We start from the raw sequence: 72,089 nt of genomic DNA on the forward strand, positions 1-72,089 counted from the left end.
CACCCTACACAGTCAGGCACACCGAATTTTCACAGGCACACTTGAGCCAGAGAACAGGCCGTGACTTTTTTTTTTTGTTTTATTGAGGACAATAACTTGGATAAGGAATGGAGGTTATGGGATGCCGACTTGACTTCAGACCAAACTTCAGGGACACTTCTCCTATGTATACAGTCTCTATATACAGCTCCTCTTCCTCACTCCAGCACTCACTTGAATGCAGAACCCAGCTGAAACACTTTGAATACCTGACGGTTATGCCACGTACACACAACCGCTGAAACTGTCTTGCGTACACACGATCACACCAAAGTCCGATCGTTAAGAACGCGGTGACGTACAACACGTACGGCCGGACTAGAAAAAGGAAGTTCAATACCCAGTAGCCAATAGCCTCCGTCTCGTACTTGCTTCAGAGCATGCGTCGTTCTTGGTCCGTCGGAACAGCATACAGACGAGCCGTTTTCCCGATAGGAATTGGTTCTGTCGGAAATATTTAAAACATGTTCTATTTCTAGGTCCATCAGAATTTTCGTAAAAAAAAAAAAGTCAGATGAGGCATACACACGATCGGAATATACGATGAAAAGCTTCCGTCTGACTTTTTCTAGCGGACATTCCACTCGTGTGTACGCGGCATTACTCATTCAGATCAAAGCAATTGCCCATTACAGGCAGGAACCCGAGGCCCCTTGGTTGTGTAGCAGAGTTTCAGTGTCCAGCTTGCATTACTCCTGTGGCTATTGATCCCAGCACCACCTCTTCAAGCACTGCCAACCCATCTGGCTGCAGCTGCCCCTTTTATTTGTCCTCCAGGCTAACTTCTCCCCACAGTCCTAGATGACTCTTAGGAGATGTCCCATACCTGCTGCTTGCTCCTGTGCCTCCAGGAAGGGTTTCCTCTGTGTGTTTTGTCAGGATCCTTCCACACTCAAACCCCAGGCCTGAGGTCACTCCCTCCCAGACTAGTGGGAACCCTCAGCACTCCATCTTCATCTTGTATTGCCTCCTCTGTGTGAAATACTGGCTTCCTGTCAGTCCCTCTGCTTTCCTATATAAAAAACTGACCACGTTAGGCATCGTTAGGCATGACACAGCGCGGTCAGTTTTTTGGCTGTTCTGAGAACTGAACCTGCTCTCCTCCACTGATTGAACGTGTGCCGCCCCCCCCCCCCCCCCCAAACAGCCATTCATTGGGAAGACCAGTGTGTCTTTGTTTTTCCTCCTCCAGCTCTCTGAGCTCATTATGTAGCTCAGAACAGATTGTATGTTAAATATATATATATATATATATTTTTATATGTATACACAAATATTTAGCCTTTCATTTCTATTTCAAACTGAATGGATTGAGATACAAAGTTAGGATTCACATATACATGATTGATTGAACTTGGAAACAGTGGCAGAGTTGTCACCGATTTTTTAGCAGGACTGTGACATTGCGGCGGACAGATCAGACACCTAACTGACATTTTTTACACTTTTTTGGGAACCAGTGACATTATTACAGTGATCCGTGTTCAAAAATATGCACTGACATTGTACTAATGACACTGGCAGGGAAGGGGTTAACATTGGGGGTGATCAAGGGGTTAAATGTGTTCCCTCTCTGTGTGTTCTGACTGCATTGGAGATGGGCCTCCTGGAACAACACACAGATCCGTCTTCCTGCATAGCAGAAAGACAAGATCTGTGTGTCAGAACACAGATATACCTTGTTTACTATGGCAGATCCCCGTTCTGTCAAGACCGGCGGACATCGAGTCCTCTGGACCTGCTGATTGGCTCCCCCGCTGACCAATGGGCATGCCCACAGATCGCTGGGCCAACCTGCCGTAGTATAACCGTGGCTGGTCGGCAAGCAGTTAAACAAAAAAAGACCAACAATTTTGAAAAAATATATATAATTTTTACTTTCTGCTATAAAAAATATCCAATAAAAAATTCTTAAAAAATAGAATTTCTTCATAAGTTTAGGCCAATATGTATTCTGCTACATTTTTTTGGTTAAAAAAAATACCAAAAGCAGATATCGATTTGTTTATGTGAATGTTATAGTGTCTAAAAACTATAGGATATATTTATGGATTTTTTTTCTTTATTATTTTTATACTAGTATAAGCGGGACTGCGAAATTATAGTGGACAATCAGACACTGACACTTTGCGGGAACCTTTGACACTAATACAGTGATCAGTGATAAAAAATATGCACTGTCACTGTACTAATGACACTGGCTGGAAAAAGGTTAAACATCTAGGAGTGATCAAAGGGTTAACTGTGTGCCTAACCAGTGTTTTGGTGTACTGCATGTGCTGATTTTACTAGGAGAAGTGAGGGGTTTTATTCCCTGCATCTCAGGGACATAAAATCCATTCCTTTGACCCTGTCAGAACAGAGATCTGCCTTGTTTACATAGGCAGAGCTCCGTTCTGAGTCTCTGCCCAACAATAAGCAGGTGCCGGCAGACATCCAGTGCCCGCCACCTGCAGATCAGCTTCTGCTGTGATTAATCACAGCAAAAGCAGCCCACCAGCGGCCCGTGAGCGCCCCCAGAAGGCGTAAGGGGAGAATCACTTGTATATACGTGATTCTGCACAGGAGAGCTGTAGCAGTAAATCTGCTATGGGGGGGGGGGGGGGGGCTGGAAGTGGTTAAATTGAAGCAAACGTAATTGAATTAATATAGTTTTCAGCACCTCATTATTTGGGACATGCAAACGTCTTGTTTACGGCAGCACAGACCAGGCAGGGGGCAGGACTAAATCGGAGTGGGTCACATGACCCGTAATGTCGCCTCAGTTTTTTCAGGTCAAAACAATCCAATTGGAGCTGCCAGTTAAGGATCCAATTTGCCCGAGAATCAGCAAATCAGATCCTTGACTGACTGCTCCAATCTACTATGCACAGCCTGGATTGGCGGCCTGAAAAAAGCTAAGTGATGTCAAAGGTCATGTGACTCGCTCCAGCTTCGTTTCGACCCCAGCCGTGGGCTTAGTGTTATATACCGCTAGGGAAACCCCTCTACATACATAGATGAGCAGTGTGGTGGGTATGGTGAAGAGGCTCCAGTGTCGGCAGATCGTTGACACAACATATAGAGAATTATAGGTGGCTGACATATTGCTCAAGTCGATGGTCAATAAATAAAGACTTTATACTTAAACGAAGGGTGCAGAAACATTACGCTAATTATTAGGAAGGGATTCCCTTTTTTTTTTGTAATTTAATGTTGAGCGTTAGTTGAGTTTAATGACACTTTAAGCTTATATAGGTTTTTACTAGTTGGGTTTGTATATACTTTAAGGCAGTTCCAAGCTAAAATGAATTACAAATCCTAACATGTGGGGATACAGAACTGTAATGCCGCGTATACACGATCGGAATTCCGGCCAGAAAAAGACAGATGAGAGCTTTTCATCGGAAAATGCGACCGTGTGTACGCTCCATCGGAATTTAGCTGTCCGAATTTCCGCCAGCCAAAAATTGATAGCATGTTCTCAATTTTTCCGGTAATTCCGATCGTGTGTATGCAATTCTGACACGCCAAAAATCACGCATGCTCAGATTCAACTACGAGACAGAAGCTATTGGCTACTGGCTATTGAACTTCCTTTTTTTTAGTCACGTCATATGTGTTGTACGTCACCGCGTTATAAATGATCTGAATTTGGTGTGACCGTGTGTAGGCAAGACAGCTTGAGCCAAATTCCGTCGGAATTCCGTCGGGAAAACCATCAGAGCTTTTTCCGACGAGAATTCCGATCGTGTGTAAGGAGATAAAAAGGTGTAAGTCCTCAATTAAGCTTTTATTCCAATGGTTTATTAGTATTTGGAAGCAATTTGCCAACAGCGATGAGTGGTGCCCTAGTACGTAGAGGGAAATCTTTCCTTTTTTTTAAAGTAGGCATACAAAGTTATTCGGAGAGCAGGGTCGTAAAAATAAATAAATAAATAAATAAATAAATTTCAAACTCGACTGCTGAGTTGGGTATTCCTAAAAAAAACACGTACTTTCTTCAGCCGTAGGAAAGTGGAACGGCTGAATTCAGCAGTGTGACAAGGGAAGATTTGGAACATATTTTGTGGGGAAGTCTGGAGATCAGTACTAGACCTAAACCGGCTGGTTCCTGGCACACGTCTAATTGTAACACTGTAACATTGCTGCAGGCACTTCTCTCTGATTTAATTAGACCAACGGTGGTATTTTTCCTTTTTTTTATTATGTAGAAATGAAATATGTATAAATTTAATTTTTAATCTTGCCACTACAGAGGGAAAGTAATGAATTGACTTGTCATTAGATATTCTAGTGCAGAAAAAAAAAAATGGCGCAATGGGCAGTATCACAAATGTTGACAGAGTATCAGTTCCAAGACAGACAATTTGGGCAAGTTGGAATAAAGTTTGCCTAAAAGAAGACTGAAGAGAAGGCTCATAGATTCATTAAACATTTGGTGATAGCAATAGCCACAAATTAGGAAATATGAAGGGAGACTGACAAGGGGATGAGGGTATAAGGTGAAGGAGGGAAAGGAAGGACCTCGTTTAATTTGCCAATGAGGGTCACATGGGTAAAAGCAACATGGAAGTCATGCCTCTATCTTGAAGGTTGGTCCCTTTAGACTTACTTGGTACTATTGCCACAGGATTCTCTACCAGATACCCCTTGGGTCTAACCAATATGTAAGGACTCGGGAGGCCCCAAGCCTGGTCTAAGGAGCACCACTAGTAGTGTGTCCCATACCTGGTTCAGGCCCTGTAGCAATGTACCCCAATTGCCCCACCCAGCGCCATTTAATTCCCCATCTTGAGGTTAGGAGAAAAAAAAGTCCACACAATGGAATCCTTTTACCAGTGTACTAAAATACACTTAATTACATATTTACAATTTTTCAGCTATCCCTACGGTCGCTGCACATTCCTTTAGCTGCAAACAGATAGCAAGAACATGGCATGAAAACCAAGTCAATGAGCAGCCCATAGCTTAGGGTTTTGCCAGAGTCCTGCATCCAACGCAAAGGGTAGCTTCAATAGTTCTGCACCTCTTCTTCCCTGCATACTCTTAATGGGAAGCTCCCAGAACCTAGATCCTAAAAGCTTATATATTTGCCATGACTTGGTTGCTACAACTCTTCCCATGACGACTTAACACTCAGACGGACTCTCTCCAACCTATTTGTACTGAGCCCTCTTTCCCAAGATGCCCCACACTGGCTGGGGAAGGGCTGGCACTACTTCAATATATGACATCCACTTCACTACTTGAGGGAACACTAGTGGCTACCTAGGCAACTACATTGCCTACTATTATTATTACGAGGGTTCCTGACCCGAACTATGATGGCACCTATTCGTGGACTCAATACATACATATGTGCAATGCTAAATATAAATGACCATAAATATAATAAATCTCAAATATAGATGTGCACATCCACATAATACGTGAGTGGTGCATCAAAATACTTAAAACAGAAATTCACCCAAAAGGGGAAGTTTCGCTTTTGGCTCAGGTGAGGATGGCGCTGGATCCTTGGTCAGGTAAGTGTATTTTTTTATTTAAGTCAGCAGCTACAATATTTGTAGCTGCCAAATTTAAATTTTTTTGTTTATAGGCTGAAGAACCACTTTATTAATAATTCAGTGTGAGTCGTGAGAGGTGTGAGTACTTCTGTACTCTTATGTTTCAGGCACTAGGGGAATCTGGGGCAGGTGTTTTGGGGAACACAGTGTCATGGTTATGCAGTGTTCTTCCTGTTTGCTTACCTCCCCTCGTGTGTTCAGACTAAGAGACCAGCCACTTCCACCTGGTGGTTTTTATAACCTCTCCTCTAAGCATGGCTCCACCCCAGGCCCTATCAGGGAACCTTATATTAACCTGTTCACTGCAAGCCAGCGGCGCTGATCAACCATTGTGTATTCCTTTGTGTGTTTAGCTTCCTGTTACCTGTCGTGTGCTCTTCTGTTGTTCTGTTACCGACTTTGGCGTGTCTTTGACTTTCCCTGTTTGCCTGTGATCCTGAACTTTTGGCGTGTCCCTGACTATTCCTGTCTGCTTGTGGCCCCCGACCTTGGCTTTGTCCCTCACCATCCCTATCCTCCTGTTGCCTACTGTGGGTGTGAGCTGGGGGACCCTGGGGGTCGCGACCTGGAGCCAGTTGCAGCCAAGTAAATCCTCACCACTCGAGGCTCTGGTGAGCACCTGCTGGCTCGTAGACTCCGCGCCCCAGGGAATCTTACACTCTAACCCAGGTGGGACCTGTCTCCCGTCCGCAGCAGTCAGCCGTAGGGTCCACAACCTTGCGGTGCACTCCTGATCCCTACGGTGTGCATCTGTCACCTCGCCTCAAGGTGACCTGACACTAAGATTTTCTGAATGTTTCATAAGGTAGGTCAAGGAATCACAAAAAATAAAATAAAAATGGTGCAACAAGTATAGTCTCAAAGACTCCAGTCTCAAGATAATACAGCCACTGAGCATAAGGTGCAATGACTATGAACATGCATTGGCATTGCTTCTATAAATTATTAACAGCAGCAGGACTACCTTCAACCAATGTTGCTTTAACCTGCTTCACATCTGTACTGTCTTTCAGAATGAGACCCATCTTGCAGAACGTCTTCTATTTGCCAGTAAAAGTTTTCCCCCCTTAAATCTGACTCTGATTTATGAAAAAAAGCTTCCAGTAACTCAGCCTTTGTTTTCTAAAAACATTTCTTCAACATAGAATAACACTTTAGAAATGTTTCAGATTTGGGCTGGCGTGGTGGCTTAGCAGACACGAGGACTAACATATGGAGCCGGCAGCACTCACGAGACTGCGGTTTTATATCTGGCAAACGTCAGGCTCCCAGGGGTTAGAAAACGCGGCTCTTGCGGAGAGAGATTAGAAAATATCAGCAGAAGGTGTGGTTTTCCTACCTGTGGGGTTCACTGGAATTCCAAATTACTAAGGAAACCTTACTGGGCAGATTTGAAAAAAACATTTTTATACGTACTGAACAATACAAAAAATCCCCTGCACACTCTTATGCCCCATACACACAGTCGGACATTCCGACCACAAAATCCGTCGGATTTGGCCGAAAAATTGTCTTGCATACACACGGTCGCACAAAGTTGTCGGAAAATCCGATCCTTCGGAACGAGGTGACGTTCGTAATTTACGATCGGACTACGTAGAGGCCAGTAGCCAATAGCTTTCGTCTCCAATTTTTCTCTGTGCTTGCGTGGCACTTTGTGCGTTGGAATTCTCTACACACGATCGGAAAAAGTCTGATTGTATTTTGTTGTCGGAAAATTTAAAATCCAGCTCTCAATCTTTTTCCGGCAGAAAAAGTCTGATAGAGCCCACACATGATCAGATTTTCTGACAACATAATCCGATCTGACTTTTTCCGTCGGAATTTCCGACTGTGTGTATTGGGCATTATAGTCACCACTTAAGACCAGTTTAAACTGTTCCAACATTAATTGACAAAATGTAGGTTTTTGTTGCGTGTGTTTGCAAATTGCAAGTGCATTTGAAGCTACACTGCTGCATCAAGGCAACTCTGCTAAGTGTGGCCCCAAACCCTTAACTATCTGAACTTCCAACCTGGGACATATACTGTATATTGCATTGAATACACTAAGAGCAGGTATGTCTTGGAGGTAGCCCCATCCTCCCTAAGGCTTTGTTCACGTATCTGCAATTTGTTGCACTTTTACTGAAGCACAACAGCATACAACATGCCATTTTTCATTCTGTTCTATGGGGCCCATTTAAACCTTTCCTGCAGTGCCATTTTGGAAGAGCTGTGGGCACTTCTTTTGGTGTGGGATGCTAGGATTTTGGGCTCATAGACTTCAATGGAAGCATGTCAAAATGCATGTACATGTGCAATTTTTATGCTTTTGTTACATGTTTTGTAGGGTAACAAGACAGCTTCTCCTGGCAACATCTACTCTACAAGTTTGTGAGCAGGGCCTCCTCGCCCAGCACAGATGGGAGTACCCCTCCTCTCGTGTACGTACTCATCACTACCCGGGACCAGGCGGGCCGTATTCAAATGAAAGTCAACATTATGGCAGAACTCCAGCTTAGAGATGAGCTATCGCACCGCGTGCAGTGGTGCAACATACAAAGTTCTCCTGTCAAGTGTCTTGTCCCATATCACTACACACCTTGTTTGATGAATGTTGCATTTAGGAGGGTCACCACTGAGCCCTCTCCACCAGTCCAGCGGACCTCTGCCACCTCACTCCCAGTGACAGGATAGAGTCTCGCCGTGCACCTAGCATGAACCTCATGTGTGCACTTAATTAACTCCTTCTCCTTTCCTGTACCACCTGCGTGGCATATGAGGTCTCTGTATCACAGGTTGAGTCCCAGATACATTTGGGGAACTGATCATTAGGGAGGGAGCCAGATCACTGACCTCCATGCTACTGGAGGATTGGTTACCTTTAGCAGGTACCACACTTACTGACCAGCTGATATTTACCCACCAGTTGTTGGTTACCCATGGCATCCATTCTCCTGATCCAACTTTCCTGCCGAGTTAACCCTTTGTAGTGACCTTGCTTTTGTACCCAGTGTGTGCCTTACAGGCCCTATTCCTCTTATACACCATGTACCCCTTTTAATGACTTCAGACCAGGCTCAAAACTGTTAACAAAGCTTTACTAAAATGCTTGGGAACAGTACAATATATAGTGCAACATAGTTCTCCTGACTAAGCTATGGTTGCCCAGGCATACCTGTACAGGTGAGAGGCCATAATTGGTAGAGTCCATTGCTGGTGAATCCCTTTTGGGTGACAGAGGAAGGTTGCTTCTGGCTATATCCTTCGGGAGCCACAAGCACCTGCTTACAGGCTGCACATAAGAATATATAAAAATATAAGAAGACCACGGCATGGTTGACATAGAAGAGCCAATCCAGCTGGGGAGGGCCTTTCATCTATGACCCACCCTACAACACCTAGAAAGATCCCTATAATGCCACGTACACACAACAGACTTTTCGAGGGACTAGGTCCGGCGGTCTTTCCGACGGAGTTTTGGCGGAGTTCCGACGGACTTTCCGAATGAACGGACTCGACCACACACTATCACACCAAAGTCCGACGGATTCGAACGTGATGACGTACGACTGGACTAGAATAAGGAAGTTCATATCCAGTAGCCAATAGCTGTCCTCATGTTGGTTATTGTCCGTCGGACCAGCATACACACGAACGGATTTCTCGGTCCGGCGGAGTTCCGGTGGAAAAATTTAAAACATGTAGCGCCCTGATGTTTAGGCAGGGTTGCTAGTAAATTCACCTGCCAGGTATAGTTGCCTTGGCCAATTGATAGGAGATCAATTGATTCCACCCTAATTCTGAAATTGCTGCACTTCTCTTTTCTGTCACTAGATTGCCGGGTATCTGGTGTCATTAGATAAGACAAGGGCATTGCAAAGACAGAATAGGAATAGATAGGGTATCTCAGCCAATGGTCAGGGATCTTCTTGGGTCCCTTGGCCTGCTGGGAGAGCCTATTTATTTGGGTGAGGTCAGGTAATCAGAGTTCTGTGCCACCTGGACGGCTGCCTGGGTGGACGTGTGTTGTGCTGCCCTGGGCTGGTAGGCCAGAGCCTGAAGCCTATCACGGGACATCTGGCTGCTAGGGTGTCTGAGGGCCTATCCAGAAGCAAGAGAGCAGCGTAGGGTTGGGACTGCGGCTTGCAGTCCAACCAGAAATGACAGTTCTGCCGGCCAGAGAAGTCTTTGTCGGAGGTTGAGGGGAAGCTGTCGCCACTAAGGGATCATCCACCTTGTTACCAGGGACCACTGTGAGTAGCTGAAGCAAGTACCAGAGCAGTATTCTCACCAACCAGGGACAGTGCCAAGCAAGGGACCGAGCAGCCCAGTAGGGTGTTGCTTGAGGAGTATCTTGGATGCCAAGCTAGGAACCCAGCAGGGACGCAGTGGTGAAGCTTGAGGAAGATACCAAGAGAAAAGGTTGGAAGAGCTCAGGAGATCCAGTGGCAGTGGATCAGCAAGTCTAGTGACAGAGACTGGGTGCTTAATTGAGTGAAGAGGAGATTGTAGAGGAAGTGAAAGGGTACATTGCAACCTGTTCAAGATATAGCACACAGTGTGTCTATACATACAGATGTGGTGTCCGACTGGGTGCCTTTCCCTATAGAAGTCTCCGAGTCTGCCAATTAACATTGCAACTACTAGGCTGACCTGGCCCTAAACCCCCTCTCCCACAGTTCTTTTAAGAGAAAATAAATCTCTTTGCATTCAAGAAGTGTCTGGCGCTCATGAATCCACCTTGCATTACATCCACCATGCCTTGTAACCCACTCTACATAGAAGGATGTCAGTTATCCCTGACTCTGGAGGTCACCATTAGGCTTCTGGGAGCCCGGGACCTTGCTACATGTGCAAAAGCATTGAAAAAAGAAAAATCATGCAGAGGCACACATGTTGTGAACACAGGTCACTGAGGAGCTTACATTGGCTAACTGTAAAAAATCGGATCACGTTCAAGACCCTTTGCCTCACCCACAAATGCGTGCATAAAGAAGCTCCGCAATACCTTATGGAGAAAATAAATCATTACACACCAAACCGCAGTCTTCGATCAGCTAACAAAAACCTCCTCCTCGTGCCCAAAGCCCGGTATAAATCCAAGGGGGATCGGAGATTCGCTGTCCAAGGGCCCCGGCTATGGAATGCTCTACCAATCGACATCCGTCTGGAAGAAAATCACCTGGCTTTTAGGAAAAAACTTAAGACCTTCCTCTTTAAGCTGATGCTCAAGGCTCGCCACAGCGCCTAGAGGCGATTCAGTTCGTAGTGTGCGCTATATAAGTATTTAATTCATTCATTCATTCATTCATTCACAGGTGTGAAGCTCAGTAGCAGCTGAAGTTCTCAGCTTATGTCTGCAACAAATCCAAAAGAATAAAAAAATTGCAGCCACTTAAGGTGGGCAATACAATTACAATTCCCAGAACACAGTCCAGCTAGACCTAATTAACCTGTTGCCACCCGCCCACCATCATATGACGGCAGAGCGGTATGGCTCTTGCTCTGGGCCGCCGTCATATGCTCTGTCACAGGGCATGCGCGCGATCCCAGGAACACTGCTCGTCACGACAAGGGTAAACAGCCAATGGCTGGCGGCTGTTTACCACGTGATCGGCTGTGATCCATTCACAGCTGATCACTAAATGTAAACAAAGACCGGTTACTAGCTGTTACCAGCTCTTCTCTCCTCACACACCGTTTCCGGTGTGAGGAGAGAAGAGCCAGCAGCAGTGAGTTACCAATCTGTGTCTGTAGTGTATTGCACCAATACCACAGTAAAGAGAACCTGTCACATCGCCCCCCCCCAATTACAGTTGTCAGCCAACAGTCACCACATCAGTGCTTATAAAAGTGCACCTGTCACCCGTCAGTGCCCACAAAGTGCACCTGTCACCCATCAGTGACCATCGCCAGTGACCGTCATAAGTGACCACAATCAGTGACCCTCATCAGTGACCCTCATCTGTCACCTATCAGTGCCCACGTCACCCATCAGTGCCCACAAAGTGCACCTGTCACCCATCAGTTCCCACAAAGTGCACCTGTCACTGTCAAAGATTGCCGTCAGCGGTGCACCTGTCACCCATCAGTGACCATCGCCAGTGACCGTCATCAGTGACCCTCATCTGTCACCTATCAGTGCCCACAAAGTGCACCTGTCACCGTCAGAGACTGCCGTCAGCGGTGCACCTGTCACCCATCAGTGACCGTCATCAGTGACTGTCATCAGTGACCCATCTGTGACCCTCATCTGTCACCCATCAGTCACCATCAGAGACTGCCTTCAGTGACTGTCACCCATCACTCGTCACCTGTCACGCACCAGTGACCGTCACACATCACCTGTCACCCACCAGTGACCGTCACACATCACCTGTTACCCACCAGTGACCGTCACACATCACCTGTCACCCACCAGTGACCATCATCCGTCACCTGTCACCCATCACCTGTCGCCCATCAGGAACCGTCATTTGTCACCTGTCGCACAGCCCATCAGAAAAAAAAATTCGAAAGATCCAAAAGATTCTATACAAGTGAGGAGGCGTTCCAGATCCTCTCCCTGACTGATGAGAGCAGCGGGAGTTCTCATCAGATTCAAATACCAATTTTGATTGTGAATCGAATTCAGCATTTGAACCGATCGATAGTAGTGGATCGGCAAATGAATCAGAGGAAGAATGGATCCCTCCTAAATGAGCACGGCACTCTGGAAACCAGGCAGCCACCAGCAATATACCCCAGGATCAAATTCCCAGGCCCAGTACCAGCGCTGCCACCAGCGAAAGGCCACAAGAAATACCCAGGCCCAGTACCAGCACTGCTGCATCAAATGGCAGCACAGGAATTTCAAATCCCCCAACTACCAGCACTGGAGTGCCACGTCCCCCAAGAGCCAGGGTCGCTACATACCTCCCAGATGGTCTTGCCAATCCAACATGGCTGTCTTCTGACTTAGGATCAGCAAGAATCCCCCCTTTCACCACACAGCCAGGTGTGCAGGCCAATACCCAAAAATTTTCTGCAATTGATTGTTTTTATTTATTACAGCCCGACACTTTGCTGCAACTCATTGTGGACCAGACCAATTTATATGCCCAGCAGCATATTGCCAACAACCCCCAATCATCACACGCCCGCCCGTTTGAGTGGTGAGGTTTGACCCTGGAGGAGTTCAAATTGTTTATGGGCCTCACCATAAATCTGGGGCTTACAAAAAAAAATGAAGGACATGCCTATTGGTCCACTAACCCCATCCACAACATGCCCATTTATTCTTCTGTAATATCCAGGTCCCGATACAAGATGATAATCTGCTTTCTTCATTTCAGTGACAACACCCAGTGCCCTCCCCACAATCATCCAAATTATCACAAATTATATAAAATTCGGCCACTCATTAATTTCTTTTCCCAACGTTTTGCAAAACTCTATGTCCCTGAAAAGCATATATGTGTAGATGAGTCCCTGGTACCCTTTTCAGGCCAGCTAGGAATAAAACAATACATTCCTAGCAAAGGGGCCAAATATGGAGTGAAATTTTATAAGCTTTGTGAGAGAGTCACAGGATATCTGTATGTGTTCCGCATATATGAAGGAAGAGATTCCAAGCTTCAGCCACCTGAGTGCCCAGCCTACATGGGCACAACTGGTAAAATTGTATGGAACCTGGCATACCCACTGCTGAAGAAAGGTTACCACATATACCTGGATAACTTCTACACCAGCCTGCCCCTTTTCAAACACCTATACCCCAGCCTGTGGAACCTCCAGAAAGAATAAGAAGGGCTTCCCACAAGCGTTAGTAAATAAGAAATTGTGAAGGGGAGAAAGAGCAATTTTGAGATGCAACGAAGTGCTGGCCTTGAGGTGGAAGGATACCAGGAATGTGTACATGATGTCCACCATCCATGATGACACAACAGTTGAGAGAAGATGAGGTCCCATTGTAAAGCCAACATGTGTACAAGATTACAATCTGTACATTGGGTTCAATGACCAAATGCTTCAGCCCTATTTAGCAATAAGGAGGTCCCGTTTCTGGTACAAGAAAGTAGTACTCTATTTAATTCAATGGCCATTTATAATGCCTACATAATTGACACTAAATCCACAGAAAGCCCTGCCCACTTCCTAAAATTCATAGAAGAAATTGTCACGTCCCTCATCTACCATCAAAGACCCCCCCCCCCCGGGTGTCGAGTATGCAGCAAAAATAGATTTAGAAGAGATACCAGCTACCATTGTGCCCAGTGTCCCTCCGAACCCAGCCTTTGCATTGGTGAATGCTTCAGACTATATCACATATCCCTAAAATATTAGCCCATATTCTTAACCATTTCCCCATTTTCATCATCTGTGCTGACTATTCCCCATGCTTCCTCAAATAACCATGCCACTGCCTTCCACGTGAACTGACCCTGGCCTGTTTTTTGACTATGCCTCTCCCAACCGTTTGGACTGCTTCCACGTGAAATTACCCTGGCCTGTTTTATCAACTACGCTTCTGCCTACTGCTTGGACTACTTGCACGTGAACTGACCCTGGCCTGTTTTATGGACTATGCTTTTGCCTACCGCTTGGACTGATCTGTTGCCCTACTACTGTAGAACACAGGGGTCTCACATGTGAGGGGCTCCAGAAATGTTTTTCCGGATGGAGACAATTTTTTTGTTGTCTCCGGGTTTCGGAATTTCCAGTTTAGGGTCTGGAGTCCGGAGGCTTCATAGAGATTTGGGTGGGTCGAAGCCTCTACCCCTGTGCACCTGTGCACAGGTCTTATCCGACTGCGGCACTCAGCCTACTGCTGACTTACTGCCACCATCCCCCTGCCAGTAGAATAAACTGACCACACCTCTGCCTGCTACCTGGACTATGGAAATTAGCTGTAGCAAGAGGCAGTATGTTTATGAAGGGCTGGGGAGCAGTACAATAATGAGTGCAGGCAGGTAACGGTGTACCAGGACCAATATTATGGCTATGCTGGCTGTCTCTGCCTGGGCAATTTCTATGGACAAATGCTTTGGTTGTGCTGGCGATATCCTTGTGCTGACTATAGACAATATTCCTGCCTGCTGCCTGGATAATTGCTATTGTTGCTATGCACATCCCCGCCTGCTGCCTGCTGCCTGGACCAATTCCCTCCTCTGGGAACACTACAAAAACCACAGGTAATACTTTTTTTTTTTTTACCCTTTCCTCAATAGAATTTATTTTAGAGTGTAATTTTTGGTATGTAAATGCTATGTGTTAGAAATATAAGGCCCTTCAACAATAATAGTTTGTCAGGAAATTAGAAGTGTAATTTATGCTTGTAGAACGTCTGAAGGTGCTACTTCACTGGCGGGCCTCTGTATGTGGCCAGAATGTGTAAAAGTCTCACACATGTGGTATAGCCATACTCAGGAGGAGTAGCAGAATGTATTTTGAGGTGTAATTTTTGCTATGTAAATGCTATGTGTTGGAAATATCTTAAAAATTGACAACTTTGTGTGAAAAAAAAATGCGTTTTCATTTTTTTCCCAGATTTTCCAAAAACTTCTGGAAAAAAATTAACAGTTGAAAAAACTCATTATGCCTCATAGATTATACGTTGGGGTGTCTGCTTTCCAAAATGGGGTCATTTTGTGGGCGTTTCTATTGTCATGGTGCTCCAGAGCTTTCAAAGGTGTAATAGGGGGCTGAGAAATGAGATGTGTAATTTATGCTTGTAGAACGCCTGAAGGTGCTACTTCACTGGTGGGCCTCTGTATGTGGGCAGGCTGTGCAAAAGTCTCACACATTTGGTATCGCCATACTCAGAAGGAGTAGCAGAATGTATTTTGGGGTGTCAATTTTGCTATGTACTTAATATGTGTTGGAAATATCTTAAAAATTGACAACTTTGTGGGGAAAAAAATGCGTTTTCATTTTGTTTCCGCATTTTCCAAAAACGTCTGGAAAAAAAATGAACAGTTCAAAAGACTCATTATGCATCATAGATTATACGTTGGGGTGTCTGCTTTCCAAAATGGGGTCACTTTGTGGGTATTTGTACTTTCCTGGCTTGTTAGTGTCTCAAGAAATGAGATAGGTCTTCAGTACGTCAGGTGTGATCAGGTGTGATCAATTTTCAATGATTTGCACCATAGCTTGTAGACCCTATAACTTTCATAAAAAACAAAGAATATACACTAATGTGGGTTATTTTTACCAAAGATATGTAGCCGTATACATTTTGGCCAAAATGTATGAAGAAATATTACTAATTTGCAAAATTTTATGACAGAAACAAAGAAAAAGGTATTTTTTCACCAAATTTTCTGTCTTTTTTTATTTATAGCACAAAAAATAAAAAATCCACTAGTGATTAGTGAAGAAATGACACTTTGCTACAATGTAAAGTAGTGAGCGTACAGCTTGTATAACAGTGTACATTTGCTGTCCCCTCAAAAAGACTCAACACAGCCATTAATGTCTGGGCCCAATCAGCCATTTTCCCTCTCCGGTGTCATGTGACTCGTTACAAGGTGTTACAAGGTCTCAGGTGTGAATGGGGAGCAGGTGTGTTAAATTTGGTTTTATCGCTCTCACTCTCTCATACTGGTCACTGGAAGTTCAACATGGCACCTCATGGCAAAGAACTCTCAAAGGACCTGAAAAAAGAATTGATGCTCTACATAAAGGTTATAAGAAGATTGCCAAGACCACCTGCTCCCATGCCACTGGTCAGGACACCACTGTGTGTCATGAAGAGGGTTCCTTCCGCACCCGAGCTTCCAGACCCGAGGTCACTCCCCCCCCCCCCAGACTAGGGGCTACCCTCAAGGGTCTCTGACAACCTCCTAACACTCCATCTCGAACTCCACTGTCCCAACTGGGCTGACCCTGAGTATTTGAGGGGGCCTGACCCTCTGCCGACCCATCTGTTGGGGATTGGTCAGGGCCCTTATGAATACTACAGGCAGTTCCTCCCCACCTCCACTCCCATTTTTCTGAAATCTTCTCCAAGTTTCTAGAAGTAGGGGGGAGATCTCAGAGAGGCTGTCTATGAGTCATACCAGCCTCCATGAATCACTCCCCTGACCCAGATAAAAACACAGACTTGGCTGCAAGGTAAGCCTGCACATTTTACCTACACTAACAACAAAAAATGTAGCACACCAGCATACTTGCTAGGGAGTGCTACACTGGAAAATCAGCAGCCAACCAGCTCCTGATTAAAGTGTTCTGTCAGAACACAACAGCTCAATGGGGAGATTGCTATACTATCCCTCCTGCCTCCATGCAACTGACCCTTCAATTTTTGAGCGTTGCTTGGTCGGGGGGCAGGAGAAAGAGTCACGTGCACCTCCATATCCACAAGTACATTGTTTTTTCTCCAGCTATTGGCAAACAAGCGGGAACTTCTTATTCTAAAATGAATGGGCAATGTCCAGTTTCCCAGATTTGTGCAGTTTAGACCAAAAAAAAAACCTCAATAGCGCAGCCTGGTTCCATACTCTTGCACATGAAGCCTTGGTCTCTAAAACCTAGGGATGCTTTTGGCAGGCTTCCCCAGCCCAGGGAGGGTTAACAGCCTGGTGTGCATGAAAATGCCACACAATAATACAGGGTCGCTGTCTCACATTGAGGAAAAAAAAAAAAGTGTCAACTCAAGCCAATAGAGTCCTTTATTTGAATGCCATTAATGGGTTTGGCAAGCGTCCCCGCCATTTACATCAGAGGAGCACAGCACAGATTAAGAGAGGCTGGATGCTAATTTGCACATATGGAAATGCTCTGGATCACAGTTGAGATGGCTCTGTTGTGGACAGATGGAATTAGCGAGGACTCTGAAGCCGCGAAGGCAAACATATCTAAAAAAAAAAAAGAAAAATCCTCCTACACAAGGAACAGAAATCAAATAAAATTTCGCTTTGTGAAGTATGATCTGTCTACAGCCCTTCAAAGCAGAAATAAAGTGGAACTCTAAATACATGTAAAAGAGAATGCAGACTTTCCCCCATGTATAGTCTTTGAACGGGCGCTGAAGGATTTTTGAACTATGTTACGTGATTCTTCCTGGTAACAAAGCAAATCTGTGTTTAATTTAAAATAGCCAAACTGTCACAAGACATGGAAAGCTATTATCTATTGCAGAGTGAGCAAGAGGCCCTATAATTTGGGAACCACCATTAGTGATGGACGAACTTCCGACGGGACGTTTCGCGAACGCGAAACGCGAACGGACACAAACGTTCGCGAAAACGACCGTTCGCCGCGGGCTCCATTGACTTCAATGGGAGGCGAATTTCGCAAACCTTTAGGTCGAATTTGCGGCCACGGGGTAATTATTAGGGGGTAGCACGTAGTCCCACCACCTGGACAATAGCATAATACATGTATGAGGTGAATTTGGGATCGATAACTACAAGCATTTTTTTTTTATTTGGGAAATTGTTCTGACAATTCAGGACTATGGAGCTAATGAAGGCAATGGAGGAGAGGGAAGGTCAGGGACCAGGGTAGGCAAACAAGAGGGTGCAGGAGATACAGAGCACTGACAGCAGCACCGTAATACAGAGCACTGACATCAGCACCGTGACATACAGCGCTGACAGCAGCTCCGTGACATACAGCGCTGACAGCAGCTCCGTGACATACAGCGCTGACAGCAGCTCCGTGACATACAGCGCTGACAGCAGCTCCGTGACATACAGCGCTGACAGCAGCTCCGTGACATACAGCGCTGACAGCAGCACCGTGACATACAGCGCTGACAGCAGCTCCGTGACATACAGCGCTGACAGCAGCTCCGTGACATACAGCGCTGACAGCAGCTCCGTGACATACAGCACTGACAGCAGCTCCGTGACATACAGCGCTGACAGCAGCTCCGTGACATACAGCGCTGACAGCAGCACCGTGACATACAGCGCTGACAGCAGCTCCGTGACATACAGCGCTGACAGCAGCTCCGTGACATACAGCGCTGACAGCAGCTCCGTGACATACAGCGCTGACAGCAGCTCCGTGACATACAGCGCTGACAGCAGCACCGTGACATACAGCGCTGACAGCAGCTCCGTGACATACAGCGCTGACAGCAGCTCCGTGACATACAGCGCTGACAGCAGCTCCGTGACATACAGCGCTGACAGCAGCTCCGTGACATACAGCGCTGACAGCAGCTCCGTGACATACAGCGCTGACAGCAGCTCCGTGACATACAGCGCTGACAGCAGCACCGTGACATACAGCGCTGACAGCAGCTCCGTGACATACAGCGCTGACAGCAGCTCCGTGACATACAGCGCTGACAGCAGCTCCGTGACATACAGCACTGACAGCAGCTCCGTGACATACAGCGCTGACAGCAGCTCCGTGACATACAGCGCTGACAGCAGCACCGTGACATACAGCGCTGACAGCAGCTCCGTGACATACAGCGCTGACAGCAGCTCCGTGACATACAGCGCTGACAGCAGCTCCGTGACATACAGCGCTGACAGCAGCTCCGTGACATACAGCGCTGACAGCAGCTCCGTGACATACAGCGCTGACAGCAGCTCCGTGACATACAGCGCTGACAGCAGCTCCGTGACATACAGCGCTGACAGCAGCTCCGTGACATACAGCGCTGACAGCAGCTCCGTGACATACAGCGCTGACAGCAGCTCCGTGACATACAGCGCTGACAGCAGCACCGTAAGCAGCCCCAGGAGGAAGTCAGCACAGCACAGGGATGGTGTGATCCCCTCATAATAAGAACCCCCAGGAGGAAGTCAGCACAGCACAGGGATGGTGGGAGCCCCTCATAATAAGAACACCCAGGAGGAAGTCAGCACAGCACAGGGATGGTGGGAACCCCTCATAATAAGCAGCCCCAGTAGAAATATGACACCGCTCAACCTCTTCAAAGAGGAGGGTAGGGGCATATAGTACGGTGTGCTTTTTTGGGTCAGGGAAGTGAGCCAAATGAATTAAGAAGGTCTGTGTGCTTGATTCCAAAAATTGTTTATAGACATATACATGGTCTACTGATCACATGTGTTGAATTCCTCCGAGATCCATGCCTCATTCATTTTTAGAAATGTGAGGTAGTTAACACTGTGGTGAGCTAGGCGAGTACGCTTATCGGTCACAATCCCCCCTGCTGCGCTGAACGTCCTTTCGGACAGGACACTGGATGAGGGGCAAGCCAACAGTTCGATTGCAAATTGGGCAAGCTCTGGCCAGAGGTCAAGCCTGCCCACCCAGTAGTCTAGGGGTTCATCACTCCTCAGAGCGTCCACATCGGCCGTTAACCCAATGTAGTCGGACACCTGACGGTCTAGGCGTTCCCTGATGCTGGATCCGGATGACACCTGTCGATGGGTCGGCTGAAAGAATGACCTCATATCCGAAGTCACCAACACATCTTCAAACCGGCCTCTTCTTGCAGGCGCTGTTGGATTGGTACCCGCAAATCCTTCTCTGGGAGTGGGAATTGCTCCTCTGCCAGCGCACGCAAAAGCAGAATGCAGCATTTCTCGAAGCAAGGCCTGGAAGTGCTGCATTCTGACAGCCCTCTGCGACGGCGGTAACATTTCCGCCATTTTGTGTTTGTACCGGGGGTCTAAGTACGTTGCCACCCAGTACTGGTCCTTGACCCTCATGCTTTTTATACGGGGGTCCCTATTAAAACACTGGAGCATGAAGGCCCCCATTTGCACTAAAGTGGAAGCGGTGTGGTGGCCTGGCTCCTGCTCATCATCCAGGATAATGTCGTCCTCTTCATTCTCCTCTCCCCATCCTCGCACAACAGGGATCCCAGAAAGGTTTAAAGCATGCTCTTCTTGCTCCTGCTCATCCGCCCCGGCACCATCCTCCTCTGACTCCTCATCAGACTCCTGTTGTTGACTTGTCTCAGATAGAGTAGCCCCCCCTGGGAATTCATCCAGCATTGCGACTTCCTCATCTTCCCGCTCCTGCTCCTCCACAGCCTGATCAATGACACGACGCAATGCACGCTCCAGAAAGAAGGCATAAGGTACCATGTCACTGATGGCGCCATGGCTGCGACTGACCAGTTTGGTGATCTCCTCAAATGGCCGCAGAAGTCTGCATGTGTCGCGCATGAGCAGCCACTGGCGCGGTGAAAAAAAACCCAGCTCCCCAGAACCGTTTCTTTCGCAGAGTTCATACAGGTAGACGTTAACTGCACGTTTCTGCTGGAGCAGCCTATCAAGCATATAGAAGGTTGAGTTCCATCGCGTCGGGCAATCGCAAATAAGACGTCTGACCGGCAGATGGTGTCGCCGCTGAATGTCAGCAAGGCGAGCCATGGCCGTGTAAGATCTTCTGAAATGGGCCGAGATTTTCCTTGCCTGCCGCAAGATGTCCTGGACCCCAGGGTATTTGACAAGGAATCGCTGCACGACCAAGTTTAAGACGTGTGCCATGCACGGCACGTGCGTGATTTTGCCCTGTTTCAATGCGCTAAGCAGATTGGCACCGTTGTCACACACCACTTTACCAACTGTCAAATTGAGCGGTGTTAGCCACTCATCTGCCTGTGAACGCAAAGCTGAAAGGAGTGCCGGGCCAGTGTGGCTCTTTGCTTCCAGGCACAACAGACGCAGCACGGCATGGCAACGTCTCACCTGGCATGTGGAATAGGTTCTGGGGAGCTTGGGCGGTGCAGTGGAAGAGACGCTAGCAGCGGAAAAGGAGGAGGCAGCTGAGGAGGAGAGGGAGGAGGATGGAGTAGGAGGAGGAGAAGAAGAGTCAGGCCTGCATGCAATCCGTGGCGGTAAAACCAAATCTACACGGGTGCCACGGGTTACATGCTTGACGGCCGTCAGAAGGTTCACCCAGTGGGCAGTAAAACTGATATACCTTCCCTGCCCGTGTTTGCTAGACCACGTGTCTGTGGTCAGATGTATCTTGGCACCGACACTGTGTGCCAGAGATACATTCACTTGCCGCTGAACATGGCCATATAGCTCTGGGATGCCCTTCTCTGAGAAATACTTCCTTCCTGGGACCTTCCATTGTGGTGTTCCAATGGCCACAAATTTGCGAAAGGCCTCCGAGTCCACCAGTTTATATGGCAGTAGTTGGCGGGCTATGAGTTCTGACAAGCCAGCCGCCAACCGTTGGGCAAGAGGGTTATCCGGCGTCATCATTTTTTTACGCTCAAACATTAGGCCCACGGAAGCCTGCCTTTTTGCAGAAAAATGTGAGCTTGGCGTGATGGAAGGTGGAGTGGAGGACAATTGTGAGGAGAGAGGAGAAGGAGAAGTAGAAGACGAGGCTGGACGGTGAGAGCCTGCAGTGTGGCTTTGTGTGTTCCGTTGCTCCCACTGGGCTCGGTGATGGCTGCTCATGTGCCTTCTTAAGGCGGTCGTCCCTAGGTGAGTATTGGGCTTACCGCGACTAACGCGTTGACTGCAAAGATTGCAGATGGCAACGCTATTGTCAGCAGCGGACACGTTAAAAAAAGCCCACACTGCGGAGCCATGTGCCGGTGTCCTGGGAGCGCCAGATGTGACCGTACATGGTCGATGACTCGCTCCTGATACATTTGCAGTCTGCTTTGTCCCTGCTGTGCAATGTAAGTCATTGCTGCTTCTCCTCCCTATCTGCTGGTCCATATCTCCCTCTGAACTCCCCTCCTCTTCCTCTCTTGTGGGCACCCACGTGACATCACTAGACACGTCATCATCAACGTCACCTTCCCCACCGCTATAAGTAGAGTAGGCAGCAACACCGGGGACCAACCTCCTCCTTGGGCTGATCTGGGTACTGGCGTCAGACTGCTGAGTAGCGCTTGTTGCTACCTCCTCTTCCTGATCCAATACCAAGAGTGGCTGCGCATCAGAAATGTCCTCTTGATATGGATCGGAAAATAATTCCAGTGACTCAAGCGGAAGGTATGTGGTGGTGGTGGTGGTGGTCGTGTTGTTGGTGGTAGTGTCTTTGGGGGTGCACATAGCAGAGAGTGAAGAAGAGGGTGCAGATCGAGAGGATGAGGAGGGTGCAGAAGAGTAAGGCTGAGCGAGCCACTCAACCAAGTCTGGTGCATCCTTTAAAGTAATTGAACGCACCTTCTGCAACTTCCCACTTTGGCTCAAGCCTGTTGCTCCTGCCCTACCCCTACCACCCCTGCGGAAGGGCCTGCCTCTTCCTCTGCATGTCATTTTTTAAATGACCCTGTGACAAAACTCTTAGTCCCTATACCGCTGAAGGACTGCTGCAGTATAGGTGAGCGGTCAGCAGTGGTGCACGTCAACCCTATCTATTGTGGACCTATAGCGGTCCTTACAGAACAGCAGACTGTACCGCACTCAAGCCTATGTACCGTAGCACCCTATACCAAGTTACCAGTCCTTATAAGAACTTTTGTGGACCAAGCAGGTTGTGTATTAGTGTTTAGCAGACTGTACGTCAGTCCCTATACCGCTGAAGGACTGCTGCAGTATAGGGCAGCGGTCAGCAGTGGTGCACGTCAACCCTATCTATTGTGGACCGATAGCGGTCCTTACAGAACAGCAGACTGTACCGCACTCAAGCCTATGTACCGTAGCACCCTATACCAAGTTACCAGTCCTTATAAGAACTTTTGTGGACCAAGCAGGTTGTGTATTAGTGTTTAGCAGACTGTACGTCAGTCCCTATACCGCTGAAGGACTGCTGCAGTATAGGGCAGCGGTCAGCAGTGGTGCACGTCAACCCTATCTATTGTGGACCGATAGCGGTCCTTACAGAACAGCAGACTGTACCGCACTCAAGCCTATGTACCGTAGCACCCTATACCAAGTTACCAGTCCTTATAAGAACTTTTGTGGAACAAGCAGGTTGTGTGTTAGTGATTAGCAGACTGTACGTCAGTCCCTATACCAATGAAGGACTGCTGCAGTATAGGGCAGCGGTCAGCAGTAGTGCACGGCAACCCTATGTATTGTGGACCGATAGCGGTCCTTACAGAACAGCAGACTGTACTGCACTCAGGCCTATGTACCGTAGCACCCTATACCAAGTTACCAGTCCTTATAAGAACTTTTGTGGACCAAGCAGGTTGTGTGTTAGTGTTTAGCAGACTGTGCGTCAGTCCCTATACCGCTGAAGGACTGCTGCAGTATAGGGCAGCGGTCAGCAGTAGTGCACGGCAACCCTATGTATTGTGGACCGATAGCGGTCCTTACAGAACAGCAGACTGTAACGCACTCAGGCCTATGTACCGTAGCACCCTATACCAAGTTACCAGTCCTTATAAGAACTTTTGTGGACCAAGCAGGTTGTGTGTTAGTGATTAGCAGACTGTACGTCAGTCCCTATACCAATGAAGGACTGCTGCAGTATAGGGCAGCGGTCAGCAGTAGTGCACGGCAACCCTATGTATTGTGGACCGATAGCGGTCCTTACAGAACAGCAGACTGTAACGCACTCAGGCCTATGTACCGTAGCACCCTATACCAAGTTACCAGTCCTTATAAAAACTTTTGTGGACCAAGCAGGTTGTGTGTTAGTGTTTAGCAGACTGTGCGTCAGTCCCTATACCGCTGAAGGACTGCTGCAGTATAGGGCAGCGGTCAGCAGTGGTGCACGTCAACCCTATCTATTGTGGACCGATAGCGGTCCTTACAGAACAGCAGACTGTACCGCACTCAAGCCTATGTACCGTAGCACCCTATACCAAGTTACCAGTCCTTATAAGAACTTTTGTGGACCAAGCAGGTTGTGTATTAGTGTTTAGCAGACTGTACGTCAGTCCCTATACCGCTGAAGGACTGCTGCAGTATAGGGCAGCGGTCAGCAGTGGTGCACGTCAACCCTATCTATTGTGGACCGATAGCGGTCCTTACAGAACAGCAGACTGTACCGCACTCAAGCCTATGTACCGTAGCACCCTATACCAAGTTACCAGTCCTTATAAGAACTTTTGTGGAACAAGCAGGTTGTGTGTTAGTGATTAGCAGACTGTACGTCAGTCCCTATACCAATGAAGGACTGCTGCAGTATAGGGCAGCGGTCAGCAGTAGTGCACGGCAACCCTATGTATTGTGGACCGATAGCGGTCCTTACAGAACAGCAGACTGTACTGCACTCAGGCCTATGTACCGTAGCACCCTATACCAAGTTACCAGTCCTTATAAGAACTTTTGTGGACCAAGCAGGTTGTGTGTTAGTGTTTAGCAGACTGTGCGTCAGTCCCTATACCGCTGAAGGACTGCTGCAGTATAGGGCAGCGGTCAGCAGTAGTGCACGGCAACCCTATGTATTGTGGACCGATAGCGGTCCTTACAGAACAGCAGACTGTACTGCACTCAGGCCTATGTACCGTAGCACCCTATACCAAGTTACCAGTCCTTATAAGAACTTTTGTGGACCAAGCAGGTTGTGTGTTAGTGTTTAGCAGACTGTGCGTCAGTCCCTATACCGCTGAAGGACTGCTGCAGTATAGGGCAGCGGTCAGCAGTAGTGCACGGCAACCCTATGTATTGTGGACCGATAGCGGTCCTTACAGAACAGCAGACTGTAACGCACTCAGGCCTATGTACCGTAGCACCCTATACCAAGTTACCAGTCCTTATAAGAACTTTTGTGGACCAAGCAGGTTGTGTGTTAGTGATTAGCAGACTGTACGTCAGTCCCTATACCAATGAAGGACTGCTGCAGTATAGGGCAGCGGTCAGCAGTAGTGCACGGCAACCCTATGTATTGTGGACCGATAGCGGTCCTTACAGAACAGCAGACTGTAACGCACTCAGGCCTATGTACCGTAGCACCCTATACCAAGTTACCAGTCCTTATAAAAACTTTTGTGGACCAAGCAGGTTGTGTGTTAGTGTTTAGCAGACTGTGCGTCAGTCCCTATACCGCTGAAGGACTGCTGCAGTATAGGGCAGCGGTCAGCAGTGGTGCACGTCAACCCTATCTATTGTGGACCGATAGCGGTCCTTACAGAACAGCAGACTGTACCGCACTCAAGCCTATGTACCGTAGCACCCTATACCAAGTTACCAGTCCTTATAAGAACTTTTGTGGACCAAGCAGGTTGTGTATTAGTGTTTAGCAGACTGTACGTCAGTCCCTATACCGCTGAAGGACTGCTGCAGTATAGGGCAGCGGTCAGCAGTGGTGCACGTCAACCCTATCTATTGTGGACCGATAGCGGTCCTTACAGAACAGCAGACTGTACCGCACTCAAGCCTATGTACCGTAGCACCCTATACCAAGTTACCAGTCCTTATAAGAACTTTTGTGGAACAAGCAGGTTGTGTGTTAGTGATTAGCAGACTGTACGTCAGTCCCTATACCAATGAAGGACTGCTGCAGTATAGGGCAGCGGTCAGCAGTAGTGCACGGCAACCCTATGTATTGTGGACCGATAGCGGTCCTTACAGAACAGCAGACTGTAACGCACTCAGGCCTATGTACCGTAGCACCCTATACCAAGTTACCAGTCCTTATAAGAACTTTTGTGGACCAAGCAGGTTGTGTGTTAGTGATTAGCAGACTGTACGTCAGTCCCTATACCAATGAAGGACTGCTGCAGTATAGGGCAGCGGTCAGCAGTAGTGCACGGCAACCCTATGTATTGTGGACCGATAGCGGTCCTTACAGAACAGCAGACTGTACTGCACTCAGGCCTATGTACCGTAGCACCCTATACCAAGTTACCAGTCCTTATAAAAACTTTTGTGGACCAAGCAGGTTGTGTGTTAGTGTTTAGCAGACTGTGCGTCAGTCCCTATACCGCTGAAGGACTGCTGCAGTATAGGGCAGCGGTCAGCAGTAGTGCACGGCAACCCTATGTATTGTGGACCGATAGCGGTCCTTACAGAACAGCAGACTGTAACGCACTCAGGCCTATGTACCGTAGCACCCTATACCAAGTTACCAGTCCTTATAAGAACTTTTGTGGACCAAGCAGGTTGTGTGTTAGTGATTAGCAGACTGTACGTCAGTCCCTATACCAATGAAGGACTGCTGCAGTATAGGGCAGCGGTCAGCAGTAGTGCACGGCAACCCTATGTATTGTGGACCGATAGCGGTCCTTACAGAACAGCAGACTGTACCGCACCCAAGCCTATGTACCGTAGCACCCTAGACAGACCAAGTTACCAGTCCTGATAAAGAGCTTTGTGGAACAAGTGAGTTGTGAATGATTAGCAGACTGCAGCAGAAGGGCAGCAGTCAAGTATAATATTCTTTCTATATTTGGAAGAAAGAATATTATACGTGTACAAGCCTATTACCGTACCACTGATACCAGTCCTGAAAAGAACCTTTGTGGAACTAATAGTAACAGCAAGTCTTTAAAATTATCCTCACTGCCTGACACACTGCTTCCTGCCTGTCCCTATACAAATTGGCAAAAAAGAGTAGGCTGGAACGATTAGCTGGAACAGCTCTTTTGTGGACCTGATAGTAACAGCTAATGATGATGATGATGATGATGATGAAGAAAGACTAATCTGGCTGAGCTGTCCCTAAAATAGCAGCATACAGCGCTCTGTCCCTTTATCTAAACTGACAAAAGAAACTCAGGCTGCTGACCTAACACCTATACCAGTCCTGAAAAGAACTTTTGTGTACCAAATAGCTAGCGTTTTCTCTGTCCCTACTCCACACAGGATCCTTTCCCTACAGTGACAGAAGAAAGAATGTAAAATGGCCACCGGATCGGGTGTATTTATAGGTTAGGGGGAATGTCCAAGTGTCCATGAGCTGTCATGTCTCAATTGGTTGTCCTGTAACACATGATAAACGTGTCACGAAAGGTTAAAGTTCTTGTATACATTAAACACGTAAGTCCGCCGGGGCGAACGACGGAAAAAGGCGTTCGAACCCGCGGACGGCGAAAGTCGGAAATTCGCCGCGAAACGACCGCCGGGCGAACCGTTCGGCCATCACTAACCACCATTAGGCAGGGTGCCTTAAAATAGCGGCCCCCAACCTCCCCAGCACCGGGGACCGGCCTCATGGAAGACGACCCCTCCGTGGACCGAGAAGGGGGTTAGGTTGGGCGGCTGTCATCTTTATTTGTATCTGTTTTTATTTATTATGATTATGAGAAATTATTACTATTGTTATTATTGAAACAAAATATATATATTTTTTTAATTTTTTTGTTTCTGTTTGTTTGGCTAATGACATTAGCCCTATTTAATATTATTAATAATATTGAATTGAGCTCATGTAATTAGCCAAACAGATAGAAATACAAATTAAAAAAAAATATATATTTTGTTTCAATAATAATAATAATAATAATTTCTCATAATCATAATAAATAAATACAGATAGAAATAAAGATTAAACGCTATTTGTTTTAATAATAAAAATGTATCATATTTTTAATAATAATAATAATAATAATAATAATAATAAATAGGCTCATGAGAGCATCAAATACAAATATATAGATAGATAGATAGATAGATAGATAGATAGATAGATAGATAGATAGATAGATAGATAGATAGATAGATAGATAGATAGATAGATAGATAGATAGGTATATAGATCTCTCTCTCTTTCTAGATATATATATATATATATATAGAGAGAGAGAGAGCGAGAGAGAGAGAAAGAGAGAGATAGATAGATAGATAGATAGATATTTATTTATATATATATATATATATATATATATATATATATATATATATATATATATAGAGAGAGAGAGAGAGAGAGAGAGAGAGAGAGAGAGAGAGAGAGAGAGAGAGAGATTTATATATATATATATATATATATATATATATAGATAGATAGATATGGATATCTCTCTCTCTCTCTCTCTCTCTCTCTCTCTCTCTATATATATATATATATATATATACAGTGACTTGAAAAAGTATTCATACCTCCTTAACATTTTCCACATTTTGTCGTGTTTTGTCGTGTTGCAATATATATATATATATATATATATATATATAGATAGATAGATAGATCTCTCTCTCTCTCTTTCGATATATATAGATAGATAGATAGATAGATAGATAGATAGATAGATAGATAGATAGATAGATAGATAGATAGATAGATAGATAGATAGATATCTATAAATTTATATATCTATATAGATATATCTATATCTATATATACAGTGACTTGGAAAAGTATTCATACCTCCTTAAAATTTTCCACATTTTGTCGTGTTGCAATCAAAATTGTAAATGTATTTTATTGGGATTTTATGTGATGGACCAACACAAAGTGGCACATAATTGTGAAGTGGAAGGAAAGTGATAAATGGTGTTCAAAATTTGTTTACAAATAAATATCTGAAAAGTGTGGCGTGCATTTGTATTCAGCCCCCCTTTACTCTGATATCCCCCAACCAGGGTGGATAAAAATCAATGATTTAAAAAAAAAAAAATGATTTAAATCTTCATAAAATGCTTTTGGAGTAAAAATCTATCTAAAGATAGTTTTCTATATTTAAGATACATAAAAAAATTTGTTTATTCAGCATGAAATGGAGCTTAGTTATGTACAGCCTCAATGAGGCTGTATATTCTTCAATATAAAATTTTTGGGTAAACTCATTCAATGAATCCAAGCTCTGCAAGCTGAGATCACATGCTCTGCATTGATGCATTCACACAATTTCACAGTAACCATGAGATAAAACAAAGTTCAGGATTATTCCTTTATCCCATTGTTTTACAAATCTATGTACACTACAAACTGTATGATTGAATCAGTTCTGATATCGATGTTTTACTAACCTGACAGCTTATTATTCTAAATTGGAAACCTTCATTTTGTTTGCAAATAATAAAGATTCTAACTACCAGTAAGAATGAGTCTTTACATTTAAAGAGCACCTGTCATTTCAGATCCATCATGTCAGCGCCTGTTAGTGGGCATCCACTCACCTGCTGCCGCCACGTCCCTCACCTTGTTGTGTCACTGCCACATCACCAGCCATCCTAATAAGCACTTAAAGGGGTTGTAAACCCTCATGTTTTTTCACCTTGACACCATCCTATGCATTAAGGTGAAAAAAAAAAACACCTGGCAGTGTCTGACCGCCCAGCCTCTCCCGGTTTTACTTACCTGAGCCCTGGAACTTGTCCCATGGGGACGCGCTGTCTCTCTGCCTGGGGTTCTCAGCTCTTGATTGGATAGACTGATAGCAGCGCAGCCATTGGCTCCGCTGCTCTCAATCAAATCCAATGACGTGAGCACCAGGGGGCGGGGCCGAGTCCTGCATTCAGCCTCTATGAATGCAAATGCTGGGCTCAGTAGCACTCCCGCAAGGTAATCCCCTGGGAGAGCGCTTCTCCTAGGGGGGTTATTAGATGTGAGGAGGAGCCGTGAGAGCTACCAAGGGACCCCAGAAGAGCAGGTTCGGGGCCACTCTGTGCAAAACGAGCTGCACAGTGTAGGTAAGTATGATATGTTTGTTATTTAAAAAAAAAAACAACCCTTACAATCACTTTAATGACTGAGCCTCTTTCTGAGATTTGTTGTTTACAAGTTAAAAACAGTTTTTTTTTGCTTGAAAATTACTTAGAACCCCCAAAAATTATATACTTTTTTTTCTAACACCCTAGAGAATAAAATGGTGGTCATTGCAATACTTTATGTCACAGCGTATTTAAGTAGCGGTCCTACAAGCTCACTTTTTTTGGAAAAAATATACTTTTTTTGAATTAAAAAATAAGACAACATTAAAGTTAGCACAATTTTTTTTTTAATATTGTGAAAGCTAATGCTACACCGAGTAAATTAATACCTAACATGTCAAAATTGCATCCGGTCATGGAATGGCAACAAACTTAAAAATTATATATATAAATATATATAGAGAGATATATATATATATATATATATATATATATATATATATATATATATATCTATATATATAGAGATATATATATATATATATATATATATATATATATATAGATATATATATATATACAGTGACTTTAAAAAGTATTCATACTTGTCATGTTGCAATCAAAATGTATTTTATGTCACGCTTCAAAATTGCATCCGGTCATGGAATAGGAACAAACTTTTACCCTTAAAAATCTCCATATGCGATGTTAAAAAAATTCTACAGGTTGCATGTTTTTAGTTACAGAGGAGGTCTAGGGCTAGAATTATTGCTCTCGTTCTATCAATCGCGGCGATACCTCACATGTGTGGTTTGAATACAGTTTTCACCACGGTTTGAACTCACGCATGTGGTTGCTTCTGCACATAAGCTCGGTGGGACAGGGAGCATTTTAAAAAAATTGTAAATTCGCAGAGAAAACGGAGCTGGAACCGCACATGTGTGAACCCAGCCTAAACCTTTTTCTGACATTTGTTGGTTTCAAGATAAAATCTTTTTTTTTTTTTGCTAGAAAATTACTTAGAACCCCCAAACATATCCCAAATCGTGGGTTCCTGACCCATCATCTCCGAGGAAGCAGAGCCGATGCTTCCTGTATAGTGCCGGTGTCCTATCATATACCGTCCCCCATCGGATAGTGTCCGCTGTGTACTGCGCATGCGCAGTACACAGCACACACAGATTCTGAAAATAACCGAAGATTAACGGTGCATGCACAGTACGGGGTGGACACTATATGATGGCAGGACACTATATGGCAGAACACCGGCTCCTTCACAGGCGGAGTGATACCAAATGTGCTCCGCCTGTGACAGGAAGCATCGGCTCTGCCCTCTACTGCAGCTGCATGCTTCTGTCACAATTATACTCGGGATGGCGGGTCGGGACACAGGAACCCACAATCTGGGACAGCAGCCACCAGTATCAGTACCAGCCACCTGTACCAGCCAGTAGTACTAGTTTCAACCAACAGTACCAGCCAACAGTACCAGCCATCAGTACCAGTACCAGCCAGCAGTACAAGTATCAGCCAGTAGTACCAGTCATCAGTACCAGTACCAGCCAGCAGTACCAGTATCAGCCAGTAGTACCAGTCATCAGTACCAGTACATGCCAGCAGTACCAGTGTCAACCAGCAGTACCAGTACCAACCAACAGTACCAGTACCAGCCAACAGTACCAGTACCAACAGTACCAGTACCAGCCAGCAGTACCACTACCAACCAGCAGTACCAGTACAAGCCAGAAGTACCAGTACCAACCAGCAGTACAAGTGCCAGCCATCAGTACCAGTACCAACCAGCCAGTAGTACAAGTCATCAGTACCAGTACCTGCCAGAAGTACCCGCCAGCAGTACCAATACCAACCATCCATACCAGTCATCAGTACCAGCCAGCAGTATAAACCAGCAGTACCAGCCAGAAGTACCAGTACCAAACAGCAGTACCAGTATCAGTCATCAGTACCAGTACCAACCAGCAGTACCAGCCAGTATACCAGTCATCAGTACCAGTACCTGCCAGAAGTACCCACCAGCAGTACCAGTACCAACCATCCATATCAGTCATCAGTACCAGCCAGCAGTACCAGTACCCTCCAGCAGTACTAGTACCACCATCCATACCAGTCATCATTACCAGCCAGCAGTATAAACCAGCAGTACCAGTACCAGCCAGAAGTACCAGTACCAGCAGTACCAGCCAGTAGTACCAGTAATCAGTACCAGTACCTGTCAGAAGTACCCGCCAGCAGTACCAACCATCCATACCAGTCATCAGTACCAGCCTGCAGTACCAGCCAGAAGTACCTGCCAGCAGTACTAGTACCACCATCCGTACCAGTCATCAGTACCAGCCAGCAGTATAAACCAGCAGTACCATTACCAGCCACCAGTATCAGTACCAGCCAGGGCTCGAGTCCTGCGGGAACGCATGGGAATGGCGTTCCCGTACTATTCCCACAGCGGGAACGCCGTTCCCATTAGCTGCCTGAGGGCTGAGGCTATGCAGCGCGTAGTTCGCCGCCGCTCCTCAGCCGCCGAGTGACTGGTTGCTAGGCAGGGGCCGCTCCGCATCTAGCAACCGGTCACATGACTTCGGCCGTGCACGTGGGCACGCACTGGCGCGAATCAGTGGGCAGGCTGACACATGCTGCGCGCCTGCTTGGATCCGGAGTTCCGGACTGTGCCCCCCCCTCCTCCCCTCTACCCAGTGCCAGTCAGTCCTGGCCTCCTGGGGCCACACGCTGCACTTTTCCAGTTTACTTCTCCTTCTCTACCAGGTTAGTCACTAGTGTGTAAGTTGTACTCTGCAATACCCTGCCAATACTCATCAATACTCTGCAATACCCTGCCAATACTCATCAATACTCTGCAATACCCTGCCAATACTCATCAATACTCTGCAATACCCTATCAGTATCAATACTCTGCAATACTCTGCGAATACTCTGCAATACCCTATCAATACTCTGCAATACCCTGCCAATACTCTGCAATACCCTGCAATACCCTATCAGTATTAATACTCTGCGAATACTCTGCAATACCTTATCAATACTCTGCAATACCCTGCCAATACTCTGCAATACCCTATCAATACTCTGAGATACCCTATCAATACTCTGCAATACCCTATCAATACTCTGCAATACCCTGCCAATACTCTGCAATACCCTATCAATACTCTGCAATACCCTGCCAATACTCATCAATACTCTGCAATACCCTGCCAATACTCATCAATACTCTGCAATACCCTATCAGTATCAATACTCTGCAATACTCTGCGAATACTCTGTAATACCCTATCAATACTCTGCAATACCCTATCAATACTCTGCAATACCCTGCCAATACTCTGCAATACCCTATCAATACTCTGCGATACCCTATCAATACTCTGCGATACCCTGCCAATACTCTGCAATACCCTATCAGTATCAATACTCTGCAATACCCTGCCAATACTCTGCAATACCCTATCAATACTCTGCAATACCATATCAATACTCTGCAATACCCTGCCAATACTCTGCAATACCCTGCCAATACTCTGCAATACCCTATCAATACTCTGCAATACCCTGCCAATACTCTGCAATACCCTGTCAAAACTCTGCAATACCCTGCCAATACTCTGCACTACCCTATCAATACTCTGCAATACCCCGCCAATGCTCTGCAATACATACCCTGCCAATACTCTGCAATACATACCCTGCCAATACTCTGCAATACCCTATCAATACTCTGCAATACCCTGCCAATACATACCCTGCCGATGCTCTGCAATACCCTGCCAATACTCTGCAATACATACACTATCAATACTCTGCAATACCCTGTCAATACTCTGCAATACATACCCTATCAATACTCTGCAATACCCTGCCAATACTCTGCAATACATACCCTATCAATACTCTGCAATACCCTGCCAATACTCTGCAATACATACCCTATCAATACTCTGCAATACCCTGCCAATACTCTGCAATAAATACCCTATCAATACTCTGCAATACCCTGCCAATACTCTGCAATACATACCCTGCCAATACTCTGCAATACCCTGCCAATACTCTGCAATACCCTGCCAATAGTCTGCAATACCCTGCCAATACTCTGCAATACCCTATCAATACTCTACAATACATACCCTATCAATACTCTGCAATACATACCCTGCCAATACTCTGCAATACCCTATCAATACTCTGCAATACCCTGCCAATACATACCCTGCCAATACTCTACAATACTCTGCCAATACTCTACAATACATACCCTGACAATACTCTGCAATAACCTGCCAATACTCTGCAATAACCTATCAATACTCTGCAATACTGTGCCAATACTCTGCAATACCCTATCAATACTCTGCTATACCCTGCCAATACATACCCTGCCAATACTCTGCAATACCCTGCCAATACTCTGCAATACCCTGCCAATAGTCTGCAATACCCTGCCAATACTCTGCAATACCCTATCAATACTCTACAATACATACCCTGCCAATACTCTGCAATACATACCCTATCAATACTCTGCAATACCCTGCCAATACTCTGCAATACATACCCTATCAATACTCTGCAATACCCTGCCAATACTCTGCAATAAATACCCTATCAATACTCTGCAATACCCTGCCAATACTCTGCAATACATACCCTGCCAATACTCTGCAATACCCTGCCAATACTCTGCAATACCCTGCCAATAGTCTGCAATACCCTGCCAATACTCTGCAATACCCTATCAATACTCTACAATACATACCCTATCAATACTCTGCAATACATACCCTGCCAATACTCTGCAATACCCTATCAATACTCTGCAATACCCTGCCAATACATACCCTGCCAATACTCTACAATACTCTGCCAATACTCTACAATACATACCCTGCCAATACTCTGCAATAACCTGCCAATACTCTGCAATAACCTATCAATATTCTGCAATACTGTGCCAATACTCTGCAATACCCTGCCAATACTCTGCAATACCCTATCAATACTCTGCAATACCCTGCCAATACATACCCTGCCAATACTCTGCAATACCCTGCCAATACTCTGCAATACCCTATCAATACTCTACAATACATACCCTATCAATACTCTGCAATACCCTGCCAATACTCTGCAATACATACCCTGCCAATACTCTGCAATACCCTATCAATACTCTGCAATACCCTGCCAATACATACCCTGCTGATGCTCTGCAATACTCTGCCAATACTCTTCAATACATACCCTGCCAATACTCTGCAATACCCTGCCAATACTCTGCAATACTCTGCCAATACTCTTCAATACATACCCTGCCAATACTCTGCAATACCCTATCAATACTCTGCAATACCCTGCCGATACTCTTCAATACTTTGCCAATACTTATTCCTGTTTGTGGGATATTTTCTAATGGGCTGTGTAACAGAATTTGGAACAGGGTGTATTTGTGGTAGAAATTCCCTGCGAGGGAAAGATCATCACCCATTGTGTTGATTGTTTTGTTTGACACGTTATTTTGTTTTTGTAAACTGGCACTTTACAATAAATGTTGTACTGTATTTTCTGTGAAGTATATATGCATATGAGCGTACCTTTTTTTTTTTTTTTTGGTGGGGGAATGGATCTTGGGTGGGAGTTCCCACACTTTTTTTCCCAGGACTTGACCCCTGGTACCAGCCATCAGTACCAGTAGCTGCCAACAGTACCAGTACCAGCCAGCAGTGCCAGTACCCACCAGCAGTACTAGCCATCATTATCAGCCAGCAGTACCAGTACCCACCAGCAGTACTAGCCATCATTATCAGTCAGCAGTACCAGTACCAGCCAACAGTACCTGCCAGCAGTACCAGCACCTGTCAGCAGTACCCACCGGCAGTACCAGTCAGCTGCAGGAATCCTGAGGAAGAAGTGAAGATTGAGGTCAGCTGAGGAGCAGGTAAACCGCTGGGCATCAGTGTGAAAGCAGCCTTAGGCCCCTTTCACATGATCGGTCCGATCGGATCTGCCTGTCTGTTTTTCAGGTGGACTCAGTCTGACTCTCCATTCACTTCTATAGAGCGGCAGATGTAAACAGACTCATGTCCGTTTACACCCGCCTATCTGCAATCCGAACTCCTTAAAAAAAAAAAACAGAAGAGGATCTGTCCCCTCCTCTCAGGGCGGATCGGGGGGCCCTTATGGTAGAACGGGTTGCATCCATGTCCTATCTACATATGCAGAGTGGACACAGACCTGCCATCCCCCCATTTACGCTCATTGTGGCCCGCGATCAGTCACCAAGTCTATAAAGTGGCCCTCGCTCCTCAAAAGGTTGGGCACCCCTGCTTTAATGAATTAAAAAAAAAACTAACCAGTAAAGTTAGCCCAATTTTTTTTGTATAATGTGAAAAATTTTACGCTGCGCAAATCGTGATCTTTTTATTCTAAGCAAAAAAAATAGCGATTCTCATTTTGGCCGGAATCGCGCAGCTCTAAAACTAAATAAAAAGCAATAGTCCATTAAAAGATAAACAATACCAGCTCTTGCTGCAACAATCTTCTTCAATACAGAGAGATTCCTCCCACGGAACTATTTTCCCCACTAGATGTCTGATGGCCAGCACCCTTCAAACCACTTCCTCTGAGCCCGGGTTGTCCTGGACCCGCACAAATGTTTTCCCCTGTCTAACCCCCCCCCCTCCAACCTAACCGAGCAAACTCCCAAGTAAATAGTGTCACAGAAGCGATGCCAGTCCAGGTAATGTGCGTTAGGCATTGTTTACATCTGTTTATCAGTTATTATTTAGCGGCCCGGGTGACGATCGCAGAAAACGTCTTTATAGGAGTCGCAGAATATATTACCAAAACTTTTCACGTTGACTCTCACATATGTAGGTGACAAACATCCATGCGGGACATGACTAGTTCATACCTCATTGTTAAATCGCATTTATCACCTTTTTTACAAGATATGCTAATTGAATTCCACGTAGTTAAAAATCAGGTCACTGATCCAATTAGGCGCAGACAAGGGTACAGCGGACTGAGATTGTAAAGATCAAAAACAAGCAGAACTCAAGGCAAAAGTAACAAAATAAAAGTGAATAGTGTATTTACAGATAAAATAGCAAAACACATTTGCTTCAATGTTCATTTTCAATCTGCACATTTTCCTTGCAGTGCTTTTTTAGGCCTCTAGATGTCCTCGGTTTTGATGGCCAGCATCATTTCATCCACTCGCTCCCAGCCCAGCCTGTAATTGGACAGGAAAAGCAGCACAGTGATGAGATCATCTCTCCATCGCTCTACTGTCTCCTCCTATCAGCGTGCTTCTTGTCAACACAAGAACTGATTGGCTCCTTGTGCTGCTTCTTCCTCTCCCACTCAAGCCCTGCTGTACAGGAACTGTAAGCCCTTGTACACACGGTCAGAAATTCCGACGGAAAATGTCTGATCGGACCGCATTGTCGGATAATCCGACCGTGTGTGGGCTCCATCGGACTTGTTCCGTCGGAATGTCCGACCAACAAAGTTTTAGAGTTGGATATAAAATTTTCCAACAACATGATCCGATCTGACTTTGTCCGATCGTTTGTAGAGAATTCCGATCGGACAAAGTGCCACGCATGCTCAGATCAAATTATGAGACCAAAGCTATTGGCTACTAGCCACAACGTAGTCCTGTCGCAACGAACGAACGTCATCGCATTGCGGCGATTGGTGGTGTGGTGTGTCAGTCTGACACACCGCTACACTGATCTCCGTAAAGAGCCTCTGATGGAGGCCCTTTACCATGTGATCAGCCGTGTCCAATCACGGCTGATCACGATGTAAACAGGAAAAGCCGGTGATCGGCTTTTCCTCACTCATGTCTGACAGACGTGAGTAGGGGAGAGCCGATAGGTGGCTCTCCTGACGGGGGGGGGGAGTTTGCGCTGATTGTTTAGCACAGCCCCCCCTCAGATGCCCACACTAGACCACCAGGGAAGCCGCCTGGACCACCAGGAAAGTGGGCAACATGTGGTATGTATCCCATGGCCATCCACATGTGAAAATTATGCTCAATCTCTGCCAGTCAGTGTCCACTAATGGGCACTGACTGGCACCATCATGTAGCAAAATAAAAACAGTGATGCCCAGCAATGCCACCCATCAGTGTCAACAGTGCCACCCATCAGTGTCCAGCAGTGCCACCTATCAGTGCCCACCCATACCTATCAGTGCCCACCTATCAGTGCCCATCAGTGCCCATCCATGCCACCTATCAGTGCCACCCATAAGTACCCATCAGTGCCACTCATCAGTGTCCAGCAGTGCCACCTAACAGCGCCCATCCGTGCCTATCAGTGCCCACCTATCTGTGCCCATCCATGCCACCTCAGTGCCACCCATAAGTACCCATCAGTGCCACCCATAAGTACCCATCAGTGCCGCCTATGAGTGCCCATCAGTGCCACCTATGAGTGCCCATCAGTGATACATACCAGTGCAACCTATCAGTGCCACCTATCAGTGCTACCTATCAGTGCCCATCATCAGTGCCTGTCAGTGCCACCTCATCAGTACCCCCTCATTGGTGCCACCTCATCGGTGCCAATCAGTGCCGCCTTATCAGTGCCCATCATTGAAGAAGAAAACGTACTTATTTACAAAAAATGTTAACAGAAACAAAGAAAAACGTGTTTTTTTTTTCAAAACTTTTGGTCGTTTTTTTTTTATCTGTTGCGCAAAAAATAAAAACCCCAGTGGTGATCAAATACCACCAAAAGAAAGCTCTATTTGTGGGAACAAAATGATAAAAAATGTGTTTGGGTACAGTGTAGCATGACCGCGCAATTGTCATTCAAAGTGTGACAGCGTTGAAAATTGGCCTGGGCAGGAAGGTGTCTGAGTGCCCCCCGATATTGAAGTGGTTAAGCTAATTATATTTTCCTTGAAAACATTATTAAACCCAGAACCCCAAAAAATGAATATATTGCAGCTTACCAATCATTAGATGTGATAGCTGCATTTTTCTTTTTTTTAGGCTGTTTTCACCTGGTGATCTGCTCACTAACACACCTCTTGTATTAGAGTGCCCCCACCCTAGATGAAGGAGAACAGGGGGCACCTTTGGATAGCAGCAATGACAGTCTAGAGGCAGGGGAGTGTTAGAGTGTCAATGGACCTGCATCAAAAACGCAAGTACCGCGTTTTTACCGCGATTTTGCCGCGATTTGCGGGGGGGGGGGGGGTTTCATTTTGTTCACTGTATATAGCTGGTTGCTAAGCAACCACAGCGTAAAAAAAACGCAAAATGCAGCAAAATCGCAGTAAAAATGCGTGACCAAAAACGCGACAAGCACCGCAAAAAGCACTGCAAAAACGCTCAAAAGCAACATGCATACATGTCAATCGAGCCTTAGCCCTTGTACACACGGTTGGACATTCCGACGGATAATAAGACCGTGTGTGGTGCTTCGTCTGACTTTTTTCCGTCGGGATGTCCGACCAACAAAGTTTGAGAGCTGGATATAAATTTTTCCGACAACGTGATCCAATCGAACTTTGTCTGATTGTTTGTAGAGAATTCCGATCGGACAAAGTGCCACGTATGCTCAGATCAAATTCCTACATCAAAGCTATTCGCTACTAACCTGAACGTAGTCCCGTCGTAACGAAATAACGTCATCACGTTCCGAACAATCGGATTTTCCGACAACTTTGTCCGACCGTGTGTATGCAACACCAGTTTCGGACAAAATCTGTCGGATTCTGTTGTCGGAATGTCCGACTGTGTGTACAAGGGCTTAAAGTGCACTTGCAGTGCAAAGTGGATTTGCCTTTAGTAAATAACCCCCGTTGTGTTTTTTTTTCAAAATCATTGCTCGTTTTTTATTTATAGCGCACAAAATAAAAAAACACAGAGGCGATCAAATACCACCAAAAGCAAGCTCTATTTGTGGGGGGGGGACATCAATTTTGTTTGGGAGCCACGTCGCACGCCCGCGCAATCATCAGTTAAAGCGACGCAGTGCCGAATCGCAAAAAAACGGCCTGGTCATTCAGCAGCCAAATCTTCCGGGGCTGAAGTGGTTACCGCTTTAACTATAATCGCTACAATGTTTGCATCCCTTGGCCCGTGTCCCAGCTGCTGCAGACGTTTAAAGGTTTTAGACCCCTTTCACACCAGGGCGTTTTGCAGGCGCTATAGCGTAAGCCCCTGTACACACGGTCGGAGATATCGACAACCAAATCTGTCGGATTTTGTCCGCCGGATCTTGTCCGAAACTGTTGCATACACACGGTCGGACTAAGTTGTCGAAAAATCCGATCTTTCAGAACGTGATGACGTAATTTCGTTACGATGGGACTATGTTCAGGCTAGTAGCCAATAGCTTTGATGTAGGAATTTGATCTGAGCATGCGTGGCACTTGGTCCGATCAAAATTCTCTACACATGATCGGAGTATGTCTGATCGAACCAGTTGATCGGGAAATATTTCCAACAAGTTGGAAAATTGGGTCCAACGGATATTCGGACGGAATCAGTCCGATGCATACCACACACAGTTGGATTATCCGACGACACGGTCCGATAGGACACATTCCGACGGATTCTCCGACCGTGTGTACAAGGGCTTAGAAATAGCGCCTGCAATCCGCCCTAAAAAATCTGCATCATTGTCTGTAGTGTGAAAGCCCCGAGGGCTTTCACACTGGAGCGGTGCGCTGGCAGGACATCAGGGAAAAGTCCTGCCAGCAGCTTCTTTGGAGCGGTGAAGGAGCGTTGTGTTTGCCGCTCCTCCACCGCTGCTCCCCATTGAAATCAATGGGGCAGTGCTGTAATACCGCCGGCAAAATGCCGCTATTGCGGCATATTGCCGGCGGTTTTAACCCTTTCTCGGCCGCTAGCGGGGGGGTAAAAGCTCCCCGCTAGCGGCCGAAATGCGCCGCAAATCCGGCGGTAAAACGGCGCTATGGGAGGCGTGGTGTGAAAGGGGTCTTACTGCTTATATCCCTCAAGGGTTAGTTGTTGTAAACCTCCAGGAAGGGGTTAAAAATCCCAGTATACAGAATGCATTAGTATATGAAGCCACCCTTCTGCTGGAACGTAGACAGGTCCTGGAAGACGTATGAGACATCCAGGTGCGGTCAATGCCCCCCCGGGGTCTGTAGACACCAGTTCCTTGAGTGTTTTCGTCCTCGAAAAAAAAAAAAAATCTCCCTTTTCCAGCCTCCCCCTCCAAAACGGAATCAATGGCGCCGCACAGCAAGAACACCGCGGCACAATAACTCAAGGCTTCCTTCGCCACTAATTGAAATAAGAATGCAGAAAGCCTGCACCAGGGCCACGGAGGAGGCAATCCATAACTCTGTCCCTTCCCATACAGCAGAATTATCATCGCTAAGGGGGTGACAATTTGTAGGCTGCAGCCAATTTCCTGCATTGTTAGGCTGATCTGGAAAAGTGCCTAATTTCTTGGTGGCATTCAGACGGCGGTCCCCAACGTGCTGGAAGAAAGTTTCCTTGCCGTACATGTGAGTACGGAGGGTCCCAGAGCAAAGCCTAAGCCCAGACTGATTCCGTTTTTCATACGCCGCAGATGGTCCCCGAGTATAGTCTAATTTGTATTGTACGCAAGTTAATGAGGTCACACTGAAGATACGGCGAGGTACGGCAGGCAGAGCCTTCGCCCGGGTCTTCGGAGAGATCTGCGCATTACAAGAGCGAGATGGCGACCTGGGGACATATTTGTAGCGCGTTGGAGGAAGACTGATGCTTCACAGGCCCAGAGTGATCCTAGGAGGTGCTCTTTATTTTAGTCAGCTAAAATTCATAGAAAGTGCTGTAGTTCAGATCAAATGTTTTAAAAGTGGCTCAGAAGCCAAAACTTTTTCTTTACCTTTATGCATAACACGGAAGGGTTTGAAGCCCTGCCAGGTTTTTTTTTTTTACCATGGTGTCCCCAAAGAGTAGGTTGCAAGTGACTGGCTTCCCCACTCCTGCACAGCCAGGCAACAAGCGTTTTTCGCGTTCATCCAGGCACAAGGAACAGTCTTTGAGCTTGTTTTTGTTGTATATTAGCGTAGCAGCGTGCTACTAGCAGTCGTGAAGGTAAATTCTAGTCTGGCCCAGGGCTAAGCCTGAGCCATGGAATCTTGGTGAAAGTTACTAGAGTTCAGGGCTGGATGACTCATCCTGCCTGGTGCCTCCCCCTGGTTCTAGAATGTTGGAGAATACTCTAGAAATTAGTGGGCGTAGGCTAGGAGGGTTGTCCTGCATATTTAGGGACCCTTAACCAATCACCAGGAAGTGGGTCTGCCAGGGAACTAAGGAGCCTTTAAGCAGACATGAGCCATGCCAGCCAGGGGCCGAATGGAAGATGGAAAAGCAGTGCTGAGGGAGTCTGTTTGGTGGCCCTTGAGGAGGAGGAGTTTTACCAGTGGCAGCTTGTGTTTTTTTGTTTGGGGGGCGGCAAACAACAACCCCCCTATGCAGAACCCCCCCTCCTCGCTGTCTGCCGGTCCTCCTCCATCTAGGCGGTGGGCACATTGGGCAGTGACAGGGATGGGGGCATCTGCAGACACATCGGGCAGCGGCAGGGAACAGCGGACATCAGACTGCAGCGGGCATCGGCTCCTGTGTCTTCTCCTCCTCGCTTCCAATGTGCGCCTCCTCCCTTCCTTCTAGGCATCCAATAGGATCACCTGTCGTTTAAGCCGGGTGTCGTTTAAGTTGGGTGATTGGCTGGGAGGAGGATTGGTGTTGCAACAGTGATCGGACACTTTTAACACTTTTTTGGTACCATTGACATTTACATAGCAAACAGTGCTATAAAAATGCACGGATTACTTTGTACATGTCACTGGCAGGGAAGGAGTTAACACCAGGGGCGATCAAAGGGTTAAATGTTCCCTAGGGAGGTGCTTTCTAACTGTGGGGGGAGGGGACTGACAGGGAGTAGAGAGAGATCGCTGTTCCTGATCACTAGGAACAGACAATCTCTCTCTACTCCCCTAACAGAACGGGGATCTGCTTTGTTTACATAGGCAGATCCTCATTCTGCCTCTCTGTGGAGTTATCGTGGGTGGCCGGTGGACATGTGTATCAACTTCAGCGTCACAGCGGCCTGCGCGCATCCCCTATAGCGCTTACGCCAATTCACGAAAGGGGAGCCAACCTGCCGCCATATAATGACGGCGGCTAGTCAGCAAGGTGTTAAACAGTGCTAAAGAGCCGCTACAAGGAGCAACAGTTTAGTGCTAATGCAGTCGCAACCCCAGTGTGAAAGGGGTCTTAGTGTCCAGGTTTAAAGGGATGAGGTGGCAACCCTACGCTCAGGGCCGTACTTATGCAGCAGCTGAAAAAAAAGGAAACAGAGTGTTGCATTTAGCATTTGGCTTCGCCGCCGAAAGTGACCCCTTCAGTGTACGGAGCTACACCGCGACTGCCATACAACTAAGTTTGTCTCCTCATCCCTTTAAACCCGAACACATATTAATTACACAGGTTCTGAGGCTGATTAAGGTCGGGTTCACACTGGTACGACAAACACTCCGACATTGGGAGCTCATGACGCGTGACGCGTGAAAATCAATGTTTCCCTATGGGAGTCGTCTTAACTGGTCCGACACAAGTCGGTCTGACTTTGAAAATGCTCCCTGTACTACTTTGGTCGGACTTTGATCCTACTTCAGCCCATTGACTCATTGAAGTCGGATCAAATCCAGATCGCCGTCTTGCATGATCCGACTTTGGCATGCGACTTGTGCTCTGATGATCTTGAAGGGGAACTCCACGCCAAATTTTAAATAAAAAACCGCCATGGGTTCCCCCTCCAAGAGAATACCAGGCCCTTGTGTCTGGTATGGATTTTAAAGGGAACCCCCCTATGCTGAAAAAAAAATGGGTGGTGACTTCATAAGGGGCAGGGTCACCAGATGACATCACCTGGTGACCACGCCCCATGCCTATATAAGTCATTGCGTACCGCGCACATGGCATACAGCGTGAGCGAAGACGACAGAGAAGACCGGGCCAACTCTAGCAAAAGAGCAGGCAAAAGAGCAGAAGAGAGTGGAGGAGCCTGGCAGAAGGCATTGGAAAGCAGGAGAAGAACCGTAGAGCACAGATAAGTCGAAGAGACCCCCGAAGTCGGAAGAAGACCCCCGGAGCTGCCTAATAAATTACTTTAAAAACCTGTCTAGTGTGTTTTTTTTATTGACACTTTTTTTCCCCAGGTGAATAGGTAATGGTACGATGTACCCCATACTCATTCGCATAGAGTTATTAACCACTTAACAACCGCCCTATAGCCGAATGACGGCTACAGGGCGGTTTCTTAATTCTGGGAGGCCGTCATATGACGTCCTCCCAGAATTCCGCTCTCGCGCGCCCCCAGGGGCGCACACTCGAGAGCATCCGTGACCGCCGGGTCCTAGTCGGTGATACCCTGCAATACCCAGCCATAGACACCCCCCCCCCCCCTCCCGCTGCCCTCCGGTGCTTCTACCGACTCGCCAATACGATCAAATCCAGAATTTTTTTTTTTTTCAGGCTTCCCAGCTTAGAGGTGAGATGTGGGGTCTTATTGACCCCATATCTCACTGTAAAGAGGACCTGTCATGCCATATTCCTATTACAAGGGATGTTTACATTCCTTGTAATAGGAATAAAAGTGATCAAAAAATTTATTTTTGGGGAAAAAATGTCAAACTAAAATAAATAAATAAACAATATATATATTTTTTTTTAAAGCGCCCCTGTCCCCATGTGCTCGCATGCAGAAGCGAACGCATACGTAAGTCCCGCCCACATATGAAAACGGTGTTCAAACCACACAAGTGAGGAATCGCTGCGAACGTTAGAGCGAGAGCAATAATTCTAGCCCTAGACCTCCTCTGTAACTCAAAACATATAACCAGTAAAAAAAAATTAAATCGTCACCTATGGGGATTTTTAAGTAGCGACGTTTGGCGCTATTCCACGAGCGTGTGCAATTTTGAAGAGTGGCATGTTAGGTATCGATTTACTCAGCATAACTTCATCTTTCACTTTATGCAAAAATTGGCCTAACTTTACTGTGTTTTTTTTTTAAGCACAAAACAGTTTTTTTTCCAAAAAAAAGCATTCGAAAAATTGCTGCGCAAATACCGTGCGAGATAAAAAGTTGCAATGACCACCATTGTATTCTCCAGGGTGTTTGCTAAAAAAACATATATAATGTTTTGGGGTTCTAAGTAATTTTCTAGCAAATAAATGATGATTTTTACATGTAGGAGAGAAATGTCAGAATTGTCATGGGTGCTCCAGAACGCCTGATGGCGCTCCCTGCATGTTGGGCCTCTGTATGTGGCCACGCTGTGTAAAAGTCTCACACCTGTGGTATCGCCGTACACGGGAGTAATAGCAGAATGTGTTTTGGGGTGTAATTTGTTGTATGCATATGCTGTGTGAGAAATAAACTGATAATATGACAATTTTGTGAAAAAAAAAAAAGTAAAAAAAATCTTGATTTTGCAAAGAATTGTGGGAAAAAATGACAACTTCAAAAAACTCATCATGCCTCTTACTAAATACCTTGGAATGTCTTCTTTCCAAAAAGGGGTCATTTGGGGGGTATTTGTACTTTTCTGGCATGTTGGGGTCTCAAGAATTGAAATAGACCGTCAGTCCTTCAGGTGTGATCAATTTTCAGATATTGGCACCATAGCTTGAGGACTCTATAACTTTCACAAAGACCAAATAATATCCACCAATTTGTACTTATTTTTACCAAAGATATGTAGTAGTATAAATTTTGGCCAAAATTTATGAAGAAAAAATTACTAATCTGCTAAATTTTATAACAGAAACAAAGAAAAATTCATTTTTTTACAGAATTTTCTGTATTTTTTCTTTTATAGCACAAAAAATAAAAAACCCAGCGGTGATTAAATACCACCAAAAGAAAGCTCTATTTGTGTGAAAAAAAGGACAAAAATTTCATATAGGTCCAGTGTTGCATGACTGAGTAATTGTCATTCAAAATGTGAGAGCACCGAAAGCTAAAAATTGGTCTGGTTATTAAGGGTGTTTAGGTGCCCAGTGGTCAAGTGGTTAAAGGGGGCTGCTGAGTTTCGATGAGCCCCCCCGCCCTCAGACCCCGACAACCAACGGCCATGGTTGTTGAAAAGAGGCCCTTGTCCTCAAAATGTGGACAAGGTGCTTTGGGGTGGGGGCCACAGGGCGCCCCGCTGCCCCAAAGCACCTTCCCCCCCATGTTGAGGACATGTGGCCTGGTAGGGTTTAGAAGGGGGGGGCGCTCGCTCATCCCCACCCCTCTTCCTGACCGGCCAGGCTGCATGCTCAGATAAGGGTCTGGTATGGATTTGTGGGGACCCCCACACAGTTTTTTCGGCCTGGGGGGTTCCCTTTAAAATCCATACCAGACCCAAGGCCCTGGTATGCTCTTGGGGGGGGGGGGGACCTGTGCCGGTTTGTTATTTAAAATTTGGTGTGGAGTTCCCCCTCAAGATTCATACTAAACAGTCCCTGCTATTGGTGTAGGGTTGCCACCTCATCCCTTTAAACCTGCGGTGGTTCGCTTTTCAGAGTTGTTTTCGAGAGGTGGCGTCTGTTTTAACTTTATAAATGCCACACCCCTGTTGTATGTAGGGTTGCCACCGCATCCCTTTAAGACCGAACACATATTAATTACACAGGTTCTGTGGGTGATTGAGGTGGTAACTAAACTCACTTAATGCCTTATCTGCATTAAGGCCGGGTTCACACTGGTGCAACGCGACACTTGTCCTACTTTGGATCCGACTTTGCCCTGCGACTTGAAGCCGACATACATCCGACTTTCAATGAACAGGGATCCGACTTGGATCCCGCCAATATAGAGTTGCCACCTCATCCCTTTAAACCTGAACACATATGAATTATAAAGGTTCTGAGGCTAATTAAATGCAGATAAGGCGCCAAGAAGTTTAATTACCACTGTAATCAGCCTCAAAACCTGTGTAATTCATATATGTTTGGGTTTAAAGGGATGAGGTGGCAACTCTATATTGGCGGGATCCAAGTCGGATCCATGTTCATAGAAAGTCGGATGTATGTCGGCTTCAATTCGCAGGGCAAAGTTAGATCCAAAGTAGGACAAGTGTCGCGTTGCACCAGTGTGAACCCGACCTTAAAGTGGTTGTATACCCACATTTTTAACTTTTACCTACAGGAAAGCCTATAATAAGGCTTACCTGTAGGTAAAAAAAAATATCTCCTAAACCTGTACGGTTTAGGAGATATTCCCCTCGGTATGCGGCGCTGACTGCAGCGGCGCATGCGCACAAGGGGTTTCTCGCCGTCAAAATCCGTCAGCAGCCGAGCGGCCGGACTGAAATCTCCCGTGCGCATGCGCGGGAGTGACGATATCGCGGCTCCGGCCACTCACAGCGCTGGAGCCGCGATACCCGGAAGAAACGCCGAGGGAGCATGTCAGCTCCCTCGGCGTGGATCGGGCCAGATGTCGGGGCCTCGTTCTAAGGTAAGTATTTCATAATGAGCTAGTATGTGGTGCATACTAGCTCATTATGCCTTTTGCTTTGCAGGTTTAAAAAAAAAAAAATGTGCGGGTTTACTACCGCTTTAATGCAGATAAGGCATTAAGTGAGTTTAGTTACAACCTCAATCACCCACAGAACCTGTGTAATTAATATGTGTTCGGTCTTAAAGGAATGCGGTGGCAACCCTACATACAACAGGGGTGTGGCATTTATAAAGTTAAAACAGACGCCACCTCTCGAAAACAACTCTGAAAAGCGAACCACCGCAGATCGCTTTTCTAAGGGGAAGCGAGGGCTGCCGTATGTACGAACGAGCCCGTGGAGGCTCACCAGGGTAAGGGCAATATTATAGATTTATTCAATAAGTGCTCTGAAATGGAAACACTCAGGCTGAGTTCTGCATGCTATTCATTTAGTATAGCCATGCAGCATTTTAGTGGAGTCAGAGATATTCGGCGTCTGACCACACAGCTCCGCTCCCCAGGAAGTCGCCTCCTGACATCATTAAAAAGCCAAAACCATCAACACCTATTAAGCTATTAAGTGTAAGCCCCAGACAATTGCTTGTGTATTATGTGGTATAATATGACCTCTCCCCTCCCTGCTGTTTAATCACCGCAGTCCCCGGCAGGTGTTGTGTAAAGGGAGGGGATGAATCAGGACTGGGAACATTCATACACACCTGTGTGTTGCTTAAGTCCGGTGTCATGCATTGTCCTTTAATATGGCACTGCCCTATTCTATGGCGAGGGAGAGAGCATTCCCTTTTTATTATGGGCTGGGCTGACGCTCACAACAAAAGTGACCTTCATGGAAGTCTTAACTTTTTTTTTCTTTTTTTTTGTGGCTTTCCTGTTCCTACAAGCTGCAATCATCATTCCTGGAATGGGAAAGGCTATTGCCGGCTGGGCAGTGACTTCAACCAGACAATTCATTTCTGATCTGAATCATCCTTCTCACACTCCAACCAGTAAAAACCCGACTTTTTACAGATTGCTCATGAGAATCTATGGTCAGCTTTAATGGGCTTTATCTAATGGCATAGCTCCCAACTGTCCCTGATTTGGAGCAATGTCCCTCATTCCTCCTCATTTGTCCCTCATTGTGGTCTGATCTGTATATATGTATATAAACTACACTTTTTATCTATCAAAAAGTGTTTCCCGGTGCCAATGGCGGTGTGTCCATATGGGCACATGGGTGCCTCTCTCCTACCACCCCTCTAGCACCAATAGATTCATGCATTGCATGGATCTATCTATGGCCACCGCTGCCACCCCCTATTCAGGCGCCTGGCCCCTTTTCGGATGCAGGGCGCTTGAATTGCAGTGGGGGGGGGGTTATTTTTTGAAGCTCCTGATTAGAGCCATAGGCTCTAATAGGCATCAAAAAATAGGTGAGCTGCGAGGGCGCTCGCAGGCCACTCAGCTGTGTGTTAGAAAAGCGAATGAATATTCACTTTCCTAACACTAAACCGTCTCTCCGCCAATCAGGTGCTCAGATCTGTTACCCTGTGGCAGCAATTGATGGTCACAGTGGGAGCATTTGATATGGCACAATGGCTGTGTTTAATGTGCACAGTGGCTGCATTTTATGGGGCACAGTGGCAGCAATTGATGGGTACAGTGGCTGCATTTGATGGCACAGTGACTTTGTTTGATGGCACAGTGGTGGCAATTGATGAGGTACACAGTGGCTGCATTTGATGGCACAGTGACTTTGTTTGATGACACAGTGGCTGCATTTGATGGCACAGTGGCTGCGTTCGATGGGCACAGTGGCTGCGTTCGATAGGCACAGTGGCTGCGTTCGATGGGCACAGTGGCTGTGTTTGATGGGCACAGTGGCTGCGTTCGATGGGCACAGTGGCTGCGTTTGATGGGCACAGTGGCTGCGTTCGATGGGCACAGTGGTTGCGTTTGATGGCGCAGTGGCTGCGTTTGATGGCGCAGTGGCTCAACTGATGGCACAGTGAGGCTGCAATTGATGTGGTTTTTTTTTTTCGAATTTTTCAGTTTGTTTACATCTTCCCCAAAAATTTTGAGCACCAGCCGCCCCTGCCCAGTGCTAAACCTTTCATCTGATTTTTTAATTGTTGCATTTCTTACCACTATTATTCCCTTATTTTTATTTTTTTTCTGTCCTAATTTGTTTTAGGTATTTTTTCTTTATTTTATTTTTATTATTTATTTATTTATTTACAAACACTTTTTTTCCCTCTCTGCAAGGAAAGAGGAAGATACAATGTATCTTTTTTTCCTCATTCACAGAAAAAGGAAAAACACAGGGGGCGGGCTTCACAGTGGCTGATCACTATGGTAGCCAATCGAGGCTACCACTGCAATCAGGTGACCCGGAATCAGAAGAGCCGGGTCCTGATTGTTAGTACGTGGCACGGGGCTCTGGGTGAGACCCCGGTCTTTGTGAAGGGAGCACGCTGTACGGCATGCTCACAGCACAAAGGGGGATACGCATATATATATATGCGGCCCCATGAAAAAAATCCCACTTCCGTGAGGCTGCATATATATGTTACGTTGGTGGGCAGGGGTTAATACAGGTACTTATAGCGCTGTCAATTTACACAGCACTTTACATTACATTTACATATTGTACATTGACATCAGTCCCTGCTCTAGGGCCACAGATGGGGGGGGGGCACCGGTCCTCCTGTAGGGAGGGGGATCGGTGCAGCGGGGCAATTACAGGAAGGATGCACTGTTCTGCTCTCCCTGCAGCAGCTGAAAGCTGGTTTCTCCCCTTCTCCCTCCCTTAGATGTTCAGCTGCTGGATGGAGAGACACATGGGAGGGGATTAAAACTGGAGAGCGCGAAATCTGGTGCAGCTCTGCATAGAAACCAATCAGCTTCCAGGTTTTGATGTCAAAGAATGATTGAACAAGCTGAAGTTAAAAGCTGATTGGCTACCATGCACCAGATTCTAAAGCCTAGTACACACTACTTTTTTTTTTTCAACCTGAAAAAAACGAACAGCTCAGAAGGAGCCGCTGTGAAAACAATTTTCAACAAAATTAACTATTTTCAACAAAATCCTGGACCCAGTGCCAGAACAAATTCCACCACTTAGAACAAGGGAGCCAGCACTGGGCACCCAGGGCACCTGCCTTGCATCTCTGACAGGCCCCTAGCGCTGTGACCTCCCCCTCCACAGCATCCGGCATCTCTCCCTGTCGGCCGCATGTAAAAATAATATACATCAGAGCTGAGGTAAGCTAGGTTCCTCCTCGGCTCTGACGTATTTCATACACAAGAGGAGGAGCCATAAGAAGGAACGTGGGGGGGGGGGGGGGTGGTCAGGGCTGTCTTAAATATTGATTGGGCCCTGGGCAAAAAATTTCTTAGGGCCCCCCCTTCCCCCATGCAATTTCGCTCTCTACCTTTTCTAAGACATACAATAAATAGCAGCTAGACTTAAAATCAGTTTACTGTATCAGATCAGGCAGCGATTGCGATTGGTTGCCAGAGGTTACAGCATATCATTACTGCTTACTGACTGGTTGCTAGAGGTTACAGCACTCCTTAAGGCTCACTGATTAGTTGCTAGAGGTTACAGCACATTTCTGCTTGTTGATTGGCTGCTAGAGATTACTGTACAGTAATACTGCTCACTGGTTGCTATAGTTTACAGCACATCTTCTCCTCACTGCAGGGGGGCATGATATACCTATGAATGCTGCCTTTATTTACATATCAATGCCGTTGGCCTCAGCTATTTACATATGCATGTCACTGCTATTTACATATGAATGCAAGTATTTACATGTAAACACAGGGTTCGCAGGTGAGTCATCTGTACACAACAATAGGGCAGGGCTGGGCAGCACAGGACTAAAACTTCAAGGGACAAGGGAATATAAACTGGGATAGTTGGCAAGTATGAGGCAGCTGTTTTGGGCACCAAAACAATGACAGGGCCCAGGGCAGCTGCCCCTTTTGCCCTGCCTTAAAGATGGCCCTGATGGTGGTCCCTATCAGATAGGCTGTATAGGGACCACATGATTTCTAACAGCAGCCCTGCCTACCTGTAATCCTAACATCGATGCCGCGTACACATGACCGTTTTTCTCGTCGGAATAAACGCTGAATCTTTTTCCGATGGAATTCCACTGAAGCTGTCTTTCGTACACGCGATCACACCAAATTCTGACCATCAAGAACGCGGTGACATACAACACGTACAACGGGGCTAGAAAAAGGAAGTTCAATACCCAGTAGCCAATAACTTCTGTCTCGTACTTGCTTCAGAGCATCCGTCGGAGCAGCATACAGACGAGCGGTTTTCCCTGATAGCAATTGGTTCCATCGGAAATATTTAGAACATGTTCTCTTTCTAGGTCCATCAGAATTTTCGAAAAAAAAAGTCTGATGAGGCATACACACGATCGGAATAAAAGGTTGAAAAGCTTCCTTTGGACTTTTGCCCTGTATAAACGGTCGGACATTCCGACAACAAAATCCATCAAATTTTTTCAGACGGATTTTGGCCGAAACTTGTCTTGCATACACACGGTCGCACAAAGTTGTCGGAAAAGTCAGATTTATTGCTAAACTTAATATAGTTGTTTCATTAACCACTTAAGGACCGCCTTCTGCACATTTACATTGGCAGAATGGGCACGGCTGGGCACAAGCACGTACAGGTACGTTGCTCTTTAAGTGCCCAGGCCGTGGGTCGTGACCCGGTCCTGAGCTCCGTGACCGTGGCCGCGGGACCAGTGCACCCGAATGCTGCTGGTGTCCCATGATCGGGTCACAGAGCTGAAGAACGAGTAGAGGTCTGTGTAAACAAACCTCTCCCCTGTGCTTCCTACTGAGCCTGTCACCGATCGTCTCTTCCCTGTTATAGGAAAGATGATCAGTGACATCAGACGCCAAGCCACACCCCCTACAGTTAAAAAAACACACACACACACACACACACACGTCACACTTAACCCCTCCCTGCCCCCTAGTGGTTAACTCCTTCACTGCCAGTGTCATTTACACAGGAATCAGTGGATTTAAATAGCACTGATTGCTGTATAAATGACAGTGGTCCCAAAAATGTGTCAAAAATGTCCGATGTGTCCGCCATAATGTCACAGTCACAATAAAAATCGCTGATCGGCGCCATTACTAGTAAAAAAAAAATGTTAATAAAAATGCTATTAAACTATCCCCTTTGTAAACGCTATAACTTTTGTGCAAACCAATCAATAATCGCTAATTGCGATTTTTTTTTTTACCAAAAATATGTAGAAGAATACGTATTGGCCTAAACTGAGGAAAAAAAATGTTTTTTTGGGGATATTTATTATAACAAAAAGTAAAAAATATAAACATTTTTTTCAAAATTGTCGCTCTATTTTTGTTTATAGCGCAAAAAATAAAAACCACAGAGGTGGCACGACCTGAGTAAGCATCTTTAAGTGATAGGTCCACATTAGTTATGTGTTTGCTAACCAGTTGTGCCTCTGTATAGCAATGGCAGCACTTTGTGTTTATGATGTTTCTCTGACGTTTGTATGTCTTGCATTTTTTCAATAAAATCTTTTATGGAAAAAAAACCAAAAAGGTGATCAAATACCACCAAAAGAAAGCTCTATTTGTGGGGGGGGGGGAAAAGTACGCCAATTTTGTTTGGGAGCCACGTCGCACCACCACGCAATTGTCAGTTAAAGCGACGCAGTGCCGAATCGCAAAAGGGGGCCTGGTCCTTTGGCTGCAAATTGGTCCGGGGCTTAAGTGGTTAAAGCCACTGATCAGTTTGAAATCTGCCTTGGAAGTTTAAATCTGATTGGTGATACACCCAGCATGGAGAGAAGAAGTTACAGATCACAAAAAGTGTGGTAAGGAAGCCCATCGCCCTCCGTGCGAGGAGCTCTTTGAAACGTGGCTTCAGCCGGTTACAGAAAATTTTGATAAATTGGATTCCCCGTCTTTAGCGATTTTGTTTACTCCGAGATCCTACCAGCGTTTTTTGTTTGGTGCATAGAGTTGCTTTTTTGAAAAGAAAACAAAATGGAAGCTCTTTGAGTTTCACGTCTCCTGTTTACGGAGCGTTGAACCAGTTAATCCGCTTACATGACAGGTCCAGACTGAACACAGCTCTTTAGCCTTCGAAAATGTTGCTTTAGGGATCTGAGCATAATCATAATGCCATACAGCAATTGACTAATTACTGTAAATGCTGGTCAGGACTTGCTAGCTTTAATAAGCTGTTGCAAAGTTTTCATTGTGGTCATTGAGCCAAGCCAAGGCTGTGCCCAAGGAACAGAAAGTCCTTCTGAACTTCCAAACAGGGAGCTGCTGAGATTGAGAAACCAAGGATGACATGATCAGGCTAAGAAAATATGTACTGCAAGTGAGTTTATGGAGTTACGTAACCACAGCGTGAACAGACAAGCATTCAATCCCTGGCTGTCGTGACCAGCTATGGGCAATAGAGAATGTTGAAGATAAACTACAGCCATGAAAAATTCTGGAAAATTGGTAGCTTTTATTATAATTCTGACATTCATTGTCTGCACTCTAATGCCCGGATTTTCCTAAGGAAAAATGTGCGATCGGATCCTGTTGTCGGGAAAATCCGTTCGCGTGTGGGCTCCATGTTTACGATGCACAAAGTTTGAGAGCAATCGAAAATTTTCCGACAACAAAATCCGAACATTTAAATTCCGATCGTGTGTAGACAATTCCGACGGACAAAGTGCCGCGCATGCTGAGAATAGACTAATGCCGCGTACACGCGAGCGGACAATCCGACGGACTTTGCAGCTGAGGTCCTCCGGCCTTTCCAACGAATGGACTTGGCCACTAGGGATGAGCCGAACACCCCCCCCCCCGTTCAGTTCGCACCAGAACTTTCGAACGGACCTAAAATTCGTACGAACGTTAGAACCCCATTGAAGTCTATGGGACTCGAACGTTCAAAATAAAAAGTGCTCTTTTCAAAGGCTAATATGCAAGATGCTGTCCTAATAAGGGTTTGGGGACCCGGCTCCTGCCCCAGGGGACATGGATCAATGCAAAATTTTTTTTTTTAAATGCCCGTTTTTCGGGAGCAGTGATTTTAATGACGAAAAAAAAAAAAAAGTGAAATATTCCTTGAAATATCGTGCCTGAGGGGTGTCTATGGTATGCCTGTATTACAGAAACAGAACAACATCAGCAATAAGGGGTAGCTTCAGTTGTATACTGTGCAGGAGGCACACAACTCCCACTGTAACTGCTGCAGATTCCTGTATTACAGAAACAGAACAACACCAGCAATAAGGGGTAGCTTCAGGTGTATACTGTGCAGGAGGCACACAACACCCATTGTAACTGCTGCAGATGCCTGTATTACAGAAACAGAACAACACCAGCAGTAAAGGGTAGATACAGGTGTATACTGTGCAGGAGGCACACAACACAACCCCTTTAACATCGCTAGGTTCCCAAGCAAAAATATCTTGCTATGCCTATCTTGCTCTTTCCGTGCACGCCAACGCACTACACAAGGCCGCTGCACTGGCGGCCTTATATAGTGTGGGGCAAGTACTAAACCCCCCTGAGCTATAATTGACCACAGGCACTACCGGCGCTGTCATTGGCCAAGCATGCGGGGTCACAGTGCATGCTTGGCCAATCATGAGCCAGCAATACACTGCAACAGCGTAGTGCATTGTGGGCCGTTCGCGCCACACAAATATGGTGTGAACAGTCCACAAAGCTCTGAATTCGCCGAACAGGCGAACGGCCTGTCTTCAAGTCGAACATTGAGCTCATCCCTATTGGCCACACACGATCACTCCAAAAGTCCAATAGATTCGAACGTGATGACGTAGAATAAGGAAGTTCATAGCCAGCCAATAGCTGCCCGTGGCGTCAGTTTTAGTCCATCAGACTAGCACACAGACGACCGGATTTTTTCGACTGGACTCGAGTCCGTCGGAAAGATTTGAAGCAAGTTTTATTTCTAGGTCCATCGGATTTTTGGGAAGAAAAAATCCGCTGGGGCCCACACACCAGAATTGGATGGGATTCCAGTCCGCCGGACCAAGTCCGTTGAAAAGTCCGGTCGTATGTACGCGGCATTAGAGACGAAAGCTATTGGCTACTGACCTCTTTATAGTCCCATCGTACGTGTTATACGTTACCGTGTTCTGAGCGATCTGATTTTCCAACAACTTTGTGAGACCGTGTGCACGCAAGACAAGTTTGGGCCAACATCCGTCAGAAAAAATCCGACGGATTTTGTTGTCGGAATGTCCGACCGTGTGTATGGGGCATTAAAGCTTTTTTGATCCAGAGTTGGGAAAACTTCTCAGCATAAGCACAGAACGTACATGAAGGTTGTTTCTTCATAAAGTAGATATATTTGGCTTTGTATTAAGCGCTGCACAATCTGTTGGCGCTATATAAATCCTGTATGATAATAATAATTTATTGATCACCAATCATAGGCATAAGTAGAACCTTCAAGACCCCAGTGCAAGAAACCATAAAGGACCCCAGTCGCAAGTGTGACCTTTGCGGCCCTGGTAGTTCCACCACTGGTGTCAGTAGTTTTTCATTTTTGTTATTTTATTTTATTTATTTTTTTACTTTTTTTTTATTTATTTTTTACTATTTTATATTTTGTTACTTTTAATTTTTTTTTTAGAAGCCCCATTGGGGGGCTTTTGTGAAATATCCAAGGTCTAAACAGACCTCTGATGTTTCACCTGTGGAACAGAAAAAAAGGAGATTGAAGACACGGCCCTCAATCTCCATCTCTGCAGCCTCAGCTGCACAGAATGAATAAACAGAAATATATCTGTACATAGCTACCCTGTTATTTACAAACTGAAGCATAGTAAACACAGTTTACTATGCCTCTGTTATGAATGAGCAGAGTCAGTGAACAGTAAGGCATTAAGACAAGGAAGGGGACGCTCTCCATTATGATAGACTCCCCGCAGCAGCTGGCAGGAGAGGGGAGTGGGGAACTCAGCAGCACTGATGGGGGAGGTGGGGTGGGGGAGAGCACAGGCATCCGATCATAGCAGGAGGTGAATAGGAAGGGCAGTGGGGTGCCATATAGAGAAACGATTCCCCTGAAAGGCTTTAGGAGGAAAATCCTTCACATTCTGGTGCTGGATGCCGTGATGGATGGGTGGATACTAGTGATATTAAGGAGCTGCTCTGCTTGTTAACTTAATTCCTGGGATTATCCGCTGTATCTCAGGACCATTTGCTTTGCCCCAGTGTCTCCTGCAGGTTGGGTGCTTTCAGCTCCAACCGCCCATCAATGCTAGGGGTTTTGGTCTATCTTTGTCATCTCGCTGGTTTCTCTGCCCTTTCTGTCGGAGTGAACAGCCATCGGTAACACCCACCCTGGTTCTCTGTCGTGTTTTTAATTACAAATCTGATGTTTATTCAACACACTGTTCTGAATATATTACCTCTAAGCCCTTGTACACATGGTCGGAGATTCCGACGACCAAATCCGTCGAAGTAATTCCGACGGATTAATTCTGGAAGAGGTCCGGAAGTGATGTTGCATACACACGGTCGGACTAAGTTGTCGGAAAATCCGATTGTACATAACGTGATGACGTTATTTCGTTACTACGGGACTACGTTCAGGCTAGTAGCCAATAGCTTTGGTCTAGGAATTTGACCTGAGCATGCGTGGCACTTTGTCCGTCGGAGTAGGCTACACATGATCGGAGCATGTTGTCGGAAAATATTTCCGGCAAGTTGGAAAAGTTGGTCCGACGGATATTCCGACGGAAACAGTCTGATGGAGACCACACACAGTTGTAATATCCAACAAAACGCTCCGATAGGAAACATTCCGATGGAATCTCCAACCGTGTGTACAAGGGCTTAGAATTGTACATACCCCCTGAAGAAGGAGATTCGGACTCTCTGAAACGCGTAGGATATTTCAAGTAACCAATATATATACAGATCACCAGTGTATTTATGCATTCCGTGTTTTATGTATTTTCTTAATCTTTTCAATAAAAAAAACTTTTTTGTATCTTTAAAATTTGATATTTACTGTACGTGCCTTAAAAGTCCGCCACTAGGGGTATTCTTAAATTCTGGTTAGGAGGAAAATGGAGGTGATCGGTTCCTCTATATGCCACCCCTCCTATCCAGGTATACAGGGGGGTGTTACAGGCCCCCTGGAGAAAGGGGACATGCCACATTTGCATCCCCTGTGACCCCTGTACATACGCCCCTGTCACCAATATAACAGAAAACGCCCTCAATGCTTTCTCATAGCACTTCTTCAGGAAGTGGTATAAGACACTTTTAACAAGCTGCCATGAACATTATATTCTTGGAGGTATATGTAACTGGAACATGATTTGGCATTTCTGGAAGATTGGTCAATGTAGTGAAAACTTTAGTTCAATGTTTCTAAATGTAAAATAATGCACCTAGGGAAGAAGAATCCCTTGAGAGAGTATACTATTGGGGGCACAGTGTTGGCCAGAACTAGAGAGCAAAATGAGCAAATATGTAATAAAAAAAAGATCGAAAATAAAGAAAGAAAATAAATTCACTCTATATAAATAATAAAATATTAATAATAGTGATGATAATAATTTTATATATATATATATATATATATATATATATATATATATATATATATCTCATAAAAGTGAGTACACCCCTCACATTCAAATTTCTGTAAATATTTTATTATATCTTTTTAATGTGACAACACTGAACTAATGTTGAGTGTACAGCTTGCATAACAGTGTAAATTTGCTGTCCCCTCAAAATAACTCACCACACAGACATTAATGTCTAAACCGCTGGCAACAAAAGTGAGCACACCCCTAAGTGAAAATGTCCAAATTGTCAAAATTGGGCCCAATTAGTCATTTTCCCTCCTCGGTGTCATGTGACTCGTTAGTGTTACAAGGTCCCAGGTGTGAATGGGGAGCAGGTGTGGTAAATTTGGTGTTATCGCTCTCACTCTCTCATACTGGTCAATGAAAGTTCAATATGGCACCTCATGACAAAGAACTCTCTGATGATTGGCACTCTGGTGTAGTGGTTAGCCCTCTTGCCTAGCAGTAACAAGGGTTGCTGGTTCAAATCCCAACCTCTACACTACCTGCCTGGAGTTTGCATGCTCTCCCTGCGCTTGCGTGGCTTTCCTCTGGGTGCTCTGGTTTCCTTCCACATTCCAAAGACATGCTAGGAGGTTTATTGGCTTTTTCACCTTAATGCATAAGATCAGATTTTCTGACAACAAATGTTGGATGTGAGCTTGTTGGCGGAAAGTCCGACTGTGTGTACGCTCCATCGAACATTTGTTGTCGGACTTTCCGCCAACAGGCTCACATCCGACCGTGTGTACGCTCCATCAAACATTTGTTGTCGGACTTTCCGCCGACAGATGTTGGCTAGCGGCTTCTCAAATTTTCCGCCAACAAATTTTTGTCGTCTGACTTTCCGATCGTGTTCACACAAGTCCGTCCGACAAAAGTCCATGCATGCTCGGAATCAAGTACGAGCCGGAGATAAAACTGGCGCTCGTAATGGAGATATGTATGTACGTCTTGCACGTCACTACGTTCGTAATTGTTGGCCAACATTTGTGTGACCGTGTGTATGCAACACAAGTTGGAGCCAACACCCTTCGAACAAAAATTTACGGTTTTGTTATCAGATAGTCAGATCGTGTGTACGGGACATATGAATTCTGTGCAAAACACTACCAGTGCTGGTCTCCCAGCTCTAGGATATCAGCATCAATTGATGTAACAAAGGATGAAAAAAAGGGAAAATGGATATTTAATTAGTATTAACAAAAAAAGCAGTTAATTAGTGCTTATTAAATGTTATTTGGTGATTACATCTAATGTGTATCCTTTTTATTCTACTACCCAAGTAGTATAAAAAACACTACAAAGTTCCCTGAAAGGTGACTTATCTATAGGTCAAGACTGTGATATTTGTACACAGGGGCGGACTGACCATTCAGCCACTCGGCCGCTGCCCGAGGGCCCCGGGCCACTAGGGGGCCCCATCAGGGTTGCCAGCCTCAGTAAAACCAGGGACAGTATGTAAAAATCTGTGGGGTTTTTTTTTTACATCTGTCTCTGAAATGTCCCTTACCGACATCCTTTTGGTCTAAAACTCCTGAGATTATAGCTGCCCCACCTCTCCAGTACCTTCTCAGTGGTGTGTGTGTTTTTGTATACTGTGTGGCCCCATAATCTCTGATTGCCTGGGGGCCCCATAATCTCCTATTGCCCGGGGTCCCCATAATCTCCTATTGCCCGGTGGCCCCATAATATCCTATTGCCCGGGGGCCCCATGAGTTGTCACTCCGCCGCTGTTTGTACATTACACCTAAGCTAAGACCAAGTCTCCTGACCAGGAGGTCATAGGTACCCTTCAATAAACACTACTGCCCATAGTATCCTAATTCCACCACGGGTCTTCAGTAAACTGAAAAATGAATGAAACATTCCCTCCATTTCTATTTTTTTTTACACCATTGTTTATAAATACGCCACACAGCCATTTATAGGAAATCTAAAATTAAAAAAAAAAAATATTTTGTTAGCTTCATAACTTTTTTTTTTATTTAAACAAAAATCAGCCCATCAGCAACAAAAGATGTACAGTTGTGGAATAAAGATGTAAAGAAAAATTTGGACTCAAATGTTGGACCGTCCCTCCTAAAGAGGGATAACCGGGAATTATGCCAAAGCGTTCTATGTTAAAATGCCTAAATAAGGATTATTCTGCTCTTGCATAATACAAAACTGTTAATATTTTACAAGAACGGCAAATGAAAGGTTGGAGAAACAGTCACGAAAATAACTCAAGTATTTATACCCTTGTAACCACCACATTAATAGATAATTAATAAAAATGACATCAAATAACATTACTGAACTCTATTCATGAGCAATCAAAAGAACGTCCTGTGAAGATACAGATAGCCATAGGTGCTGCATGCTCTCGTACAATGTTAATCCAATATGCCTCCGATTATTGCATCATTATTAAATGCCCAGATGCCACTCTTCTAAAATCTTTTTCTCGGCATAGAAAATTAATTATGGTGGCTTTGCGCAACGACTGGTGTTAGATATCACAACAGGGTCAAGGGAGCACCATTTTTTTTCCTTGACTCTTGGCCACCCAACGGCACAACAGCTCTTCGAAATGGGTGACATCTGTGGAAGAACCTTCACCTTCTTAGTAAAAAGTCATAGAAAACATGTCTTTTTAATTAAGAACTAGATTAAGGACATAATTATGTTCCGTTTATTTGTTTCTCCTCTGCACACACTTTCTGGTGTTACTTAGAAGAAACTCATTTACTGCGTCTGTGTAATCTATTACATGGAGGCCAGAATGAAAATAAAGAGTTTTCACGAGGAAGAAAACTGAGGCCTGTTTATAAACCAAGGCAAGTTTATTGAAATGGATCATAATGGGCAGTAATAAATGGTGGAGGTGTGCATGGGATATAGGACTGGTTTGATAAAAAGACAAGTGCTACTTCTAAACCACTTGTGGACCACTCATCGCACATATATTGGGGCAGGGTGGGCGCTCTACGCCAGATCACATACCTAGTATGTGATCCGTCACTTCCCGGTCTGCAGTGCTTATGCGTGCCACCGGTGACCCGCTCCCGCTGTGCGATAAGTAGATATTCGCCAGCACACCAAAGGATCATCAATTTCGTACAAACGTTTTTTACTCAAGAAAGAAAATCACATCAGAAAATGGTGTAGTGCAAGGTTTTGGAGCCATGCAGGACCCCTTCATCAAGCATATGGTGATCACACAAAGTGGGAGCCCAGCGGCGGGTAAAGTGGACTCGATGTCCGCTGGCATCAACTGATTGTTCAGTACACAGGCAGAAAGGTGATCTGCCTATGTAAACGAGGCGAAGATTCGCAGTCCAAGGACCACGGCTATGGAACGCTCTACCCACGAACATCCGCAATGGAAGAAAACCATCGGGCCTTCATAAAAAAAATCTCAAAACCTACCTCTTCTAAGAAGCAGGACAACACAGGATGGACCAAGCGACTTGAGGCGATTCAGTTCGCATTTGCAGCGCTATACAAATCATTCATTCATTCATTCAGATTGTTGTTCTGTGAGAAGGGAAGGCATTGATCCTGGGTTGCTGCAAAGCAGGGACACAGATCTTTGTCTTCCCTTAGTAAAAACACCTCCCCCACAGTACATAAGCTCTGGCTAGGAACAATTGTAACCCCTTGATTAACCCCTTCCCAGCCAGTGTCATTAGTACAGTGACAGTGAATATATTTTAGTTAGTGTGCAATTTGCCTGCCGCATTATCACAGTCCCACTAAAAGTCGCTGGTTAAAAAAAAAAAATGAAAAAAAAAAAAAATAACTAAAAACGATTCCACAGTCTGTAGACACTATAATGCCATGTACACACGACCGGACTTTTTGACGGACTGAATTCCCTCTGATTTTTTGACAGACTAAATTCCGTCTGATTTTTTGACGGACTGAATTCCGTCTGACTTTTCAACTTACTTTTGACAGACTTCCGTCAAATCGGACTTGTCTACACACAATCACACCAAAGTCCGACTGATTCGACCGTGATGACCGTACTGAAACATGTTCTAAATCTAAAGCCCGTCTCATTTTTCGACACCAAAGGTCGATGAAGCCCACACACGATCGAATTGTCTGACGGATTCATTCCATTGGACCTTTGCTGTCGAAAAGTCAGACCGTTCTTACACGCATTACTTTTGTGAAAACCAATCAATATACGCTTATTGGGATTTTTTTCACTGAAAATATGTGGCAGAATACATATTGGCTTAAATTGATAAAAAAATTCGATTTTTTACTTTTTTTTTTATTGGATATGTATTATAGCAGAAAGTAAAAAAAAAAATTGTTTTTTTTTTTTCAAAATTGTTGTTCTTTTTCTGTTTATAGTGCAAAAAATAAAAACCACAGAGGTAATCGAATACCACCAAAAGAAAGTTTTATTTGTGGGTAAAAACTGACATAAATTTTATTTGGGTAAAGTGTTGCACGTCCGTGCAATTATCAGTTAAAATAACGCAGTGCCGTATTGCAAAAAATGGCCTGGTTAGGAAGGGGGTAAATCTTCCAGAAGTCAAGTGGTTAAAGCCATTTTTTTTTTAAATTTTAAACATAATTAGAACTTCTGTCTTTGCTACCACTTGTGTCCTCATTGAGGAGGTTCACATTTTGTTCTTGTCTTAATGATACTCTTTCTCTTGGGTAGTATAGGAAGGTCCTTCTTTCAGTGTCCCGGTGATGTGGACCCTTCTGATCAGCTGTAAGAAGAGTCCATTGGCAATGTCCTTCAGACCTTAAGGTCTTAAAGAGGAAGTAAACCCTTATGGGTTTACTTCCTCTTTGATTCCCTGCAAAGGTAAAGCATAATGGACTACTATGCATCGCATCGCATAGTAGTCCATTATGTGTCACTTACCTGGCACAGGAGCCAGTGAAGTCACCGCTGTCCCCTGTAGTTCCGAGCGTCCATCTTCTTGGTGGGTCTCGCAGCTCCGCCGCTGTCATTCACCGGAGCAGTGATGACGTCATGCGCACGGGAGCCGACACTCACGGCATATCGCCACGATCTACGGCTTACCCAGTGCGCCTACGCACCGCTGTCTATGGCACATGCACCGTAGACAGCAGTGGCTGTCTTCAGGTAAATATCTCCTAAACCGTATAGGTTTAGGAGATATTTCTTGGACCTACAGGTAAGCCTTAATCTAGGCTTAGCTAAAGATAAAAGTGGTTTGTAAGGGTTTACAACCACTTTAAGTCTCCTTACTGCCCCTAGCGTAAGGTCTCCTTATTGGCCTTGAGATTTTAAGGCCAATTGAAGGTCTTGGTGGCTTTACAGCAGCATGTAGTGATATAGGCAACAAGTGCTGTCAGGAGGCCTTTCTCCACCCACAAGAGTTATTATAGAGGGCCACATGACAGCAGATTCAGGTAAGCAATTTACGTGTTTTAGAATGAGTTAATGGGTGAGGTGAGAGGAATAGGAAATATTATGTTGGGGGTTAGTATTGGTTCTCAGGCAAGAAGTCCTTATCTACTAAGTTTTATTTTGACTTACTCAAGATAGATAGATAGATAGATAGATAGATAGATAGATAGATAGATAGATAGATAATAGATAGATAAATAGATAGATAGATAGATAGATAGATAGATAGATAGATAGATAGATAGATAGATAGATAGATCACCAAGCTAAATAGATATATAAAACATGAATTTTACTTTAAAACTAATCAAAATGCAAACCCAAACTATTTAGTAAGACAAAATTTTCTAGGTTCAAACTCTTCTGTATCTGGTAAGTCAGCTTTCGGAAGTCGGGGGAAGCCCAGGTTGTAAGAGGTATGACTTTTCGCCTTTTCATAATCAAAGGCATTATCCCTGCCAGCCAGCGAAGAGAATGAACTGAACCAGAGACAATTCTGATTTGTCTCCTTTTATGTATTTTACAATTTAATTGCTCTTCTGCAGGCCGTCTCGTCCACACAATTAGCCTTTGTGGGATCACACACATTACAAAAGGTAATTTTCCGCTAGTTCTCGGCAATAAAATTTTGACCAAACACTGCGGGGTGGGAAGAATCCGTCATTTAAATGGTCGCCACTTATGATCCTTCGCTAACGTACAGAAAATATCTCCACAAGGGGACAGCTTTTGGAAAATCCATTCATTCCATAAATAGGTCTCTGGAAGACCATTTGTATTTATTAGACTATTCGCTCTGAACTGACTGCCCAGATTCTATGGAGTCTGGCTTATTTAAAGGGAAACTCCAGTCAAAATAAAAGGCTAGACTATAATGAGCTTAAATAGATGTATTTTTATGAAGTAGAGAATAATCAGTTTTCAAATAATTTTTGCTAAAAGTCGTCCTTCCAAAAATATGCTGAATTGATAAAGCTCTAAGAAAAGGAAAATAATGGAATTACTGTAAGTTCACTGGCACTACAAACTATATTGTGGGCTTCGGCTAGTTTTCCAGTCTGGAAAGCAAAGCAAAAGATAGTCTTCATTTTCTGCTATAGGCTCAAGATTTTAATAGATTTTTTTTCCAAAATGTGCTTGAAAAAATATGGACACCGGTAAAACACTTTCATTGTACATAATTTTTACTGAATTTTATCTTTGTCCTGAGGTCACTTTCAAGGGGAACCCATCATTCTTATAATGGTTTTACAAATTATATAAATTGAATTAGATCAAAGATGAACTCTAGCCAAGTAGCTACGCCATTGAAATACATATGTGTAAAATATCTTATCTATCAAAAGATTTGTAATAGTGTTCATTCATGCAACCACGGCACCTAAGAAAAGCTAGGTTGGTAACCTCCAGGCTGTCATGGTTATGCAGTAATCTTCCTGTGTTTGCTTACCCCCCCCTCATGTGTTCAGACTAAGAGGCCAGCCACTTCCACCTGGTGGTTTTTATAACCTCTCCTCTAAGCATGGCTCCACCCCAGGCCCTATCAGGGAGCCCTATATTAACCTGTGCACTGCAGGCCATCAGTGCTGATCAACCATTGTGTATTCCTTTGTGTGTTTGGCTTCCTGTTACCTGCCGTGTGCGCTTCTGTTGTTCTGTTACCGACTTTGGCGTGTCCTTGACTATCCCTGTTTGCCTGTGATCCTGACCTTTTGGCGTGTCCCTGACTATTTCTGTCTGCTTGTGGCCCCGACCTTGGCTTTGTCCCTCACCATCCCTATCCTCCTGTTGCCTACTGTGGGTGTGAGCTGGGGGACCCTGGGGATCGCGACCTGGAGCCAGTTGCAGCCAAGTCCATCCTCACCACTCGAGGCTCTGGTGAACACCTGCTGGCTCTTAGACTCTGCGCCCCAGGGAATCTTACGCTCTAACCCCGGTGGGACCTGTCTCCCGTCCGCAGCAGTCAGCCATAGGGTCCACAACCTTGCGGTGCACTCCTGATCCCTACGGTGTGCATCTGTCACCTCGCCTCAAGGTGACCTGACACAGGCAGCATTAAAGCTGAACTCCAGGCAAACAGCTAAACACATTGATGAAATACACATTTTTAACCTCAATGAACTTTATCGCATGATGAACAGTGCATTTACAATGTATAGCTGTCTGCCGGAACCTGCTCCTTCTCCCAACACATTTCAACCGAGAATAGTTTTAAGCACAATCAGATTTTCCGACGGGAAATGTTGGATGTGAGTTTGTTGGCGGTAAGTCCGACTGTGTGTACGCTCCATCGGACAATTGTTCTCGGACTTTCCGTCAAGATATGTTGGCTAGCACGTTCTCAAATTTTTCGCCAACAAATGTGTGTTGTTGGACTCTCCGATTGGCATGTACACAAGTCCGTCGGACAAAAATCCAAAGTACAAACACGCATGCTCGGAATCAAGGACAAGCCGGAAGCACTCGGTCTTGTGAAACCACCGTTCGTAATGGAGATATCACGTATATCTTGTACGTCACTACGTTCGTAATTGTTGGCCAACGTTTGTGTGACCGTGTGTATGCAAGACAAGTTGGAGCCAACACCCTTTGAACAAAATTCCACGGTTTTTGTTGTCGGAAAGTCTGATCGTGTGTATGGGGCTTTAGAAGTATGGAATTGGCATGGGTTGGATATTTTCCTATAGTTATAGGGACTTAGCACCCAATCTGTGATCTAGAGATAGCCAATCCTGGGGTGAGGCACATTGGAGAAAGAAGAGAAGGGTCTACCTGGCACGGCTACATACAGTATACTGTAATACACTGTTCAACATGCAAGGAGAAAAAAAAATGATGATTTGCCCGTGCTGCTGCCTTTTCTACAATACTTTTGTACTTTAACTAAAAGGATTAAAAACTGTTAACTAAGATGTAACTAATTAAAACAAAATATATAATAAATTAAAACTATTGGAAGAAAAAAAATTGTGAATGGTTGGGAGGGGTGTTGATAGTGAGGATGAGAGTGGCTGACAATTTTGCCTGGAGATTGTTTTTTTTAAAAGCAATGTTTTCATGATGGTTGGACTGTACCTTTAAAGTGTAAACTGTATGTAATACAATTAAAGCCACCAGAATTGCTCATCTTAAATACACAGTAAGTGCTCTGTCCTGTTAAAAAAAAAAAAAAAAAAAGATACTATATGGCCTTATTAAAGCAATACTATAATGCCAAGAAACAAGGATTACTCTCGGTTCCTTAAAGCCTATTGATCATGGCACAAATCATTTTTATTGTGCTCCCTATAAAATGGTATCATTAATTGCACAAGGGTGAGAGAGATAAAGGGGCTGACTTGTGCAGGGTAGCAGGGGTTAGGCTGTTAAAGACCTCAAGTTATTATATCAATTGAGATGTTCTGTGATATGTCCACAGAGCTTCTGCAGACGTCGGATGGGAATAGCCTAGCTTTAAAGAGTTTACTCCACTAGGCTCTATTTGTATCTAAAATTTCAACATAACACTATAGTCAATAGAAAAAAAAAACTTAAAAAATAAAAATAAATAACCTAAGTACTTATCTTGCACATATTAAAATTGAATAAAAAGTCAGTACTTAGTGCAAAACTTAAAGCGGTCCTCCACCCTGAAGTGGAAGTTCCGCTCATCTGATCCCTCCCCCCCTCCGGTGCCACAATCGGCACCTTTCAGGGGGGAGGGGGGTGCAGTTACCTGGATAATCCAGGTATCTGCACCCACTTCCGGGACAAGACCACCGCAGACCGCCGCAGATGCCCCGCCCCCCCACCTGTTGTGTTCTGGGAAACACACAGTTCCCAGGACACAGCGGAGACCAGCAGAGACACGCAGCGTGACTCGCGCATGCGCAGTAGGGAACCGGGCAGTGAAGCCGCAATGCTTCACTTCCCGATTCCCTGACAGAGGATGGCGGCGGGGGCAGCAGAAACACGATCGATTGCTCGTCATCTGCCGCCGACATCGATGGACCCCGGGGACAGGTAAGTGTCAATTTATTAAAAGTCAGCAGCTGCAATATTTGTAGCTGCTGGCTTATAATATTTTTTTTAAAGGTGTAGAACCACTTTAAGCTAGATCTGATGCTGTTATCCACAGAATTACCACTCTGTGATCCAGATCTGATCCGCTTCTGGGTTAAATGACGCCCATGAAAGAAGAAAAAAAAAGAAAAAAGATTAAGTTGGACTTTATTAAAGCAGAGCTCCAGGCACAATAACGTTCATTTCAATATATTTCTCAACAGCATTAGAGAATAGGCATGGCCTTGCGTTTCGCCCGGTGGTCGATTCCCTGCAAATTTTGCATGTTCGCGATTCGCCAAACGTCTTCTGGTGCTGTTCGCACGGCGGACATATACATTTACATTGTGAAAGAACTTTGGCCATATGATGACACATCCATCATGGGGTACAGGATAGCCAATTGAGACATTTCAGCACATGGACAATTGGACATTCCCCCTACCTTATAAATAGACACGATCCGGCGGCCATTTTACATTCTGTCTTTTGTCAGTGTAGGGAGAGGTTGCTGTGTGGAGCAGGGACAGACTGTAGTGACACAAATCACTAGCTATTAGGTCTACAAAGGTCCTTTTAAGGACTGGTATAGGTGTACAGTATATAGGGTTCTGGTGTACTGCTGCTGACTGCTGTGCTGCTGATTGCTGAGTGCACTGCTGACCGATTCTGCAGCTGTCTTTTGTCAGTGTAGGGACAGGACGCTGTGTGGAGCAGGGACAGTCAGTTTAATCACTAGCTATTACTATTAGGTCCACAAAGGTCCTTTTAAGGACTGGTATAGGTGTACAGTATATAGGGTTGTACACGTATAATATACTTTCTTTCAAATATAGAAAGCATATTATACTTGACTGCTGAGCTGATTGCTGCCCGATTCTGCAGCTGTCTTTTATCAGTGTAGGGACTGAGGGACAGTTTGGTGTTTGGAGCAGGGACAGTCTGAAAATCACTAGCTACTAGGTCCACAAATGTCCTTTTATAGGTGTACAGTATATAGGGTTGTACACATATAATATACTTTCTTTCAAATATAGAAAGCATATTATATATCATGGTACTGGTGTCAGTGCTCTCTATCACGGTGCTGGTGTCAGTGCTCTCTATCTCGGTGCTGGTGTCAGTACTCTCTATCATGGTGCTGGTGTCAGTACTCTCTATCATGGTGCTGGTGTCAGTGCTCTGTATCACGGTGCTGGTGTCAGTACTCTCTATGTCGGTGCTGGTGTCAGTGCTCTCTATCATGGTGCTGGTGTCAGTGCTCTCTATCTCGGTGCTGGTGTCAGTGCTCTCTCTCTATCTCGGTGCTGGTGTCAGTGCTCTCTCTCTATCTCAGTGCTGGTGTGGTGTCAGTGCTCTCTATCACAGTGCTGGTGTCAGTGCGCTCTATCTCGGTGCTGGTGTCAATGCTCTCTATCTCGGTGCTGGTGTCAGTGCTCTCTATCTCGGTGCTGGTGTCAGTGCTCTTTCTCTATCACGGTGCTGGTGTCAGTGCTCTCCATCTCAGTGCTGGTGTCAGTGCTCTCTATCACGGTGCTGGTGTCAGTGCTCTCTATCTCGGTGCTGGTGTCAGTGCTCTCTATCATGGTGCTGGTGTCAGTGCTCTCTATCACGGTGCTGGTGTCAGTGCTTAGTTTCTATCACGGTGCTAGTTTCAGACAGTGAGGGAGGTAGCAGCGGAGAAGCCAATCAGCAGACAGTACCAGCACCATGGCTGAGGATCAGCACTGGACTGGCACCTCCAGACCACCGCAGTGGAGCCCTGCATAGGTGGGGGTAAGGGCCAGGCAGAGGGAGGGACTCAAGCACAGGTTGGCACACTGGAACACTGGCACATGGCTGCACTGCCCTGACTGTGGCACTGATCATCTCCTGCACCCCCTTCATAGCCTGCCCTGACCTTGCCTCTCCTCCATAGCCTTCATTCGCTCCTGAATTGTCAAAATTTCACAGATAAAAAAAAGAATGCTTGTCGTTGTCGATCCCAGATTCACTTAGTACTTTTGTTATGTCAGTGTCCATGTTGTGGGACTATGTGTGCACAGCTAGTAAGTATTTTGTGGCTGAAAATATGACCTGGAGGTTTTTAAGGTTCGCCTGCCATTAAAGTCAATGGGGTCCGCCACGAACTTTGCGGTTTGCGAACTTTTGACCGCCTTCACAGTTCGCGTTCACGAAACATCCCATCGGAAGTTCGTCCATTACTATTAAAGAATATGGGGTCAGTTCACTAAGAGTTAAAAAAAACAGGCAAAAAAATGAGGTAAAATAATGTTTGCGGTAAATCAGCTGCGAAAGTGCAGATCACTAAGAATTTTGCACTAAATACCGAATGCGGTATTTGTTCAATGTAGTGGTAATTACCGCATTATTTAATGCGGTAATTTACTGCATTGAGCTGGTTGCTAAGGAGCGGGCTGGGATGCCAGCAGCCGAGTCCTTACAACGAATGACTCATCAACTGTCAGCGGGTTCCCTGCTGACAAATGAATGTTATCCGGCTCCCGACCGGCTCATGCAGATATACTGTGGCAGAATGGCTCTCCTGGGTGAAATCCTGTATATATATATATATATATATATATATATATATATATATATATATATACAGCTTTGCCCAGGAGAGCCACCAGAGGGTGCATGAGCGCCGCCAGAGGCATGCACGTGCTGCACAGCGAGGGACCCAATTCACGTGGCCGGTAGGCCTGATCGCTGCTGGCCACACATGATCGCGTGCACAAGAGCCAGCACTGGGATTTGTGTGTGTAAACACACAAATACCTGTGCTGTCAGAGGAGAGAAAACAGATCGTGTGTTCCTACAAAGTAGGGACAGTGATCTGTCATCTCTTCTAGTTAGTCCTATGCCCACACAGTAAGAACACACACTGGGGAACACATAGTTAAACCCTTGATCGCCCCCTAGTGTTAACCCCTTCCCTGCCAGTGACATTTATACAGTAATTAGTGCCTTTTTATAGCACTGATCGCTCTATAAATGTCAACGGTCCCAAAAATGTGTCAAAAGTCTCTGTTCTGTCTGTCGCAATACCGCTAAAAATCACAGAAAAAATGGGGGGGGGGGGTAAAAATCCCCCCATGCACACCATCTGTAGCATGTATAGAACATGCTGCAGCAAAATTGACATTTCTATAGAAAATGAATGAAATTACTTTAAAATTTGCAGCAATACAATATCATTGCCGGCATTAAAAATGTAAAAAGAAAAAACAGCGAGTTCCCCTTACAATCTATACCAGATCCAAAGGGCCCAAAGAGTCCTGGTATGGACTGGGGGGACCCCACGGTGTTGATATCAAGGACCCAGCATGCACCATTCTTTGATGTCACAAGGGGCACGGTGCCACCGCACTGTCAAATGGAGGCCAGCCGTTCTCGCAGGCGGACCTTTTTTCCAAGTTCGGCGGTGCAGTGGATGGCATGATTGACAGTGGATTTACATTGGGGGACACTGTTTTGTTTTTGTTTTTTTAATGAAGGAATTGTCAAAAACTGTCTCTATGTTTTTATTATTTTGATATTTTGTTGGTGAATGGGTAGGGGTACATGCCCCATACTCATTCACATAGGGGGGCACCGGGATCTGAGGACCCCCTTGTTAAAGGGGGCTTTCTGATTCCAATAAGCCCCCCGCCTGCAGACCCCCACAACCACTGCCCAGGGTTGTGGGGAGGCAGAGTTCCTCTGCCCCAAAGCACCACCCCATGTTGAGGGCATGTGGCCTGGTATGGATTGGGGGGCCTGCTCCCCCCCCCCCTTTTCCTGACCTGCCAGGCTGCATGATCGGATATAGGACTAGTATTGAACTTGGGGGGGAACCGATGCCTTTTTTTGTTATACATTTTTGGCCCAAAGGGCCTGGTGTGCATTGGGGGGGGCACGCTTTTTTTTCCATTTTTAATTGTCGGCGTGTTGTTTTTACATTCAGCTGTCAGCGGAGAACCCACTGACAGCTGATGAGTCATCCGTTGTTAACGACACGTCGGTTGGCTTCCCAACCCCTTCCTTAGCAACCATCTATTTGCCAGAAAACAGTGTGGGGGTCAACTGCCATGTCAACTTCAATGTCTTCCCTGAGCTTTGCTCAGATCTGTCCTATATTGATTCTGCGCACCTGTGCACTTACACCGGCTGCAAGAGCCCAAAAAAAAAAAGCCTGGACCCTGGATCGAAGGTTCTGTCCCGACCCAAGAAACTTCAAGATCTGGAACTAACAAATCTAGAGAAAACATTGCACAGCTTTGGTCACTATAAACAAGATAAACAAAGAAAGAATTTCTCCCGCGCTCGTGAAGGCGTTATTGATATACCATGGTAGGCCTTTTTGGAAGAAAAAAAAAAGGGGGGGGGGGGGTAAAGAAAAATTTGAAATGAATGTGGAAGTTGACCGTGCGTGTCCCGCTGCCAGTGGTGGCCCATCCATTAGGGGCGCACGGGTGCTGCTCACCCTATCCATGCATCCGACCCCCTGACCTACATACAGGGACACCAGACGCATAGATTCCAATGGGGGGGGGGATTTGAAGCATGTGATCATTGCCACCACACCCATTTCCTCACATCCCCCCCCCCCCGAACTGTTGAGCACCAGCCGCCGCTGTCCG

This window comes from Lithobates pipiens, unplaced genomic scaffold (genome assembly GCF_037356315.1).
Source record: "Lithobates pipiens isolate NorthernLeopardFrog02 unplaced genomic scaffold, aLitPip1_a1.2 Scaffold_30, whole genome shotgun sequence".
NCBI lineage: Eukaryota > Metazoa > Chordata > Amphibia > Anura > Ranidae > Lithobates > Lithobates pipiens.